General features: G+C 43.7%; 1 protein-coding gene across 2 annotated transcripts; it reads left to right on the top strand.

Annotated features, from left to right (window-relative positions):
• The first annotated feature begins 3,480 nt into the window (after positions 1-3,480).
• Positions 3,481-51,703, top strand: HGSNAT (heparan-alpha-glucosaminide N-acetyltransferase). 2 transcript variants are annotated; one of them, XM_040325246.1, is made up of 18 exons: positions 3,481-3,837; positions 13,777-13,886; positions 15,872-15,999; positions 17,514-17,635; positions 20,938-21,007; positions 24,755-24,824; positions 28,148-28,251; positions 29,782-29,858; positions 30,606-30,636; positions 37,926-38,086; positions 38,246-38,361; positions 38,862-38,983; positions 42,265-42,391; positions 43,510-43,596; positions 43,768-43,845; positions 46,281-46,351; positions 49,377-49,489; positions 51,369-51,703. In XM_040325246.1, exons 1-18 carry the CDS (start codon positions 3,726-3,728, stop codon positions 51,548-51,550), a joined length of 1,881 nt encoding a protein of 626 aa, XP_040181180.1. In that variant the 5' UTR covers positions 3,481-3,725; the 3' UTR covers positions 51,551-51,703. The 2 variants fall into 2 exon arrangements, with proteins under 2 accessions (XP_040181180.1, XP_040181184.1); XM_040325250.1 differs by lacking the exons at positions 3,481-3,837; positions 13,777-13,886; positions 15,872-15,999; ... (4 more) ...; positions 29,782-29,858; positions 30,606-30,636 and adding an exon at positions 30,643-30,888.
• The last annotated feature ends 19,610 nt before the right edge of the window (positions 51,704-71,313 follow it).

A 71,313-nucleotide genomic window follows, 5' to 3' on the forward strand; every position in this document is an offset into this window, starting at 1 on the left:
TATTTCTGTCATTGACGCCAATGAATAGGGGTTTCATATTACTGTCACTGACACCAATGAATAGGGGTTTCATATTACTGTCACTGACGCTGATGAAGAGGGGTTTCATATTGCTGTCACTGACACCAATGAAGAGGGGTTTCATATTACTGTTACTGACGCCAATGAAGAGGGGTTTCATATTACTGACACCAATGAAGAGGGGTTTCATATTACTGTCATTGACGCCAATGAATAGGGGTTTCATATTACCATCACTGACACCAATGAATAGGGGCTTCATATTACTGTCACTGACGCCAATGAATAGGGGTTTCATATTACTGTCACTGACACCAATGAATAGGGGTTTCATATTACTGTTACTGACGCTGATGAAGAGGGGTTTCATATTGCTGTCACTGAGGCCAATGAAGAGGGGTTTCATATTACCATCACTGACACCAATGAATAGGGGCTTCATATTACCGTCACTGACACCAATGAAGAGGGGTTTCATATTGCCGTCACTGACGCCAATGAATAGGGGTTTTTATATTACTGTCACTGACGCCAATTAATAGGGGTTTCATATTACTGTCACTGACGCCAATGAATAGGGGTTTCATATTACTGTCACTGACGCCAATGAATAGGGGTTTCATATTACTGTCACTGACGCCAATGAATAGGGGTTTCATATTACTGTCACTGACACCAATGAAGAGGGGTTTTTATATTACAGCCACTGACCCCAATGAAGAGGGGTTTCATATTACACCCACTGACACCAATGAAGAGGGGTTTCATATTACAGCCACTGACCCCAATGAAGAGGGGTTTCATATTACAGCCACTGACCCCAATGAAGAGGGGTTTCATATTTCTGTCATTGACGCCAATGAATAGGGGTTTCATATTACTGTCACTGACACCAATGAATAGGGGTTTCATATTACTGTCACTGACGCTGATGAAGAGGGGTTTCATATTGCTGTCACTGACACCAATGAAGAGGGGTTTCATATTACTGTTACTGACGCCAATGAAGAGGGGTTTCATATTACTGACACCAATGAAGAGGGGTTTCATATTACTGTCATTGACGCCAATGAATAGGGGTTTCATATTACCATCACTGACACCAATGAATAGGGGCTTCATATTACTGTCACTAACGCCAATGAATAGGGGTTTCATATTACTGTCACTGACACCAATGAATAGGGGTTTCATATTACTGTTACTGACGCTGATGAAGAGGGGTTTCATATTGCTGTCACTGAGGCCAATGAAGAGGGGTTTCATATTACCATCACTGACACCAATGAATAGGGGCTTCATATTACCGTCACTGACACCAATGAAGAGGGGTTTCATATTGCCGTCACTGACGCCAATGAATAGGGGTTTTTATATTACTGTCACTGACGCCAATTAATAGGGGTTTCATATTACTGTCACTGACGCCAATGAATAGGGGTTTCATATTACTGTCACTGACGCCAATGAATAGGGGTTTCATATTACTGTCACTGACGCCAATGAATAGGGGTTTCATATTACTGTCACTGACACCAATGAAGAGGGGTTTTTATATTACAGCCACTGACCCCAATGAAGAGGGGTTTCATATTACACCCACTGACACCAATGAAGAGGGGTTTCATATTACAGCCACTGACCCCAATGAAGAGGGGTTTCATATTACAGCCACTGACCCCAATGAAGAGGGGTTTCATATTTCTGTCGCTGAGACCAGTGAAAGGTGGTGGGGGGAATTAATATTATTACCACTATTGCTTGCACTGGCACCAGTTTAAGAGGGGGAGGGTTAATATTACTCCCATAGACTACCTATAAAAAGGTTTATTTTTTTCCCCAATTAGATTTTTTTTTTTGCTTCCATTGCCCACCAATGAAAGTTTTTAATTCCTCTGACTAACGATGAAGGGGGGTTTATTTTTGTTCCTACTGACCACCAATAAAGGGGGGTTTATATTTCCTCTAATTGATCACCAACAAAGGGAGGTTATTTTTCCTCTTACTGACCACCAATAAAGGGGGGTTTTATTCCCTCCTACTGACCACCAATAAAGGGGGTTTATATTTCCTCTTACTGACCACCAATAAAGGGGGTTTTTATTTCCTCTTACTGACCTCCAATAAAGGGGTTTTTTATTTCCTCTTACTGACCACCAATAAAGGGGGGTTATATTTCCTCTTACTGACCACCAATAAAGGGGGGTTATATTTCCTCTTACTGACCACCAATAAAGGGGGGTTATATTTCCTCTTAATGACCTCCAATAAAGGGGGTTTATATTTCCTCTTAATGACCTCCAATAAAGGGGGTTTCTGTTTCCTCTTGTTGATCATCAATGAAGGGGGTTTATATTTCCTCTTACTGACCACCAATAAAGGGGGTTTCTGTTTCCTCTTGTTGACCACCAATGAAGGGGGTTTCTGTTTCCTCTTACTGACCACCAATAAAGGGAGGTTATATTTCCTCTTACTGACCACCAATAAAAGGGGATTATATTTCTTCTTACTGACCACCAATAAAGGGGGTTTATATTTCCTCTTACTGACCACCAATGAAGGGGGTTTCTGTTTCCTCTTGTTGACCACCAATGAAGGGGGTTTCTGTTTCCTCTTACTGACCACCAATAGGGGTTACTTCTTTGTATTCACTCAGAGGATACAAAGCTTCCTATGAATGGCTGAGCGCTGTGTGGGAAGGGAAGGTCTCACTGCCAGAACATAGCACTGTATACTGTATGTAGCTGAGGATTTTTAGTTTATACAGCACACTCCATGGGCACAATAATGAAGGAAATAATTCATTTGGACCAGCTTGGCCCAAACAAACTATTTAAAGTGACAGTGAAGCTGGAGATCACATATTACCAAAGGCAAAACTTTTTTTTTTTTTTTAGTTCTGGATAGACTGGAGAGGGATTAGACCCCCTGTCAATTTCTATCGCTGTCTGTGTCCCTGTTAGGGAGATTCACTCTTTATTTATCCTGTTTATGGTTATCCCAGAAAGTGAGAGATCATCCCAAATGTTGGGTTGTCACCAGAACAGGAATAGAGGGGAATTCGTCCAATGGGGATGCTAGTTCTGGCAACAACCAGGGATTTCCTCTCACTTCCTGTTGTGAGTAGGGGGGCAGGAAGTGAAAGGAGATCTTCCACTGGGGACACAGGTGGTAAAAACAAAAATGACAGGGGTTATAATAACCATCCTTTGTGCTGTCCAAAATGAAAAAAAGGGGCTTTAGTTTCACTTTAACTAACTCAAGCTGTGGTCGTCACATTGGGTGAAGGATAGGAGCTGCAGTCATGTTGGAGGTCGGGAGCGCGCACTGTACAGAAAGGGGGCAGCCAAGCCGGTGGATGACGTAATGCAGCGTACTGGAAGAAGGGGGCGGGTGCACGCAGGCCGGGTACAGTAGGAGGCGGGGCTTTGGGAGCGGACTGTCACTGGACGGGGAACACACACACACCTAGACTGGGTCTCGTGTGATAATCACAACTAGGGAAACAAGGGCGGGGCTAATAAGTCAGGTGACACTTTAGGAAAGAGTGTACAGCCTGATAACACGGGTCAGGTTGTGCAATGCATCATTCCCAGCTGAGCTAGCTAGCCCTGGAGGAAGTAAGAAGACGGAGAGTGAGGAGGAAGAAGCGCTGGAAGACACCCAGCCAGGAGGAGGAGGAGAGCGGAGGGGACTGCGGGAGGATGGGCTCGGCATGGCCCACCTGTGTGTCTACCTACTGCCTGTTCTTGGTGCTAGTCCTCAGCATGGTCCTTCTATATAGCAGCTCTGTCCTGGGCACCCGCCATGGAGACAGTAAGTCACCCCCAATGGGCACACCATTCTTTATTATCCATTCATAGGTGGCATGGTGGAAGGAGCTTAACATATAGTGTGTGTGTGTGTATATATAACACACACACACACACACACACACACACGTTTTTCTTTAGTTTCTATTATAAAATTGTGTTTTCCACTTCACTGATGCGTTGGCACTGATATGTAGAATTGATGGGCACTGACAGGCAGCACTGATAAAGTACTGATTAGTTACTGACAGGTGTTACTGCTGGGCACTGATTGGTACTGTGGTGGGCAGGGAGAGCCGCCGATTGGCTCTCCCTGTCGGCGCGAACCGAGGAATGCCGTTTTACTGGTTCATGCGATGATCAGCTGTGATTGGTCACAGCTGATCACGTGGTAAGAAGCCTCTGACAGAGGCTTCTTCTCACAATCGGAGATGCGGCATGTCAGACTGACATGCCGCACTTCGCTATTGCTGTGCTGCACGCCCCCGTGTGTTATCCTGCTGGACAGGGCCGATCCTCGCTATAGGCTCACTATGCAAGCCGCTTAGGGCCCCGCAAAGCTGCGAAGGGCCCCCCAAATTACTAGAGGCCCCGCCTGGTGAGAAGTCATTTTCGCCCCCCTCACCCCACTTCTAAACTCGCTGGCTGAGTCATTTCCGACAGCAGAACACCCTCTCCCCCCGCTTCTCAACTTTCTTTAATGTGACATGTCACTGTCGTCAGCGCCCTCCGCTTCTCATTTTTAATGTGCCGTGTCATTTTGCTTAGGGCCCCAGGGAGGTCAGGATCGGCACTGCTGCTGGATGTCATATGACGCCAAGTCAGGATAACGGCACCACTTCCCGGCCGTCGTTCTGCATACGGCGGGCGGGAAGTGGTTAACAACAATTCTATCTCCCTAAATGCCATGTATTTTAATGGTGTAATTCTGCATAAATAACTTCTTCTATAGGAAAACCATCTTGGCTCACCCAAATTCCACTTGTTAAAACGAGTATAAAATGCGTGGAATTTGGGTGAGCCAAGAGGGTTTTCATATTGGAATAGCTTGGCTTATTCTGAATTTCCCATTGAAATGCATGGGTGACAAGTTTGATTCCATATTTTATGATTTCTGTCACCTGGCCTCGGGCCAAATTGTCCTTTCCTATATAGTAGGATGCCCAATGGGTATAAAACCAGGGGAATTTGGGTGTGCCAAGATGGGTTTTCCTATAAGAATATCTTGGTTTCTTCGGAATTTCCCATTGAAATGCATGGCTGTCAGGGTGCCATATTTTAGCATTTCGTTTTTTTTTGTTTTTTTTTTATTATTCTTATCAACACAAAATAAACAAAGATGTGACCCGGTGCGAGTCAGTGGCCACTCTGGTGTAACAAGCTCGTATTGCATAATCGTCAACAATGTATTCTAAATATTATACATGAGTTCTAGGAGAACAATTCAATGCTATGTGGTTCCCTGTATAGCTCTTGCATCGATCCATGCGCGGGTCCTGTCAGCTCAGACACCCCAGTGGGAATGTACTGTGTCGCGTGTGCTGGTGGAACCTACTTAAACATTGTTTACGTTTAACACAAGCTTTGTCATCAGCACATTTTATAGGGAAGTATGTGGAAGCTGGTATCCAGGGCTTATATTTTAAGATTTACATCACTTGGCTCGGGCCAATTTGAACTTTCCTAATATAGTAAGATGCCCAATGATTAAAAAAAAAAGGTGGAATTTGAGTGAGCCAAGATGGTTTTCATATATTCAGAATTGCCCCTTTTTAAAGCGGAGCTCCACCCTAAAGTGGAACTCGCACTGATCGGAACACCCCCCCCCCCCACTCCGGTGTCACATTTGACACCTTTCAGGGGGGAGGGGGGTGCAGATACCTGTCTAAAGACAGGTATTTTCACCCACTTCCGGCTACACAGTCTCGGGCAGACTGCGGGCATGACATCACCTCCCGTTGTGTGCTGGGAACACTCGGCTCCCAGTACACAGCAGGCGCCAATCGGCAGGCGCAACGTGACTCGCGCATGCGCCGTAGGGAACCGGGAAGTGAAGCAGTAGCGCTTCACTTCCTGGTTTCCTCACCAAGGATGGCGGGGGAGCAGCAGAGTGACGAGCGATCAGACGGCGCTGGACTCCAGGACAGGTAAGTGTCCTAATATTAAAAGTCAGCAGCTGCAGTATTTGTAGCTGCTGGCTTTTAATATTTTTTTTTTTTTCAGCGCACAGCACATCCGCTTTAAATACATGGCATTTAGGGAGAAAGAATTGACGTTAACAATTTTATTATAAACGTTGCAAATGTCTAGGAAATAATCACTTTTTTGAATAAAGATACAACCTAAATAAGGAGCCAACTTCTGTATTAGAATAAGAAGCTGGCCGAATGTCCCAGGCGATCGCCTACAGGGAGGGCACGCCGTAGGCGATATGACGTATCGCCTAAGCGGTCCCTGGGCGGAGGGCGGAAGGAGAAAGTGGGTAAGGAAGTCCCACTCCTACTGAAGCCAACCCCCCCCCCCCCCCCCCCCAAAAAAAAAAGATTACATGCCAAATGTGGCATGTAAGGGGGCAAGGAGTGGATTAAGTGGAAGTTCCACTAATTAGGTGGAACTCCGCTTTAAAGCGAAGATCCACCCATATAAGTCAGCGGCTACAAAAAGTGTAGCTGTTGACTTTTAATATTCAGACACTCGCATATAGTTGTGTTGCAAAAGATACAAGTCCATTCAGTTCAAATAAATAAAATATAGAAAATCTCATACAATCCCATATACCTGATTCTATACTCGCAGTTGATCACTTGTCCAGCGATGCGGGCTAACGAAGCTCCTCTCCGTGGCACCGGCTGTGGCTTCATGCCGGGCACGTGCTGCGCATGCGTGAGCCGCGATGTGTTTGCCCAGGCAGTCTTCTGAGATGTGTCCCAGAAGATGGGGGAGAGGTGAACTTCCTTCTGGACCCCTGGGAAGAAGTGGGAGCTGGGTGCCTCTAAAAAGAGGGTATCTGCTCCCCCCCCCAAAAAATGACTTGCCAAATGTGGCATGTCAGGGGGTGACCTTCCCTTAAAGCGGATCCCGCGAGAATGAATGAAAAGATATTAAAAAATGAGCAGCTCTGTCAAAAAATCCCACTACTCACAAACTGTAATAATAAAATGTGAATTATTCACCATATAGTGCACAATTAACCATAAATGGTTCTCTGAAGATATTTTAGCATGCTTTAAAAGTACTTTTCCAAGGTGTGTGAGATAAGGAACCTCCACCCCCCCAGGGCCAGATTAAGAACATCATGGGCCTGGTGCTGAGGATTTTGGTGGGGCCTTTTAGGCTGCATTCACACCTCCGCGACAAGTAACGCCGCGTACACTGCGTATTTTGCCGCGAATAGTGTAACTTTTTTTTTACAAATCCTTCCTATTGCTTTGTATGGCCGAACGCCAATGCCGCCTGAAAAAAAGGGTCCGGGACTTTTTTTCATGCCGCAGGTGTATGGCGTCTATGAGATGTGAACCATCTCATAGACGGCAATGGGAATTCTCCCCTCCAGCGGCACGAGCGGCCGGCGTCGGGCGTTTTTGTCGCGGAGGTGTGAATGGGGTGTAATAAATAATAAATAAATGCGTGGGAATGACATGAACGCAGCCCAGCCAAGGCAAGTGACCAAAGGCACAGAACCCAGAAGGAAGACCGGGTGAAGATGGAAGTGTCCAGGCCCCGCCTGATTCATCGCAGCACTGGAGGGCTCAGTCTGAAAATTGAAGTGTACACTAATGTGCTAATATGCTGTGCATACTTGTACGTTTTGGCATAACCTACCCCAGGGCCTCTAAAAAGTAGTAATGTCAGGAAAGTTTACTACCGCTTTATTATCACAGGATCCCAGGAGCCTCTCATGGGGCCCCCTACTGCCCCGGTGGACGGTGGCCCTTGGGCAGTGCCTAAGTGCACAGTTGCCAACATTTAAAAAATATTTTCAGGGCCACTTTTTTATATAAGTGCTATATTTAGAGTAGCTGAGATCCCCGATGTTCCTCTATACATCATAGTAGTAATCACAAAATTAAAGGAGTACTAATAATGGGGCAGAACAAATATGAGAACTGATATTTCCTTTAGTTGAACTAACAAAAGTGTGTCCATTCTAGAGCTGGTAACATTGAGGATATTCAGTATAATTTTAAAGAACTGTTTTTGTGGGTAAGCGACATAGGCGAGGAGTATGGACGGTATATAAGTGGGAAGTATGTGCAGGTGAGGGAGAGGAATGTGGAGGGTCTAACAGTGGGCACTATGTACAGGAGAGGAGTACAAAGGGTACGGAAAAAAGCACTATGTACAGGAGAGGAGTGTGAAGGTTATGACAATGGGCAGTATGTACACGAAGAGTGAGGGGGTATGACAGAGGGTAGTACGTACCAGAGAGAAGTGTGGAGGGTATGATGGGGCAGTATGTACAGGAGAGGAGTGTGGAGGGTATGATAGTGGGCAGTATGTACAGGAGAGGAGTGTGAAGGGTATGACAGTGGGCTCTATGTATAGGAGAGGAGTGTGGAGGGTATGACAGTGAACACTATGTATAGGAGAGGAGTGTGGAGGGTATGACAGCAGGCACTATGTACAGGAGAGGAGTGTGAAGGGTATGACAGTGGGCGCTATGTATAGGAGAGGAGTGTGGAGGGTATGACAGTGGGCACTATGTACAGGAGAGGAGTGTGTAGGGTATGACAGTGGGTACTATGTATAGGAGAGAAGTGTGGAGAGTATGACAGTGGGCACTATGTACAGGAGAGGAGTGTGGAGAGTATGACAGTGAGCACTATGTACAGGAGTGGAAGGATATTTAGGGACTGAGTAGTGGTTAAGCGGGTCATACATGGATTGAAATTACGCCAATTATGCAGAGACCAGCCATAGTCAATCTATGTATGGGCTAGCTGGTTTTACACAAGTCAATCTATTAATCAACTTGAGTACAACCAGCCTGTTTTTCTTTTTTTTTTCTTAAAACAATCAGTGCTGCCAGCTAAAGTTAGCAACACTGATCATTGTACGCACTGGCAGAACACAATAACACTGCAGGAGTGATTCCCCCATCCACAGGTCAGCAGGTGAGAGGGTGTGTGGGGACAGGCTGGGGAGAGATACTAGTCGGTGGCTGGGTAGGCACTGGTAGTATCAGAGCCAGATACACACAGGTTACATACGCCACGATCGTTAGAGCGAGAACAATAATTCTAGTACTAGACCTCCTCTGTAACCTAAAAAAATGTAAAGCATCGCTTAGGATACCAAAAAAATTGTGCTAACTTAACTAACTGTTTTTTTTAATGAATGAAACATTTTTTTCCAAAAAAACATGTTTGAAAAATTGCTGCGCAAATACCGTGCTAGAGCTGCACAATTAATCGTTAAAAAAATCGTGATGTCGATTCAACCCCCCTGACGATCTTCAATGCAGAGTTTGCTGATTCTTTCATATAACAAGTGGAGAGACTTTCAGCTATCAAAAGAAAATATCTGGGCAGTCTGCCAAGTTTTTAACAGGAAACATTGTAACTGACGCTTCCTTCTTAGATCAAAGGGATACACTTCTGTGTGTAAAGAACAAATCTGGGCAGTCTGCAAAGTTTGTAAACAAAATGAAACATTGTAACTAACTAACATTGTAACTAAATTTAACCACTTAAAGTCCAACACTTGTTTCTTAAAGGAGTTTTCTGACCTAAAACTTTTAACCCCCGCTGTGCCCGGGCTGTTAAAATATACAAAATAAACTGTCACTTACCTGCCTACGATCCCCCATTGTTCCGATATCGCCGTCCCGTTCTCCGGTCCCGGGCCCCTTCCGCTTCCTGTGTGTCGGTGACTCATAGTGCGCTCAGCCTATCAGCGGCCGCAGCAATGTCCCGTCGCGGCCGCTGATAGGCTGAGCGCACTATGAGTCACCGACACACAGGAAGAGACCGGGACCGGAGAACGGGACGGCGATATCGGAACAACGGGGGATCGTAGGCAGGTAAGTGAAAGTTTATTTTGTATATTTTTACAGCCCGGGCACAGCGGGGGTTAAAAGTTTTAGGTCAGAGAACTCCTTTAAGTTAGAAAGCAATATTATTTGCTAGAAAATTACTTGGAACTGCCAAACATTATATATATTTTAGCAGAGACTCTAGGGAATACAATGGCTATTGCTGCAATATTTTATGTCACACTGCATTTTCCCACTTCAATGAATAATAAAAACCATAAAAGCAAAACAGTGAAGTTAGCCCATTTTTTTTTGTTTTGTTTTAATGTGAAAGATGATGTTACGCCGCAACAATCGTGAGAGAATCGTGATCTATCTTCTAAGCAAAAAAATTGCAATTCTCATTTTAGCCAGAATCGTGCAGCTCTACACCGTGCAACATAAAAAGTGCAAAGACCACCATAGAGTAATTTTTCTAGCAAAAAACAAATGATGATTTTTACATGTAGTAGAGAAGTGTCAGAATTGGCCTGGGTGGCAAGGGGTTAATTACTATGAGTAATATACAAATAATTATTATAAGCACTGTGATCCTATCAGTTTTCTGCAGTGTGTCAGCTTGTATTTATATTGGCCGCTCTGAATGTAGCTTCTGACAGGCTGTGCAAGCAGGCTCGTATCTCCGGAACCATAAATGATAGCTGTCCCATATTTTGACCAGTTGTGGGGTAGCTCTTCCCATGCCTACCCCCAAATGTGGGGTTTCTGTGACCTCTGGTCATCGAGCTACAACCCCCCAAATTCGATCTTAATCTTAAAAAAAAAAAAATATAAATATATATATATATATATATATATATATATATATATATATATATATATATATAATTTATTTATTTATTTTTTGGGGCAAAGGGGCCTGGAGCTGCAGCTCCATCAGCCCCATTGTTAATCCGGCCCTGCCACCCCCACCTTCATACGTCAGATGGGACCTCTAAAGATAGGCCACAAGCTCTCCCTATGTAAAGGCACCATACACTAACCAATTTCCAAAAGCTCTTGCTCGGGTTATCCTAGATGGACTCCAGGAGATGTGATAAAGAGAGACTGACTGATTTCCAATAATCGGAAAGATTTTCCCGATCATGGCAGGCATAATAAAAAGCATGCTAATTAGTGGTCACTGGAAGCTTCTCCCTTCCGTTATTCTCCCACCAATGTCTGTAGTAATGAACATTGTAAGTTTGGCAAAGCATCACTGACAAATCGGTGGAGCCTCTGCCTCCTTTATTGTGAGGGTCATTAGGGTTTTGCATTTATATCTAATCACTGTGTAGTGTCTGTGGCTACCCTTTAGTACAGGGGTGCCCAACCTTTTGAAGAGCGAGGGCCACTTAAGCAACTTGGTAACCAGTCGTGAGCTACAATGAGCGGAGCGGGCGGATCCTCCCAGATTGAAGGGGATGAGTTCCCTTCTGTTTTTTCGGATTGGAGGTAGGTGGGCGTAAACGGACATCTGTCGCTCTATAGAGGGGAATTGAGCGTCTCATTTGGTCTGGCTGATCATGTGAAAAGGGCCTAAGACTGCTTTCACACTGAGGTGCTGCGGTTTACCCACACCACAGGTGCAGCGTAGTGCACCCGTGTCTATCCTGCGGGTTAGCTGAACTTTGCCATAGACTCTGCTTGTGGCAAAAGCAGGCATTGTAGAGGAAGCATTTGCTTATGGGGCTCAGTTCCACAGCCACTTTCTTCCTCTACCACCAGCTTCATTCATAACACTGATGCTGTGGTACGGCGGGTCGGCAACCTGCAACCTGGGCTTGCCAACCCGCCATTCCAGCGCAGGAGGTCGCGGGCCACATGTGGCCCCTCCTGCTTTAGTAGCAGTATTGCATTTAGCTGTGTAGTAAAAGTTGTATAGAAAACGGACATGTTACTGTTTTCCAAACTACGGCCCGGGGGCCAGATGTGGCCCTTTGCTTGCCTTTATCTGGCCCTTGGGACACTTTTCCTCCCACGGATACAAAACACTCCTTTCACTCACACCAAAGATGGGGCATAATTCTTGCTACTGACAACGGGGAACTATTTCTTCCATTGACCACAATGATGGGGCATTATTCTTTAAACCTACACCGATGATGGGGCCGCTATTCCTCCCACTGACACCAATGATGGGGCGCTATTCCTCCCCATAATTCCAAAGATCGAACTTGGTTTACTCCCACTGACACCATGACAATTTCTACCCTGAATGGCCACTGTCCGGCCCCCCTAAAGTCTGATAGACCGTAAATTGGCCCTTTGTTTGGAGACCCCTGTTCTAAGGGAAGGAGGAAGTATGTTTGCTGAGTTTTGTTTTTTTTTTCATTTTTTTTTTTTTCTGTTGATTCCTTTTATTTCTCCAAGAAATGTCAATGTATATGCTAGAAATACAAATGCTTTCTGCAGTTGACCTGGTTTTCTATTCTACCCCCCCCCCCCCTACTTCGGACCACCGGGTATTGCCACCACTGATGACCACCAAAGATGCCAATCAGTGCCCAGTAATGCCTGTCAGGGCCAATCAGTGCCCCCTCATCAGAGCAAGAGAAAACTTGCTTATTTACATAATCTTGTAACAAAAACTTTTTTTATTAATTATTTGTTGCGCAAAAAATAAACCTGAGCAGTGATCAAATACCACTAAAAGAAAGCTCTATTTGTGGGAACAAAATGATAAAAAAAATAACATTTGGGTACAGTGTAGTATGACCGCGCAATTGTCATTCAAAGTGTGACAGTGCTTAAAATTGGCCTGGGCAGGAAGGGGGGAAAGTGTCTGATATTGAAGTGGTTAAGGTTAAATATGTTCCTGTGTCTGTATTGCTCCCTCACCCCCTGTATACTTATCTGAATCCTTTTTCAACCCAGCATTGTGCCCGTCTGCAGTGGCTCTCTCCCCTCTCTCTGGGAGCCATTGGCTTTTTCTGCTGTCAATCAGTGTGGCTTGTCGTTCAACCCCCCCCCCCCCCCCCCCCCCCCAAATTTATCTGTGGATGTAGACAGTGTGGCTCTGGAGCACGCACACAGGTGGGCACCCCATAGAAAGCAACTTCTCATGGGGGGGCCCACCAAAAAAGGTGGTGCTGGCAGGGGACCTTAGAAGGGGCATTTTGGGACAACGCTGCAAAACAATTGCACAGAACTGGTAAGTAGAACAGGTTTAAGTAAACAAAATCAAGCTTTACAATTTTTTTTTCTACTTTAGTAACCCTTCCTAAAAAATCTACTAGAAAAATCAACTAGAATACATCAGTTGATGCAAAGGAGAGTTAAAGAATGCCTAGGTGCTGTTGACGCATGCAGATTTTTTTTTTTATTTTTTTTTTGTAGACCTTAGTCTACAAAACTGACCCTCTAGTACAGGAATCCCCAAACTACGGCCCTCCAGCTGTTATAGAACTACACATCCCATGAGGCATTGTAACACACTGACATTCACAAACATGATGGGAATTGTAGTTCCTGAACAATTGGAGGGCCGTAGTTTGAAGATCCATGCTCTAGTACATAGTATATCCACCATGGAATGATGGTCCCTTTTCAGTCCCCAAATGTTTCATGGAAGTGATTTCTCACCCAAGTTCATGACTGTTCTGTGTCAACAATGTGTGGTATGTATGTGTGTATATATTCTATATCAAACAGGTTGTTGTCTGAATATTTCAACCATTTTTTATTTTTTTTGCTGCCATCCCAGATGGCTGCATGAAAATATATTTTATAAGCATTCTCAGTACTGTTTTTTAAAGGCAATGGTTACTGTAATGGTATACACTTAGCCAAGCTCACTACTGTGCAGAGTATCTTAACACATTAAATTCACTTGGTTCTGGTAGCAAAATGAATTTTGTTACAAGAATATTAGCATATAAACTGTTGTGTAAACTTATCATTTTTTTTTCTTTTATTCTCTTTATGAAGGTCTATTAAGAAGATCACCTAAGCTTAAAATGGATCAAGCTGTTCTTCTGATTCACAATGAGATACCTGAGAAATTTGTCATCTATTGGCGTTCTGATCAGTGCTACCAGGTACCATGTTATCCTTGTCCTAAATATATAGCTTTTTTTGCATGGTTTGGCTTTTCAGATGCCTGTCAGGTGGTCAAAAAATGAGACCCATATTTTTTTTATATATTGGTGTAGCTATAGCAAAAACTATAGCTACACTAATATTTAAAAAAAGATAGGTCTCGTATAGATTTTATTTAATTATTATTATTTTTTTTGCTCAAGGAAGGGTTAAAACCACTCCCATTTTGCGTGTGGTGTTTTATTTATTTTTTGTTTCCTTTCCTATCAGGATGATTTTCCTACCCTGCAGATATAACAAAGGGAATCTTCCCCCAAAGTGAGGGAAATTCCCTTTTTAGTTGTCTCTAAAACAGGTGTCCCGTTTTGGAAGATTGCACCTCCTATTCCTGTTCTCATGGCTTATCCAGAATTGTTTGGTTTTTCTCCAATTGTTTTCCAGCACCACAACTTGAGAGATTGCTTTCTTCCTCCACACAAAACACAAGTAACAGAATTACCCCATCCACCCCCCTCGTCCCTCAGTTCAAACAGGGTTTCCTGCTGTCTGGGAGAAGAGCGACGTTTCTTGTCTATTTGTACTGACTGGATGGTCTGTAGGCTATCCTTTTGGTTGTTTTTCTTGCATACCATGTTGCTTCCTCTTTTTCTCCTGAGGGGTATGTTAAAGCTAGTAGTAGGTAACATTTAACCAGACTTATTCTGTAATATTATTATTATTATATATTTTTTTTTTTTTTTTAATTGTTCGCTTATCAAAGCTACTTTTTCAGTGTAATTTTAACATGCCCTAAAGTGTTTAGTACAGGTTCACATATACATTTTTTTTTTTTTTTTTTTTTTTTTTTAAACCTGCTCTGTGCAATGCTTTAGCACATAGCAGCCCTGATTCTCCTTTTTATCAGGTCCCCCGTTGGTGCTCCTGGGCCCTCCCTGCTGAGTGCCACTATTGCAAGCTGCTTGTTCACTTGTGCATGCTTACTCCCAGGCGGCTGCCCCAGACCCGTTTTTATCTTTCAGTAGATTGTCTGGATTTTGAGTAATTTGATGCTTAAAAAAAAAAAAAGGGTGTTCTGGGAAGGATGCTCCGGTGGGCCATGAAAGCACTGAGCGGCGCTCAGCTGCTCTCCTTCTGCCATCGGAGAATCTTGTGGCGTGCCTTTTTGACTGCACCAGAAAATGAAGGTCAGTGTGGGAAGAGGATTGGCTGGTCACAGGAGCGGTGCCTATAACAAGGTATTTATCGCAAATGGATTACATTAATATGCAGTTTACATTGTGTAATACAGTGCATTTTACACCCATTTACTCAGTGCCACTGGGGATTCCTGACAGGCAGGGAGGGAGATGGGGAGAGAAGACAGCACATATCAAGCCCTACCCCAAAAAATTAGCCCTACTGAGTCTTCTGTTGCCAAAATGAATCTAAGACCCTGGCTTATTTTCGGGTAAACACGTTATGTGTATCTGTGTTTTACAGCAGAGATTCAGGAATTGCAGCACTTTTAAAAATGTGCTGGTTTAGGAGGAGTTGCATCCAAGTTTATGTATATTTTATTTACTATTGACATTTTTACTGTATGTCTAGGGTATAGCTATTGCTATATTTCCAGCTTTGGGCCTTCATGTCTCAGATACAGTTGCTACAGTAGTTTTCTGCAAGTTTCCTCATACTTAATCACGGAAGGCTTAAGATTATGTGAACCCATTGGCCTCACTGAGACAGATGTGGACGTTCGTAGCCTGTGAACGAGCACCTTCTTTATGCACTCAATAAAAATATGAAGACGTCCAGAAGGTGGCATACAACTTGATAAGGTTAACCCCTAATAAACCAGCATATTCCTAAAAACGCTGCAATTTCTGGAGTTTGCTTTAATCCAAGTCTGTGTTACCTGTTGTAACAGATTTGTAACTTGTCAGGAGAGTAATCTTAAATGAACATGGATAGTGGAAAAAGTAACTAACTTTTTTTTCTTTAACAGTGCCTTTTTCAAACTCTGTCTGTCACAAGCCCAACAAAAGGAAGAGACGCTGATGTGGCTATAGTAGATACACGACATGCTATCACCATGCAACTTAACGATACCTCAGGAAACTCAAAGCTCTGTCAGTAAGTACTGTTGCAAAATGCATTTTATTTTTCCCAATCTTGGTGTAGCCATGCAATTGCACTGCTTTTTTATTAAGCCACATTTAATAATTCCTAATTTGTAGGGCTGAAACAACTAATCGATTATGAAAATGGTAATCGATTAATTTCATAATCGATTAATCGGCCAGTAACATAATGGGGTTAAAAAAAAAAAAAAATTGGCCCCTTTATAGTACAAAAAGAGCAAATCCCTACTGTAAGTATTACTTTCACTGTCCAACAGTAAAAAATGAACTCCTTACAGTAGCGATTATTTGCTCTTTTTGTACTAATTTTTCGTTTTTTAAACCCCATTATGTTACTAAACATCTCAGGCCTGGGCTCCTAGGACAGGTAAGTCTCCTTATTAACCACTTCAGCCCCAGACCATTTTGCTGGTCAATGACCGGGCCACTTTTTGCGATTCGGCACTGCGTCGTGGCTCTTTACCACGTGATCAGCCGTGTCCAATTACGGCTGATCACGATGTAAACAGGAAGAGCCGTTGATGGCTCTTCCTCACTCGCGTCTGACAGACGCGAGTAGAGCCGATCGGCAGCTCTCCTGACAGGGGGGGTTCGCGCTGATTGTTTATCAATGGACCACCAGGGAAGCCCACACTGGACCACCAGGGAAGGGCAAAAAAAGGGGGCAATTTAAAAAAAAAAAGTCAGTTAAAAAAAAAAAAAGATGCCAATCAGTGCCCACTAATAGCCACTGACTGGCAATATGGATCCAGTGTGCATCAGTGCCACCCGCCAGTGCCCATCCATCAGTGCCGCCTATGAGTGCCCATCAGTGCCGCATACTAGCGCCACCAATCGGTGCCATCTCACTTTTTTTTTTTAGTTGCACAAAAAAAAAAAAACGCAGAGGTGATCAAATGCCATCAAAAGAAAGCTCTATTTGTGGGGAAAAAGGGACGCCAATTTTGTTTGGGTATAGTGTAGCATGACCGCGCAATTGCCATTCAAAGTGCGACAGCGCTGAAAGCTGAAAATTGGCTTGGGCGGGAAGGTGCGTAAGTGCCTGGTATGGAAGTGGTTAAGACAGCTTTTTTTTTATTTTTATTTTTTATTTTTTTTGGCATGATCGGTCATATTTTCAATATCCATGTAAAAATTTCACGCTTTCTGCCAGGGTGTGCAAACATTTGAACACAACGGTATTAAAAACAGGGTGGGGAAATATGGACAAATGTAGAATAGCTGTACACAGCTACCAGTCAGGTGTTATATCATTTGGTGGCTAAAGAAGAATTAACAGATTTTTTTTTTAAGTTTGGAAACTGCTTTAGATTTCCTTGCTCCAGCTTTTATGCACTAGTTCCTGGGTACCTTGGTTTAGTGTATCGTCACTAATAAGCAAATCGCAGGGTCCTTGTCACAATTGAATACTATCCCTTAAGACATTTACTTACTTGTGTGTGTGTATATAGGAAAGTGTTGTTCTGATAACCTTCTTCCCCCTTTTTGTTTTGTTCCCCCAAATAGAGTACACTACAGATTTAGAGAGTTTGGGAATTATTCTTTATGGGTAAAGTCCAACTTTTCCAGTACCAAAGCTGTAACGTGTGACATAATAATCAATTATAATCCTGGATACACCAACTACCGTAAGTATGTGGGTAACATTTTGCATCCAATAAACATTAAAACTTGGTTTCTCTCCTTTTGTAGGGACAGTGTCACTTTAACCTTACACCAGAACACTTTCCAGAGAGTCCTCAGATCTTCATGGTCTTTGAGTTCCAGTGGCTGAAGCCTTGTGCAGTGCACCTCTTAAGGAGCCGCAACTGTAATGGGATCCCCCACCCTGCACAGCCGCACACCACACTTTCACAGCACACTTGAGGCAATGAACAGTCCAGTGCTTTGTTTTGTATTTTTATTAGTGGTTTAATTTGGATGGGGAAAGGGGTAGTATGGGATGCCCACTTTACTTGCAAAACTTCAGGGGCAGACTATTTACACTTCAGCTTCCTTCAGCACAACACATGAAGCAAAGCAATACAACTGCCAGGACCAGCTGACACACTGTAAAGTTATCTGACAACAAGGCTCAGTCAGTATAGTGGCAAATGCCCTTTACAGGCTGGAACCGTGGGCCCCCTTGGTGTAGCAAAGTCAGTGCCCAGCTGTCCTGTGGCTACTGATTCCTGCACTACCTCTTTAGGTACTGCCAGCCTACCTGGCTACAGCTGCCCCTTTCTCTGGCTAAACTTCCACAGTCCTCCCAGACTGCTTTCACCCAGTCCTTTCAGGCTACCTCTGTCTTCCCCCGACTAACACTCGCCAGCCCTCATGGCTGTCTTCTCCCTGGACATTTGTCCAGCAGTGTCCTCCTCCTGCTCCTGTGCCACTGGTCAGGACACCTGTATCATGGAGAGCCCCCCCCCAGACTAGGGAGCTGCCCTCAAGAGTCTGACGGCCTCCTAAAACTCCTTCTGCATCTTCCACAAACATCTGTGGGGGATTGGTCAGGTCCCTCATGAATACTCTTCATGTTTCTAGAAGTAGATATCAGATGCTGCTTGTGAGCCATACCAGCCTCCCTGAGTTGCTCACCCTGATCAGATAAAAAAAAAAAAACAAGCTTGGCTGCCAGCCAAACCTGAACATTTTACCTATGCAAACAATTTTTTTTTAACACGCTAGCTAGGGGGTGCTACACTTGCATTTGGTACATTTCCAGTTGTGTCAGATGTTTGCAAAAGACTCTTCAGCTGCCAAAGTTCTTAAAAAGGAAGTACATCCTTATGGGTTCTACTTCCTCTTTATTCCCATGCAATGTAAAAGCATAATGGGCTAGTATGCGTTGCATACTAGCCTGTTATGTTCCACTTGCCTGCAAATGAAGCCCACAATGTCCCACACTGGTGGAAGCATCCATCTTCACCCCTCTTCCTTCCGGAGCCACAGGCTCTGGCTCTGTGACTGACTGAAGTCGCGTGACTTCACTTCCACGAATGCACATAGGATCACCAATAGAAACGGCACGATCAGGTGCTGATGCCGTCGGCGCAAGCGTATATGGTAAATATCTCCTAGATGGTGCAGGTTTGGGAGATATTTCCAGTACCTACAGGTAAGCCTTATTATAGGCTTACCTGTAGGTAAAAGTGGTCTGTAAGGGTTTACAACCACTTTGAAGACTGCAAAGATCCTAGCCATCAGAGGAGACTACCTACCTTTTTTCCCCAGACAGCTTTTTAGGACATGTACATACCTCTTTATACATTTTATAAAGAGGACCTGTCATTGCTCTATACATGTATGAAGAGGACCTGTCATGGCTCTATACATGTGTGTGTATATAGGAGTATATAGAGGACCTGTCATGGCTCTATACATGTATATAGAGGACCTGTCATGGCTCTTTACATGTAAAGGAATATAAAGAGGACCTGTCATGGCTCTATACACAAAAAATAAAAACCGTCAGTAGGGCAGTGGACGGTGTCAGTAGGGCAGTGGACGGTGTCAGAAGCATTGTACCTCCATCCAAAAACCTGAATCTGCTCTACTGAACCCAACCCAATACAAACTGTTCACAAAGTGGCACTGTGCATTCTACAACCATTTCAAGCACCTTTTTATTACAAAAAAAGCCCCAAAAATTCAAAGCAATCCACAGGCACCCCCACAAATAGAGAACAAAAAAACTGATTAAATATCAGACCGTGCCTGCCCCCCCCCCCCCCTCCCAATAGAGACCTCCCATTACAGCAAGAGAAAAAAAACCTTACCTTCCAAGAGCCGAGAGGCAGAGAGGGGGGCTGACAGAGAGGGGGGTTGCAGACAGAGTGGAGTGGCTTACAGAGAACGGTGGGCTGACAGAGAGGGGCGGTCTGACAGGGGTGGGTTGCTGACAGAGAAGGGGGCTGATGGAGGGGGGTTGCTGACAGAGAGGGGGCTGACGGGGTTTGCTGACAGAGAGGGGGCTGACATAATAAAAAAAATATTATATATATATATATATATATATATATATATATATATATATATATATATATATATATATATATATATATATATATATATATATATATATATATATATTTCTGTTGCCTCCATCCATGAGAGCTCTTATCTTTGAACTGTTGTGCGGCACCACCAGCTATTTCAGATATATAAATTTATAAATGTTATTGCAAGCAAATTATAGCTGTTTTATCATAAAACAGCTATAATTTGCTTGCAATAACATTTATAATTTATATAACTGAAATAGCTGGTGGTGCCGCACAACAGTTCAGATAAGAGCTCTCATGGATGGAGGTAACAAATATTTTTATGCTGATTATTACCTTCCTTAAACAAAGTGACCTACCTTTCTTGTGACAGAGGCACTGGCGGGCAAAATATGATATCCGACGAGAGAGTAGGCTGGCTCTGAGCTGTTCTCCTGAGAGTCACTGACTCCACCCCCCGGGAGCAGGGAGTTGAGCATGTAGCCGGCGGCGCCGCAAACTACAACTCCCATAAGCCCTAGCGGCGACCATCTCACGCGACGTCACCTGACGTCTGATGATAATAGTGAGTCAGGATTTCAGCGATGCGGGTGGAAACTATTATAGCCGCGGCGGCCAGACACTCCAGTACAGGAGGGGGGGCACATGCAACACTCGCAGGCAGCAGAGCGGGCGAAACGGGCTGGCAGGGGCGTCAAAATGCCGCTCCCCTAAATGTGCCGCCTGGTACCAATGGTACCACCCAGTCCCATGATAGTGCCGGCTCTGTACACACCTATGTTTTTAGTGCTTGTCGGGTCCCCAGTTAAAACGGATGAAGTAGAGCTTTCTGTACCTGCCATACAAGGTCAAGGTATCTTCAACATCAAGCCTACTGTATGTAAATCTAAAAACTGATACTAACGTTTCTTCTTTTTTTTTTTTTTTTTTTTTTTTTACTGCAGCCATTGTTATAGCATTGTTTGTCTACGTGGCAATTTTTTTCGTCCTGACTGTGGGATCATTTTTGTTAAGGTATGTCAACACAATAAAATCTCTCTTATTCTGTTAAAACTACAAAAAAAGCAAGCGTTACCTTTTGTGAGGATAATTTGGGGATAAATGGCTTTGGATGCTGTTGTGGCAGGTACTACTACATACAATATCTGTTACATTTACTTGAATTGTGTTTTGGGTGCCTGAAGTATGCCGACTGTGTATCAAAGTTGGTTTTATTAGTAGTGAGGGATTACAACATCTGCCAACGGGGATATAGCTAGCAATAAAAATCTAAAAGGATTTACAATCATTATGGGGTCCATTTATAAATGTTTTCATACAAGATTCACACAACTTTCACTGAAATCAGTTAGAATGTATGTGTGTGGAAATTTTTCCGTATTTCCTCTTAATTCCTGTTGGGTCTATGGGCCGAGAAGTCAACGTAATTCTCCCCAATCTGACACACACAGAGAAAAACCTGACGACATGAATTTTTCACCCTTGCCGACTTTATCCAGAACTACCACAAAGTTAATGCTGATTTCGCTGGAATGCTTAGTCTGTAGAATATACTACCCTTCCACTTTAACAAAATCAAATTACAAATTTTTCCTAATACAAGTGTATGCAATCTTTCATGAGAAACCTTTAGGCCAATTTTACTAAAGGAGCTGAAACCACACAAATACATACATTTCTTCAACTGCGAGAAGCAAATTCCTGATCACTTTGAATACCCAGCCATGTTGGGGTGAAATGAGTAAATGTGATTTTTGCTTTTCACATGCAGGTATAATTTAGGTGAGTATTCACGCAATTTGTTGTGTGAAGATCATCAGCTTTTGTAAGATAGCCTTAATTGGTGGCCGGATCGTGCATGGGATACGATCTGCTATCTAATGTCTTTAGGTTGCTTTAGATCAGTGGTTCTCAACCTGGGGGTCAAATGAGGGAGAATATATATATATATTATATTATATTATATTTTTTTTAGGGGTCCCTGAAGCCCGCACTGCTCCCACTCAGCCTCTTTGCAGTGGCCCATTCAGTTCATGGCATAGCTGGGGGGCAAAGACTAGAGGTCAGCTGACTGGTTAGAAATGTGAAGGGGGAGGGGCTGGAGGTGACCCCATCTCCTGTTTTCGGTATAGGTGTCACTGCTATGAAACCCCTCAGTCGGAGGGCAACAAAGCTAATGAAGGGTCTGGAGGATATTGGTTATGAGGAAAGGTTACGAGCACTGAACTTATTCTCTCTAAGGAAGAGACGCTTGAGAGGGGATATGATTTCTATTTACTAATACCATACTGGTGAACCCACAATAGGGATAAAATTATTTTTGTGGAAGGGAGTTTAACTGTTTAAAATTAGAGGAAAAGAAGTTTAAACTTAAACTACGTAGAGGGTTCTTTACTGTAAAAATGGTAAGGATGTGGAATTCCCTTTCCACAGGCAGTGGTCTCAGCAGGGAGCATCGATGGTTTCAAAAAACAATTAGATAAGCACCTGAACGACCACAACATACAGGGATATACAATGTAATGCTGACATATCACACACATAGGTTGGACTTGTCTTTTTTCAGCCTCACCAACTATGTAACCGTGAGTAACACTACCTGTGATTAGAGTTGCCATTAAAAGTCCCCACTACAGTTCAGCAGGTGACTTTGATCAAGAGCACCCAAGTTGGCTCATCAGAGCTCCCACCAGAACTGCCACGCATATCATTTACCCCCCACCAAAGAGTAAGGGGGAGGGGAGGAATACAGAATACATGAAAGGGAGAGAAAGTGGTGGAGGAACAAACAAAAACGAGAGAGAGAATAAGAACAAGAGAGGGATGGGGGGGGCAAGAAATTAGGATCGAAAGAGATAAAAGGGAAAGAACAAAGAGAGGTACATGCTAAAATCTATCATAAGGGGTTTTAATTCAGGACGAGTGGAAGGGATTCGGGGTGCACTAAATGTCCATGGGTTAGCGCAAATTGCTTGTCTTGACTTGGGTGCTGACAATTTTGCTTTTAGGGGTCCCCAGAACTTGGGAAATTGTATCAAGGGGTCACGGCACTAGAAAGGTTGCGAACCACTGCTTTAGGTGAGCAAGCCATTCCTGCAGAAACTTTAACACTTTTTTTTTTTTTTTCCTCCCACAGTTGTAGGTAATCTTTAAATGTTTCTGCATATTCTGTAGTTTTCTGTTGATCAGAATATTTTTTTTATAATCCTCCACCTAACAGTCAATTAAAGTTGGGCAAGCATGGTAGTACTAATCCAGCATCTACTTCTCGCAATGAATATATATCTGTTTACGATTTATAAAACAGGAAGAATATAATTGTATTTTATAGGATCAGCATTTGCAGTTCCTCTTTATGCAGCTGTAAATGCCATTATGATCTCTGTTTCAAAGGATTGCAAATGAGTCACGGTTATACATTGAAGGTTTCCTGTCATGTTTGGCATGTGTTTAATGTGAGTGTGCGAAATGCTTACCATTGTGGATGCAGAGGAGTTTCTCTTTTTAACTGACACACCAGACCAGATCTGACTGAGCACCCTCCACCAGGGAAGAAATCATTGATTTGTACCCATAGAACATTTTAAGTGAGCTGTGGCATGTGTACCATTATTCTGATAAATGGGAACTTGCATACAAATATTCAATAAAAAAAAATGAATGCAAATAAAAGCAATGTTGACCGCCAAGCCTGAGCCCAGTCTTGTACAGGTTTACTAGCATGTCAAAGTTGCAACTACTTGGTGGATTATACTTAATTTTTTTTCGCCAGGACAAATTTGGCTTTCATTTGGTGGTAAATTGTTTAAAGTGGTTGTAAAGGCAGAAGTTTTTTTTATCTTTCATTCATTCTATGCAATACTTACCTGAGGCGCAATCTGACAGTCCCGCTATAAGTTGCTGATTGCCGCCATTGCTTTTATTTTTGCAAAAAAAATAAACTGCAAAGGTGATCAATTAACACCAAAAGAAAGCTCTATTTGTGGGGAAAAAATACATAAATCTTATTTGGGTACAGGGTCGCACGACCTCGCAATTGTCAGTTAAAGTAACGCAGTGACATATTGCAAAAAATTGCCTGGTCATGAAGGGGGGATAAACCTTCCAGAGCTCAAGTGGTTAAAGCTGAACTTCAGAATCCTGGACAGGTTTGACCTTTTTTAAATCCCTTTCCCTGACCACCTTAAACACCCCCCCCCCCCCTTGCTTTTTTTTTTTTAAATATTTAATGGTTTTATTTTGTATGCTGTCCTAGGCTTAATTCATATTTTTCTTTGCCTGGACAACCATGAGTGAGGATCTAGGGCGGGGATATGCAATTAGCGGACCTCCAGATGTTGCAGAACTACAAATCCCATGAGGCATAGCAAGACTCGGACAGCCACAAGCATAACACTCAGAGGCAGAAGCATGATGGGACTTGTAGTTTTGCAACAGCTGGAGGTCCGCTAATTGCATATCCCTGATCTAGGGAGGTGACGTACATTATATCTGATATGTTTCCTAGGGGGAATCTGAAGTATATTATACATACTGACCTGATGGGTGTGCATGTTGGTGGTACTCGGGAAGGAACTTTTATAACTTTTAAGTTGCCTAATAAGTAGACCATTACAGATTACAGCACTTGTGTTAAATGTTGAATGATTGGTCATAAAATGCACCAGGAGTTTCGATCGCCTGAAGGTTTGGCTTCTTTTTGGAGATAAAAATTTGTGCACGTTCAGTTCATCTTTTTTATTTTCTTTCCTGTTTTTGTAGACGGAGCCCTGTCCAGAATTGGTTATGCCAACATATCAACCCTACTGAAACAGACCGACTAATTAATTCTGTAAGAAAACCTTTTTTTGTAATGAAATGCTACATCAGCCTTTATGTACTTCTCAACTAGGGACAGTTATGTTACTATGGGCCAAATCCACAGCCCCGCAGCGCAACGTAACTTAAGTGATTTAAGTTACACTGCCGCAAATTTCCTAAGTTAGGTATCGATACACAACACACTTACCTGGAAATTTGCGGCGGTGTAACTCAAATCCGTCCGACGCAAGGCGTGCCGAATCTAATGGGGCGAGTCCCATTTAAATTAGGCGCGCTCCCGCGCCGGACGTACTGCGCATGCTCCGTCGGGTAACTTACCCGACGTGCATTGCGCTAACTGACGTCGCTCCGACGTCATTTGCTTAGACGTTAACGTAAATGGCGTCCAGCGCCATTCACGAATGTCTTGCGCAAACGACGTAGAGTTTAAAATTTCGACGCGGGAACGACGGCCATACTTAATAGGGCTTAGTCAAATAGGACTCAGCCCTATTTTTACGCAGCGTAACTCGACGTAAACGACGTAGATTTAGCGCGACGGGCCCGTCGGAACGTTCGTGGATCGCCGTAAGTGTTCATTTGCATATTCTAGGCCGGCCGCAATGGCCTCGCCACCTAGTGGCCAGCCTAGAATTGCATCCTTAAGATCCGACAGTGTAATTCAATTACACATGTCGGATCTTCTGCCTATCTATGGTAAACTGATTCTGTGGATCAGTTCCATAGATAGAAACAGGGATACGACAGCGTATCAGTAGATACGCCGGCGTATCCCTTTTGTGGATTACCCCCTATGTTTTCAGAGTTCTATTTATGCCTAAAGAATACCTGGACTTTAAAATGGCTATTTCCGAATTCAGGCATAAAAATAACTAATTTCAAAGTTTTTTTTTGTATGCCTGGAATTTTGAAAAGGCAGTTTTGAGTAGAAAATATACGTACTCACCGGCAAATTTTATTAGGTATGCCTGTTGAATTGCTAATCAGCCAATCGCATGGCAGCAACTCATTGCATTTAGACGTGGTGAAGACTGCTTGGGGTGTGGCGTATTTCACGGTCCGACTAGTAATTTGAGAACATGGGTGTGTTACAAGCATAACATGTGACAGAATGGTACACAATAAATGTCGAGTAGGTAATTGGGTTACATACAGAGACGTTGTGGTAACAGACAATATACCAGTATAGCTTTCTGTACATAATCAAAAGCTTGATACATCGAGGCCTCTAATCATCCTCCTGTATGTCCAACGGTGCTAGTTTGGGTGACATCACCAGGGATAGCTGTAGACGGAAGTTAATTGATTCATAAACATGTGCCCAAAACTGCGCCATCCTGGGACCGCTCAAGAACATATGGAAGCATGTGCCAGTATCTGCATGACCCTGTCCACAAACTGGGTCTCCGAGGGTAGATTCTGTGCAATCACTGGGAAGTGCAGTAGATCCGGTATGCTGGTATTTAGTTTGTATCAGCTCACCTCTAGAGGAGATGACCAGCTTTAAGCTGTCCTTGGGGGGAAAAAAACCTCCCTTTCCAAAGCGGGGATACCCGCATTCCAAGCCTCTCAATCTTGGGGGAGTCAAGACTGCGTAGCGCCAAATAGAGAGTCTTGGTCAGGGACTCCTTCGCCAAGAGCGCCTCAATAGGATCAGTGGCCAGCGTAGCAGATTGCTGGGCCTGGGCAGCGTGCTGCAACTGCCGATAACGAAAATGCCAGCGCTGCCGAAGCGCTGCTTTTCGGGTGCTTTTAAGCCCCTTTCGGCCGCTAACATGGCCAGCGCCTCAATGTGAAAGTGCCCTAAATGATGGTAATACACCTGCCGGCATAATGTTTCTTTAGTACTTTTTATGCCGGATTTCGCATCAGGGATAGACCGGAAGTGTGATAGTGGGGTTACCTCATAGCAGCTGAAAGAGTGACCAATGGCCTGATTTATGAACCCACCTCCTAGCAGCTACCCACACTCTTAAGAGTCATCTAAGTTGGATGCAGGAGGTCAATGTAAACCTTGAAGCCCCTATACACCAGGTTACCAAGCTCATTAAGGGCACCCAGAAGGGCAGCCTCCAAGCATACAACTGCATTTGCCCGAGAGCAGATGGACCAGTATAACCGCCCAGTAATATACCAGGAAAGTCGTAAAGTAGACTTTGCCAGACTAACAAGGGAGCCACCCAATATAAAGGTGCTATCACAATGGTCCAGCTCCCAAAATAAAGAACCTTGAATCTATACAGAACTTTTTTATTTTTTATTTTTTTTATGGTACATTTTGAGGATGAATTCAGCCTTGGTTTACACTAGTTCTGCTGTATAAACATGTGTTTTGTAGTACTTTTTCGATGCATTATGTTTGTTTTATTAAAAAATAAAATAAAGGAGATAGATCCCCACTAAAAAATGCACTAAAGATGCATGTACATCTTTAGTGCATTTTTTAGTGGGGATCCATCTCTTTATTTTATTTATTATTTTTTTATAAAACAAACACAATGCATCAAAAAAGTACTACAAAACACATGGTTATACAGCAGAACTAGTATATATGCCTTCTATGGACTCCAATTTAAGTCTGTGGGGCCAGCAACTCATTATGCTGCACCAAAAGAAGCACCTGCACCTTTTGAAATCTTGCATTGCACCATGTTGCATTGATGTGAATAGCACCATGGAGAATGAGATTTCCATTGTTGTGCATGGCAACGCAACAGACCTGGGAGAAATCGCACTAGTGCGAATGGGGCCTTATTTAAAATTGTCTTTGCATTCTAAATATCCATTCACATCTAGATGAAATAAGTAAACTGGAATTTTGCTTTTCACATGGTTTATTTAATTTAAAAATGTATATTCACACAATTTTTTTTTGAGTAGAGTCTTGATTACCTCCTCATCTTTCCCTGTGATTAGAAATGGTTTTGTTCACCTTCAACTCGTCTGTATTGTGCACCATAACTGCACACAAAGGACAAGTAATATTTAGTTTTAATTCACACATAATTTGTTTCATAATTTGTTTCATTCAGGGTCTTCACTGACTAAAGTTTATAAATTAAAATGTCTTTGCTGTGGTGCATTTATGCTGTTATTGGAGATGTTGCATGTGAGTTTCCCTACAGGAGATATATATATATATATATATATATATATATATATATATATATATATATATATCCAGTTCTGTAGGTCAGGTAAACTAGCTTATAGACACGGTAGTCAAAGGCAATCACTGGACTGGGACTAATTACGGTAATTGGAAAAACCTTAAATGTGATTATAATTAAACCTTCTTTTTTTTTTTTATATATTTTTTTTTTTTTCTCAAAGGAGCTGGGATCTCCAAGCAGGGCTGATCTCTGTAACCAAGATGCCCATGTGGTTACATGGACCACTGTGCCGCAGAGGCTGCGATCGTTGGATACCTTTAGAGGGTAACTATTAAGTGAATGTAAACCTACTCATCTTTTCTAATCTCCTGCCATAGTGCTGATCTATAAGGATATACATGCCTCCTGCATGTATCCTTACCTGTCAAATGTCTCCCCTCTGTCTGTTTTTATAAGAACTGAAAAACTGCAGATTCTGTGGGTGGGTCTGTTGTCTGGAGCTCGGTGGGTGGAGTCGTGATGTCAGTAGTCTCCCCGCCCTTCTCTACACTCCTCTTGTCAACATGCATTTTTTCCTATGTATTTCTTAAGGCCCCGTACACACGATAGAATCCATCCGCAGATAAATCCCAGCAAATGGGTTTCTGCGGATAGATCCTATGGTGTGTACACGCCAGCGGATCTGTTTCCACGGAGAAATCTCCTCTGGGATGGATTCCAGCAGATCGGATATTTGCTGTGAAGCACAACAAATCCATCTGCTGGAATCCATTCCAACGGATGGATCCGCTCGTCTGTACAGACTTACCGGATCCATCCGCCCAAAGGGATTCCCCGCACGCGTCGTAATGATTTGACGCATGCGTGGAATTCCTTATATGACAGCGTCGCGCCCGTCGCCGCGTCATAATAGCGGCGACGGCGCGACACGTCATCGGCAGAGGATTTCAGCGCGGATTTCAATGCGATGGTGTGTACACGCCATCGCATAGAAATCTTCTGAAATCCTCGAGAGGATTTATCCGCGGATACGGTCCGCTGGACCGTATCTGCGGATAAATCCTCTCGTGTGTATGGGGCCTTACACTAAATTCTGCTATGATCACCAACATCCAGTCAAAATCTGAAAAGTAACCACATGACTTCAGAAAAGGAGTGGAAGTGGGAATTAAAATAATAATAATGCCTGTCTCCAGGCTAGTGCATGAGATATGTAAATAACCTGTCACTCACAGCAAGGGGGTGGAACGGACTAAGGTTTTTCTCTGTAAGTCTGTTTTTATTTCACTGAACAATAAGAGGATTGCTCAGAGCTGGATTAACTGTGTGTGGCAAGACTGGGCACAGATGATAGGAAATCTTTTACTGTACATTGTGACATAAAAAAAAAAAATGTGGGGTTTACATCCACTTTAACAATAAGAAAACACCAGTGGTCAATGAAATGCTTCTTGGTTGTCAGTGGAGAAGGGATCCCTTAAATTGGTTAGTGGGGGGGGTCCACCTTACATTAGTGGTCACTGAGGAAAGGGCCTCCTTGCGCATTCCTTCCAACAGCGCCTTTTTTTTTCTTGTGATCAGCGACAAGAATGCCACTTGGTGGTTAATAGGATTAATACTCCATACTTTGGTCAATAGGGAGGCAAACTCGGACAAATTCCCATTTGCAGATGGCTGTCGATGGTTATGTATATATGAGCAGAAATTGTTCATTGCTTGAGCAACCCATACCAACCTTTTTCGAAGTGATCCTCAGATGAGAGAGGCAGACCTAGGACCTTTTTTCTTTCAAAACCGTAGGGGGGAAAAAAAAACTATTTTACAAATTTTTATGTTTTGTATTTTATATTTTAGGCTTGCTCTTATAATAATGGTATTTGTGAATTATGGCGGAGGAGGGTATTGGTTCTTCAAACACCAGAGTTGGAATGGTAATGTATGGTCAGCTTTTTTTTTTTTTTTTTTGTCACACCTGAAAATTGAAGCAGCGGTGAAGCTTTTGTCCATATTTGTCATAATCTTGTTCTAAATATTAAAGAAGATGGACTACTATGGGCCACACCATAATCGCAGCGCTTATACCAAATACGAAATTCTAAAATTATAATACCTTGTATAGTACAGCTTGAGGCTGGGTTCACACTATTGCAGTATTTCCCGGCATCCAATTTACATGTCAGACTGAGCGGCTCTCAATGGAGCTGGTTCACACAGCTCCAGGGTGGCTGTAGCACAAATTGCACAGGAGTCCTGTGCGTCTTCTGGTCCGTTTCAGGTCTGAATTCAGACAAAAATTTGGATCAAACTTGAAACGGTGAACAGGCACGATGGTGTGAACCCAGCCTTAAAGAGGGAGTCATTAATGAAAATCATTATGTTTATTTTGTGCAGTACTGCAAAAATGAATTTCAGGAAGGTGACCCAATTGTGCATAGAGCATTGTGATGTCCAAATGGCAACCCTAAAGCATATTGTACCTTTTATGGGTTTGTAATTAACTTTTAATATGATTAATCTGTTTCACAAGGAACAAATTTGTTTAACCTTTTTTAAATTCTTCACTTTACATTCTTTACAATTCCTTACATTATATTTACATGTAAAGTTTGCAGACTATAAGCAGCTGTGTGTGTGTGGTGTAAATGTAATTTTAATTTTTTTTTTTTTTTTTTTTGCAGGATTGACACTAGCAGACCTTGTCTTTCCATGGTGAGCATACTTTTTCAGCTTAATTTTGATTACTTCCCATGAAGAATTACTTTACCTCCTTGGCCCGCTTAATCAACACACCTTGATATGGAACACCCTTTCCTAAGCCCACTGTACAGGACACAGGAACTTTATTCTTAGACTATGGTTCATTTGATGCTAAATTCAGGTGATTGGGCACCGGCAAAGCTTTGCTGAAAACACTGGAGTTGCCACTTTAACCCGCCCTCATTGCAAGAGGCTCCAGTTTAGGTCAGTGCCCTTAGTTGATGAGTGTTGTTTTGTTTTTTTTGTTGTTTTTTTCACTCCTAGTTTCAAGATTTAGCAGCATATTGCTTTGTTTGCTAGCAGTTTCTGGATTAATTACCATCTATGTCAGGGGTGGGCAATTATTTTTCCGATGGGGCCACATGAGAAACTAAAAATATTTTGGAGGGCCGGGCCAAAAGGCTAAACTCAATACTGCATAGGCTGGGAACATGACACAGGAGGGGGACAGAGGCTGGGGACATGACACAGGAGAGGGACAGACGCTGGGGACATGACACAGGAGGGGGACAGACGCTGGGGACATGACACAGGAGGGGGACAGACGCTGGGGACATGACACAGGAGGGGGACAGACGCTGGGGACATGACACAGGAGGGGGACAGATGCTGGGGACATGACACAGGAGGGGGACAGACGCTGGGGACATGGTACAGGAGGGGGACAGACGCTGGGGACATGGCACAGGAGGGGGACAGACGCTGGGGACATGGTACAGGAGGGGGACAGACGCTGGGGACATGGCACAGGAGGGGGACAGACGCTGGGGACATGGCACAGGAGGGGGACAGACGCTGGGGACATGACACAGGAGGGGGACAGATGCTGGGGACATGGCACAGGAGGGGGACAGACGCTGGGGACATGGCACAGGAGGGGGACAGATGCTGGGGACATGGCACAGGAGGGGGACAGATGCTGGGGACATGGCACAGGAGGGGGACAGACGCTGGGGACATGACACAGGAGGGGGACAGACGCTGGGGACATGGTACAGGAGGGGGACAGACGCTGGAGACATGACACAGGAGGGGGACAGAAGCTGGGGACATGACACAGGAGGGGGACAGAGGCTGTGGACATGGCACAGAGGCTGCAAATAAATTATCATATCACTTCTTCACATCATCAGTATGCTGTGTCTTCCTCCTGTGCCCCTTTCACCTCTCCACAGATCTGACCTGTGGAGAGGTGAAAGGGGCACAGGAGGAGGACACAGCATACTGATGATGTCTAGGTAGGATAGCACTTCACACTCTGCTGCTGGACTGAGGAGGACTCACCAGACAAGGCCAGGGCAGTGGCACTGAGGGCAGGCAGCAGGCGTCGCGAGGAGTCCTACTCCAACGAAGAGAGTGGAGACCAGGGTCCACTCCAGGTCCGGGCACCAGCATGCTACAGTCAGTCTGTCGGGCGGGCAGAGCAGGCAGGCAGGCGCACTGGTCGGTCTCCGTCTGACTTCACTCAGTCCACTCCGTCACAGTGGGGGTGCGTCTGCAGTGTGTCCACTACATCTGCTGCTGTGTGCTATCCCGCCGGTGCCGCTCTCCAGAGTCCACACATTCTATGATGTTCCTCAGTTTCCCCGCGCTGCTCTTTTGAATAGGCTGGCAGCAGTGTTGTTAGCGCGAAAATGCGCTTTGATAATTGGCTGCGCGGCGGGTGGTGATGGGCTGGGCGGTCAGAGAGGGCGAGGCTATGCATAATGTAGGAGGACTAGACGCTGCGGCTCACATTCGGATCTTTTTACGGGCACATTTCCCTTATTACGGACTTTTACGAACAGGGAAAAAGTGCCTTTTATTTATGTACTGTCCGTAATTCTACGGACGGTTGGCAACTAGGGTTGTCCCGATACCACTTTTTTAGGACTGAGTACAAGTACCGATACTTTTTTTTATGTACTCGCCGATACATATACTATTTTTTTTAAATGTGTCCCCAAATGCAGCCATGTCCCCCGTACAGCAGCCATGTCCCCCGTACAGCAGCCATGTCCCCCGTACAGCAGCCATTGTCCCCAGTACAGCAGCCATTGTCCCCAGTACAGCAGCCATTGTCCCCCGTACAGCAGCCATTGTCCCCCGTACAGCAGCCATTGTCCCCCGTACAGCAGCCATTGTCCCCCGTACAGCAGCCATTGTCCCCCGTACAGCAGCCATTGTCCCCCGTACAGCAGCCATTGTCCCCCGTACAGCAGCCATTGTCCCCCGTACCTACTGTTATCACCGCGGCGGGGAACATTACAGACAGCGTTCGTTTGAACAGCTGTTTTCCCCGCTGCGCATAGACACCCCCCCTTGGACAGATCTGTCCAATCGCGAGCAAGGGGGAGTGTCTATGTGACTCCCCCTTGCTCGCGATTGGACAGATCCGTCCAAGGGGGAGTGTCTATGCGCAGCGGGGAAAACAGCTGTTCAAACGAACGCTGTCTGTAATGTTCCCCCCGGGTTAGGGGGGAAGTATTCTATTTTAGTATCGGGGGTATTAGCGGGAGTACGAGTACTCCCGCTAATACTCGGTATCGGTCTCGATACTGGTATCGGGACAACCCTATTGGCAACACTGCCCGGGGGCCGGATTAAAAGGTCCGCCGGGCCGTATACGGCCCGCGGGCCGTAGTTTGCCCAGGTCTGATCTATGTACATCATGGGGGGAAAAGTATCTAGATCCTGCAGCAAAGCATATTTGCTTTGGGCACTGGATCCTGGACCTCTTCACATGCTACAGTGAATAAGTTAATCACAGGATGCCATACAGGTCCAGGGCTGTGGCCCATTCCTTGCCACACTGACCCTGAAAACGTTTTTGGTAGTATGGCCAGCGTGATGGTCAAAGCCTGAATGGGAGCCGCAATGTGGACAAGGCAAGACTGGGTTTTCCTATATGTTGACATACCAGTTCCTGGCTATATATTGGGTTTTGTAGTATATACAAATGTCTCTCAACTCCAGTCCTCAAGTACCCCCAACAGGTCATGTTTTCAGGATTTCCCTCAGATGAAATGGCTGTGGTAATTACTAAATCATTGAAACTGGTCAAATCCACCTGTGCAAAATAATTGAACGCCTGAAAACTTGACCTGTTGTGGGTACTTGAGGACTGGAGTTGAGAAATATTGGTTTACACTACATTGTTTCCTACAAGGCACAACACCGTGCCAAGTACACAAGTGATTGTAAAAAGGAGAAAGATGTGTTTTGAAGAAATTTTAAAAACTGATTCTGCCTCTCTTGCTCCATGGAGCAAGAGAAGAAACCGTTGATTCTACTGGTTTCAAACTGGCCCAGAAGAACCTGGTACACGGTCATCACAGTCATACTCTAAATTTTAGCAGGCAATCCCTTCCCTGGCCTCTTACTACAACACCCCCCCCCCCCCCCCCCCCCCCTCCAACAGGCCAGATCTCTTGTCCTAAGGCCCTCAATTCAGCTTCACTGTCCCTGACATTATTGGCATGCCTGTTGAAACCCTGGTTAAGGGATAGAGAAATTTCTCAGTCGGCGATTCCTACCTTTAAAGGAGACCTACAGCCAAAGCTTGTTTGGCTGTACTTCTGTGGATCACAGGAGTGCAGTTCATCCTGCACTCCTGTGACCTATTTTCAGCAGACAGCGAGCTGAAGTCCACTATCAGCGGACTTCTGAAAGCTGGTCCTGGCTCAGGCAAGATCGGGTCAATAAAAACCAGGATCTGCCCACATGCCTGGGCTGGCAACCGGTCAACGGCTGAGAGCCTGAGCCGGCCACTCTTGCCCCCTCCACAGCCCAGCACTCTGGGGGAGGAGTTTAGGCAGAGCAGAGTGGTGACTGTTGACACTGTTGCTTTCATATAAATATTATTTTTTGGGATCACTTTTATTGCTGTCACAAGAAATGTAAACTTCCTTGTGACAGCAAAAGGCATGCGACGGGTACTCCTCTAGCCCCCCCCCCCCCCCCCCTTCTTCTTTTTTTTTTTTTTTTTTTTTTTTTTCTGAATAGATCTGGGGTCTTCAGGACCACAAATTCCCCCTCCTGCCCTTTTTTAAAGCATTGCAAGCGCCAAGATTGGTGTTTGCATGTTTTCGATGTTTTAAAAATGACGCCATTGACATTCGGGTAAACCTGGAAGTGATGTCAGGTCATCGCTTCTGGGCTTCCATAGCGGACAGCCGATCAAAGCAGATTCTGGCTTTGTTTGGCTGTCCAGCTGTGGACACGCTGGCGGGGGTTTGTCCCTTTTTCGCTGCTTGTAAAAGCAGTTCAGCAGCTAGTTGACTGCTAGAATTACTTTTACAAGAGAGCCCACTGCTGTCTCTAGGAAAAAAAATGAACTGGGGTGACTCCTGCAGCTTCAGGCATCATCCCGGTATAACTGCTTGAAGTCCAATGACGTACAGGTACGTCGATGCTGGGCAAGTGGTTAAAAGGTCTCTGACCTTGCAATGCCTTTTTTGATTCAAGCTTTTTTTTTTTTTGTTTTTGTTTTGGGGCCCCTTACAACACCCTGTGCTTCCCTGAGACCTTAATCTGGTTCTCTGTCCTACAAAAACCATCCTTTGAACCCATTGGGGATATTCCCCCCTGGAGACTTGGCTGACTAGCCTTTTTGGTAGCCATCATGTCTTTTAACCACTTGCCCACCGGGTTAATTCTGGCACTTCTCTCCTTCATGTGAAAATCACAATTTTTTTGCTAGAAAATTAATCAGAACCCCCAAACATTATATATTTTTTTTTTTTAGCAGACATCCTAGGGAATAAAACGGCAGTGATTGCAATACTTTTTGTGACACCGTATTTGCGCAGCGGTCTTACACTTTTTTTGGATAAAAATCACTTTTTTGAATTAAAAAATAAGACAACAATACATTTTGCCCAATTTTTTTATATATTGTGAAAGATAATGTTACGCCGAGTAAAATGATACCCAACATGTCACGCTTAAAAATTGCGCCCTCTCGTGGCATGGCGTCAAACTTTTACCTTTAAAAATCTCGATAGGCGACGTTTAAAAAATTCTACAGGTTGCATTTTTTGAGTTGCAGAGTAGGTCTAGGGCTAGAATTATTGCTCTCACTCTAACGATCGCGGCGATACCTCACTTGTGTGGTTTGAATACCGTTTTCATATGCGGGCGCTATCCTATGCGTTTGCTTCTGCGCGCGAGCTCGTCGGGATGGGGCGCTTTAAAAAATTTTTTTTTGTTTTTCTTATTTATTTTTATTTTTTTTACACTGAAATAAAAATAAAAAAAAAATTGATCACTTTTATTCCTATTACAAGGAATGTAAGCATCCCTTGTAATAGAAAAAAGCATGACAGGTCCTCTTAAATATGAGATCTGGGGTCAAAAAGACCTTAGATCTCATAATTAGACTTAAATGCAAAAAAAAAAAAAATGTCATTTTTTCAAATGACAAAAAAAAAAATGTTTCTTTGAGAGGCTGGGCGGGACTGACGTTTTGACGTCACTTCCGCCTAGCAGAGCTATGAGGACGGGTGAAGGAGATTTCTCCTTCAGTCCCGTCCCCGCTCAGCTGCCGGACACATCCGATCCCCTCCGCCGCTACCGACGGCTCCGGTAAGCGGCGGAGGGCGCGGGAGAGCGGCGGGAGGGGGGGGGGGGCCCCTCTCCCGCCACCGATAACGGCGATCTCGCGGAGACCGCCGTTATCGTGTACACCACCGCCCCCTGAAAAGATGAATATCTCGGTTGTGGCAGCAGCTGCTGCCGTTATCGAGATATTCAACATTAAAAAGAGGACGTCTTTTTGACATGGGGCGGTGGTCAAGTGGTTAAACGTGTCTTTTGATTTGGCAGGCCTTTCCTATAAGGAACCTTGCCTCATACTTTACAACAAAGTTGTATTATGCCCAAGCACATCTTTTCTTCCAAAGGCAGTTGCAGCAATCCATCTGAATGAGGATATTGCTCTGTTGTACTTGTGCCCTGTTCTAAGCATCCAAAGGAATTCTCTCTGCATTGCCTGGACATAATCCGAGCCTTTAAAATGAACCTGAAAACAATTAGACAGACAAATTCCCTTAGCTAGATTCGGAGAGGTTTACGCCGGCGTATCAGTAGATGCGCCGTCGTAACTCTGAATCTGCGCCGTCCTAAATTTAAGTGTATTCTCAAATTGAGATACACTTAAATCTAGCTAAGATACGACAGCGGGCGCCGTCGTATCTTAGCTGTCTATTTAGGCCGGCCGCTAGGGGCGAGATGCGCCTAATCACGAACGTACGCTTGTTGGCATAGTTCGGTTTGCCTAGTTTCCCACCCCCCTACATTCATTACTTTGGGGACACCTCATGGTGTCCGAATAAATTACTGGAGTTCTGTAATGTATGATTTAAGATGAGAGAAATGTGTTTACCCTTTTTAAATTTCATGTCTTTGTGTACAGTATAGGACACTTGTTCAATCTGCATTGGTTGTTGCAAAACGTAGGACTTGTGGAATGGGGCAGGGCTTTAGTGGGAGATGTCCCATAACCCATGCTTTATGATGAAGTTGCCTGTTTGCTGGTGCGGTACTCCAAGATGTGGAATTTACAGTTAGAGGTTGTAAAGGCAGAAGGTTTTTAATCTTAATGCATTAAGATAAAAACCTGTGTGCAGCAGCCCCCTAACACTCACCTGAGCCCCATCTCAATCCCCCGATGTTGCCTGAGACGCTCGGCTGTCCAAGATGCTCCCTCCTCATTGACTGACACACAGAAGGCACCATTGGCTCCCGTTGTTAGTCAGTGAGACAATCAGAAGAGAGGGGGTGGGGCCAACACTGCAGCTCCATATCTGAATGGACACAGAGCAGCAGCACGGCTTGGGTGCCCCTATAGAAAGCTGTTTGCTGTGGGGGTACTCGGCAGGAGGGAGGGCCAGGAGTGCCGGCTAGGGACTCGAGAGGAGAGTCAGGGCAGGCAAGTATGACATGTTTGTTGTTTTTAAATTAAAGAATATCACTTTAAGTCAAAATGTATTGATTTAGTGTCTGCAAGGGAGGGGAAATGTAAAAAGCAGATCTAGAAAAATAAATGCCTGGATGCAAGACTAAACAAAGGGCCTGACCAAACTGTGGCCTACAGATATCTACACGTATGATAATAAATCTTTGTCGGAGAAGCAATTGAATCGGTTTATTTTTAATATAATTTTGGAGCATTTTACAAAAGTTTGTTGCAGGTTGGGGTTATAAAATGTTCTGTTACAACCACAAATTATTACACCTGTTAATGGACAAATATTTTTTAGGTTTGTTTTCGTCATGGGAACATCCATCCACCTGTCCTTAAATTCAATGTTGCGGAAAGGGAACTCCAGATGGAAGCTGTTTTGGAAAGTTCTTTGGAGAAGTACTCAGCTTTTCCTCATTGGATTATTTGTGATAAATGAGAATTACTGCCGTGGTCCATGTAAGTTGTTTCTCCCTTGTTTTTGGTAAAGAATAGGTTCCTGCATATCAAGCATATTCGAACTGTCGAAAGCATCAGTTCTATAGAATGCATCAGTCAAAGTGTTCGTGGTATAGAACGCAAAAAAAATGTGTCCAATTCATTTCATTCTGTTTATAGTGGAATGGAGTAATTTTCGGATTATGGGTGTTCTTCAGCGCCTTAGCATAACCTATTTGGTGGTGTCTGTTTTGGAGTTGCTGTTTACCAAGCCGTTGCCAGATGCTCTTCCTCAGGTAATGCATGAAATGTTTGTTTGTTTATTTATTTATTTATTTATTTTTTCCCATGGACACATTTATCTTTGTTATTAGCAGACACTTTACATTATAGTTCTTGTATTTTTTGGGTAGATGGTGGAGATATTGGTAACATTTTGCGTTTTTATTATCTGTCAAGGTCCAAAGTCCACACTTCCATGTCATATTCCTCTAAAATGATTTAAGCTGGCTATACACTGCTTAAATGTTGGCCAATTCCTGACAGAATTCAAGCTGTGGGTGGACTGTCGGCATCCCTGACCATCCTGGGGGCTGAGAGAAATCTTTACACGTATAGCTAGCTTTATTTGTGTGATACTGAGAAGACAATCTGTCTCTCAATGACTGGATGGCTTCATGGAAGCCATTGGTAGATTGTGACAATAAAGATGCCTAGACCACTTCATTATGCCGCAATTAACCTTTTGAGGTATTTCTTTGTTTTTTTTGTATATTGATGCATTTTTGTTTTCCAGAATCGGACTTGTTTTCTTTTCCAAGACGTGGTTTTATTCTGGCCGCAGTGGCTTATAATTTTGGCTTTGGAAGCTGCTTGGCTTTGCTTGACATTCTTGTTGCCTATTCCTGAATGCCCCCTGTAAGTATTAATGACGTACTACACCTTTCCTTTTAAATTCAGTTTCTACTAACAAAGGCTACACAAAGTAAGGTGGTCCTCCGTTTCCTGTCCTCCACTCCTGCTTCCATACATGCTCAGGAAAATGTTTTTATGTTAAAGTAAACTTGTTACATGGGAAGTAGTATATGGTGAAATTACCCAAGCTGAGGATATTCTACCACCTGTTTACATAATCTGAGGCAGGAATTTTTTTTTTTTTGTGTACAATTCTTGCCTTTTTCCTGTTTAAAAAAAAAAAAAAAGCTGGTCCTTTTTTCTTCCTTCTAAATCTGCTTCTTGGTCAGTGAGGTTCAAGGACCAATAGGAATGCAAGCTTGGCCCCAACATAACCCATGTATGCGGCCCCATCGCTCTGGGATTTTTGGTCTCTGTGATTGTGCAAGAAAGATGCATTTCATCTTTCCCTGTCCTTTGTAGAGATGGGGGGGGGGAATAAAAGAAATGTAAAAAAAATACCTAGATCAAGGTTTTACAAAAGGTAATAACTGTGGGGGATGAGCTGATGGGGGGGGGGGGGGAGGAGGAGGAATGAAAGTATAGTTAGGGACAGTAGACTTCTCTGAAGAGGGTTTTTTGGGATCGTCTAAAAGCAAACAGAGTAGGAGATTGTCAGATTGGGGTAGGGAGTTCCATAAAAAAGGCTCAGGAAAAGTCCTGGAGGGAAGTATGGGAGGAGGTGACGAGGGAGCTAGAGAGCAGGAGGTCTTGGAAGGAACAAAAAGGACTAGTTGGGTAGTGATGTAGCTGGGGCTGAGTTGTGGATGGCTTCGTAAGTTGTTGGCATTTCGAATAAAATTTTGTTGGGCGAGTGGAAGCCAGTGGAGGGATTGACAGGCATTGCAGACACAGAGCAGTTGGGAAGGTGGATGAGATTTGCAGAAGCATTCATGATAAACTGAAGGGGGGGTGTAAAGGTAATCCTGTGAGGAGGGAGTTGCAGTAGTTGAGGTGGGAGATGACGGAGTGAACTAGGAGCTTTGTGGTGTCACTGCTTAGGAAGGGGTGCATTTTGGAGATGTTGAGGTGGCAAGATTTGGACAGTGATTGGATGTGGGGCTAAAAGGATAGTTCAGGGTCCAGGATTACACCTTGAATCTTGGAATGCAGGGCCAGGCCGATAATAGTGTTATACATCTTGATTGAGAAATAAGGGGAAGAGGCACGTCGTAAAGGCTTTACTGCCTGTTTCCCTTAGTGTGAATGGCGGTGCGGGACATGCACCGATCAAGGCATCGGGGGGCCATCAGTGCGGGTGAGTAGGACAGGTAAGTGTCCTTATTAAAAGTCAGCAGCTACACTGTTAGTTAAAAAAAAAAATGAAAAAGGCGCACCAGCCTAGTGTGTTACCGTTATACGAATTTAATAGAATAAAAATGTATAAAAAAACCTACTCACAAAGAGAGAATCGCAATCGGCTTATCGACAAACGCTGTAGTGGATAGCCCTCGAACCATGCTCCAACGGGGGGGTGAGGGTGTGTCACTGCTGTCTGCCGCGTTTCGAGGCTCCAAAGACCTCTTCTTCAGAGCCCAGCCTGATGAGGAATGCTGGGCTCTGATGAAGAGGTCTTTGTAGCCTCAAAACGCGTCAGCAGGCAGTGACACACACTCACCCCCCCCTGTTGGCGCATGGTTCGAGGGCTATCCACTACAGCGTTTGTCGATAAGCCTATTGTGATTCTTTGTGAGTAGGTTTTTTTTATACATTTTTATTCTATTAAATTGGTATAACGGTAACACACTAGGCTGGGGCGCCTTTTTCCTTTTTTTTTTTCGTTTGCCATTAGGACATTCCCCATCCATGAAGGGCAGCAAGGCCGGTGTTACCGTTGTTGATACTTCTTCCATGGATTATTGATTGTTGGACAATCCACTTGTGCGCAGGAGAATTTTTCTGTTCTAAAGAGCTACACTGTTAGTAGCTGCTGACTTTTTTTTTAAATAAAATAAAATTTGCGGGTGGAATCCCGCTTTAAGCTATATTTTAGGATCTACTGACTGTTTTGACTCTGTCTTTGTTCATATGATTTGATTGAATTTCTTTTGTTTGGTGGGGGGGTTGGGTTTTACTTGTAGAGTATGATAGAATACTTTATAGATTTCAGACTGGAATACACTAAAAATATTTGCAAACTGATTATTTTGAACTTCCCAGTTAAAAATCAGGAAGGAACCCTGGAGAGGAGACTATTCCTGAATTCAACTATATAGCTCATTGAGCCTTCTCATGCCTCAAATTTTTCTTTTGAGGCACAAGGATGCAACAGGCTCTTTAGCCAACTCTGAATCCAAATAAAACTTGCTCAATAGAAGTTGTGTGCCCAAACCTAGGGCACAGCAGTGACTGACACTTCCTGTAGCCCAGGTCGTTTGTGGGGTGTGCCTCTTGCATGCCTTTCAGAGGCACCCAGTGGGGAATAGAAATGGCATAGTTTAAAGTATAGCTTAGGGCAACACTTTTTTTTTTTTTTTTTTTTCTTAGTGTGGAGAGGGATTGGAACCCCTGTCAGTTTTTAATGCTGTCTGTGTTCCCATTAAGGGGGTACACCCTCTTTGTCCTATTTTACCATTCGCATTGAAAGTAAACAATCGCAAATCTTGGGGTTGTCCCCAGAAAAGTAATAGAAGGGAAATCTTCTATTGGGGATATTGGTTATATAACCCTCCATTACTCTCTCCAAAATGAGGGCCTATACAGTAAAACCTTGGATTACGAGCATAATTCGTTCCGGAAACATGCTTGTAATCCAAAGCACTTGTATATCAAAGTGAATTTCCTTATAAGAAATAATGAAAACTCAGATGATTTGTCCCATAACCATTTACTTATAGGTCCTTCAGTTTATAGTCCATATAAAAAGATTATAGCAATGTTATAGGTTGTATAACCATAAAATGTCCATCCACAAATGGAAGCCTCCACAAGGAGATTAGACGCAAAATCCAGCAGAAGCTACATTTGGAGGCGCCTCTTTTCTCTTTTATACGCGGTTGTGACATGACGCTACTTGTATATCAAGACATTGCTTGTACATCAAGTAAAAAAAATATAAATAATTTTTACTTGTCTTACAAAACGCTCTCAAACCAAGGTTTTACTGTAGTTCATATTTAAAGTACAGTTTTCTATGAAGCACCAGAAGCGGACAAAACAAATGTAATTTGTTTTTCTTTTTAACCAAAGTTAACAAAGTTCTCTCAGTCAGCCATCATATTTCAGTGCTCATTTTTATTTTATAGGGGTTATCTTGGACCTGGAGGTATTGGTGATATGGGAAAATATCCAAACTGTACAGGAGGGGCAGCTGGCTACATTGATCGATTAGTTCTTGGTGAAAATCACATTTATCAGCATCCATCATCCAATGTGAGTTTATGCTTCACGGATCAAAGAAAACGCAACATGCTGCAACCTAGAGGAGGGAAAATAAGTGTAGCATGTAAAAATTTTAAGTACATTTGTAGTAGAGAAAATTGCTAAGCTAGAGTTGAAGCAAACCCATGCTGCTATTGCATAGTAGGCAGTTCAGATACCTGATTATTGGGTCAGGTTTCCTCTTCAATGGCCCAAGTGCCCTGAACACCAGGGTGTTTGGATATAAACAGTACAACTTTGCTTCCTGTATCAAGGTCCTAGCTCTTCCCTCTCACCTCCTAATCTTCGCTATTTGTCAGTGAGATAGTCCATCAGTGATTGCCCAACAGTAATGTTTAGGTATCAATGGGGCCATGCTCTCTACCCAGAAAGCTTACTCAATGTTTGCTTGGGAAACTCATGTGGAAAACTAACACGATGTGCAGGCACTTGGGTGTCTGCAGTTTTCGTCATTTCAAATTTGCCTTAAAGTGGCTATAAACCCTCCATACACCCAGTGAAGTGAACAGCCTCAGATGATACACAGAGATTAACCAAATCTCCCTACATAGGTTTTATATGTATATCTGCTGTCTTCACATTTATATACTTTTAGAAAGTTGAGAGATTTTTTTCTTCCTGGTTAACAGAGTGTGATGTCTGGACATACAGCCAAGATAGCTAACATTGCTGATTGGAGGAAAGGCACACACCCCCTCTCTACATAGGCAAAGACTCTCAGAGCTATTTTGTAATGGGAGCTGCTCTCTGCTACTCTATTTTAGCAACCTCCCTTGACAAAAGATTCAGGCTGCTTTTGTCTAAAAAGTAAAAAAATATGTCCGAGTTCTCAGTCTCATAACAGAGGAACAGTTCAGAAGAGAGCTATGGGACATGGTGCATTGAAAAGATAACAAAATACTGAAGATATGTGCCCAGCTCAAATTTCATGAATTGGGTTTACATCCACTTTAACTATCGCATAGAAGATACCTGGCAGTGCCTCGATTCCAGTGACAGGCTGTCAGAACTATTCTTATACAATTTTGTACAAGGAAACTAGAATGTAATAGTCTTTCATTTATAATAAGTCAGTTTTATAATGGCTATTATGTATGGTTTATATGCAGGTAATTTATAAAACAACGGTGCCTTATGATCCAGAAGGAATATTGGGAACACTGAATTCCATTGTGATTGCATTCCTTGGGCTTCAGGTAATTTTTTTTCACCTGCAAATGTTGCAACTTTGTGCTTGATGACTTAAGTTTGTGTACACGCAACAGAACAATCCATTGCTGCCACAACGGATTGCTTCATGATATTTTGATGTGTACCATAGTAATCCCATAACATCATATTATTTTATCCCTCACGCTGTATTACAGGCTGGCAAAGTGCTTGTGTTCTACAAGAATCAACATAAGCAGATCATGGTGAGGTTTTTCACATGGAGTGTTGTTATGGTATGTAACTTCATTTATATCGCCTATCCTACATATTACAGTGGATGTACACATTTATTTTTAAAAATTAACACCTGCAGTCTGCTAATCCAATAGTTTCAGTACTTGGAAGATATTGACCTGGAAAAGGTATGGAGATCAGGAGTTTATCAAATTTTTTTGATCTTATAATCTGCATGCTTGTTCCAGGATAATATTTAGGGGGGGGGGGGGAGACTACCGCCACTCAACAACCTACATATGCTGTAGTGCAAATTTGCAGTACTCGGTACAGTCTCTTGCAGCTAAGACTCCAATATAGAAAAGCAAAGACGCACCTGCACTTAGGAAATGCACATAAATTACAAACCTCACGAAAAAAGCCTTGTTTGTTAAACAAATTACAGTACTGTGCAAATGTTTTAGGCAGGTGTGAATAAATGCAGTATTTTTAGGAAGGCTTTCTGAAATGGAAGTGTTAAACGTATTAACAATTGACAAAATGAAAAGTAAATTTTAACAGAATTCCAATTCAAATCAATATTTGGTGAGACCTCAGTTTTTTGCCTTGAAAGCCTAATCAGTTCTAGGTATGCTTGCATGCAGTTTTTGAAGGAACTCTGCAGTTAGGTGGTTCCAAACATCTTGGGGAACTAACCATAGATCTTCTGTGGAAGTAGGCTGCCTCCAAATCCTTTATCTTCATGTAATTCCAGACACTCTATGTTGAGATCTGGGCTCTGTGGGGGCCAAATTATCCCTTGTTCCAAACCAGGACTCTTTGTTCTTCTTTGTTCTTCTGTACAAAGAGTCCTTGATGATATTGGCTGTATATTTGGGGTCAGTCACACGCCTCCCTAATAGTATGGCATGATGGCTAAAAATATGCCTGTATTTCTCAGCACTGAGGACACCATTGATCCATATCAAATCTCCAGCTCCAGACTTGCATGGAACCTCCACCATGCTTCACTCTTGCTGCAGACACTCGTTATTGTACCACTCTCAAGCCCGTTGGTAAACTACCTCCTGCTACAACTAAATATTTAACTCTTCAGTCCAGAGTACCTGCTGACCATTTTCTGCACCCCAGTTCTTATATTTTCGAGCATAGTTGAGTCACTTAGCCTTGTTTCCATGTCAGAGGTATGGCTTTTTGGCTGCAATTCTTCCATGAAGACCACTTCGGTCAGACTTCTGTTTACGTTAGCTGGGTGTAACTGGGTCACAATCGTTTCTGCCGGTTCTGTGCTGATTCAGGCAGTGGAAGTAAACTGATGTCGAATGGAAGTAAACCCTTTTTTTTTTTTTTTTTTTTTTTTTTTTTTGTCTTTCATCTTCTGCATTTAGTTTCCTTGGCCAACCACTAAGTGTACAGTCTTCAACATTGCTTGTTTGTGCTTCTTCAAAAGAGCTTGAACAGCACATCTTGAAACCCCAGTTTTCTTTAAAATCTTTGCCAGGGAGATACCCTGCTGATGCAAAATAACTACCTTGTGTCTTGTTGCTGTGCCCAGCCTTGCTATGCTTTGAACTGTGACCTGATGCGGGCTTCCACAGCCTCACCTTGGTAGCTGAGTTTGGATGTTCCTCACCCAGTTTTAAGCTGTTTGTTTCCGTTAATGACTGTGTTTAAACCTACATGTGAAGTTGATTATCATTAGCACCTACTTGGTATAAATGGTTAATCGTACACCTGACTCTAATCCTAAAAAATTCTTGACTTTGCAAATATAAGAATTGAGTGCCAAAGGGTAGTCCACCCAAATTTTAATTTAGATGGGTCTTCTATTCACTCGCTTTGTATTTTGTAAATTAAAAAAACAATTTAAAACTGCATATTTTTGAAAGGGCCTGTTTGCTCATTTTTTAATATTAGACTTTAGTTCTACTTTAAGATGAATACATGCCAGTACTGTGCAAAAGTTTTAGGCAGGTGTGAAGAAATGCTGTAAAGTAAGAATGCTTGATGGCAGAAGACCCATGCAGTATTTCTTCAAAAAAATAAACCAACCTGCCTGGTCTTCTGTAGAATGTACACTGAGCTGCACATAAATTATGGCATTGTGCCTGTGTGTCAGGATGACTGCACTGCTTCATGTGCAGGAATGTTTTTGGCCACCCTGGGATAATCAAAACAGCCAAAAAAGCTGTGGATTATAGTGGATTGTGTGTGTGTGTGTGTGTGTGTGTGTGTGTGTGTGTGTGTGTGTGTGTGTGTTTTTTTATATATAATTGGTCTGTCTCCAGGGGTCTCCAAACAAAATGTAGAAAATGTCGGTGTCCAGTGGGAGTTAACAATTGCATATCTTTTGTTTGTGGAAAGACTTGTGCCCAATCATTGGTGACAGTTTGGAGACGCTGTTTTATTCAATCAATGGAAATAAGCCTCATGTCAAAGTAAAAAAAAAACAATATCTGCAAAGTGATTTTAAAGATTTTTATTTTTATTTCAGGGGGTTATTTCTGCAATTTTGACAAAATGTTCTACAAATGACGGTTTTATTCCAGTGAACAAAAATCTGTGGTAAGCAGGAAGCAATGCTATGGAGTGAATGTTGGCCAAAGAAAGTATGCACCCAAAATGAGAGCATTTACAGAATGTGCACTTGAAGGAAAAATGCTTGTTAAAAATTAGATTTTGTTTTCTAACACAAACCAGTTTGTTATGAAACCAATACATTAAACTATTCCTCCCATGTCCTCTTTTTAGCCAACAATGAATTTTAAAGTTACAAACTCAGATGTTGCTTCTTTATAACCGTGCATCATGCTGCATTATGTACAGTGATTATAAAAAGTCTACACACCCTTATTAACCTGTCGGGTTTCTAAGATGTAAAAAAGACAAATCATTTCAGAACTTTTTCCACCTTCTAATGTGACCTATAAACTGTACAGCTCAATTGCAAAACAAACAAAGCTTTTAGGTTGACGGAAGTAAAAATAAAAAATGAAAATGTGGTTGCATAATTGCACACGCTCTTATAACTGGTTATGTAGCTGTGTTCAGAATTAAGCAATCGCATTTTAAACTCATCTTAAAGTGGTTGTAAACCCACTTAGATTTTTATTTTTTATTTTTGCAAACACCTGCAAGACAAAGGCATAATGAGCTAGTATGCATAGCTCATTATGTAATGCTCACCTGGAATCTAAGCCCCCGCTGCGGTGCCCGACTCGGCACCGGCCGGTGACATTTTGTCCCGGAGTTACTTCTGGGTATCACGGCTTCGGTAATGTGATTGGCTGGAGCCGCGATGACGTCAATCCCGCTGGAAACAACAGAAAGCAACGGTGCGTACGTGCCATTGCTTCAGTGCGCATGTGCCAATTACATCGGCACATGCAAATACAGGGTTTAGGAGATAGCCAGGGCTAGCTATAGGTAAGCTTATTATAGGCTTACCTGTAGCATAAAATGTTGTAAGGCTTTACAACCACTTTAAATGATGTGTACCGACTCCTATTTAAAGTGCCTCTGATTAACCCCAAATAAAGTTCAGCTGTTCTAGTAGGTCTTTCCTGACATTTTCTTAGTCGCATCCTACAGCAAAAGCCATGGTCCGTAGAGAGCTTCCAAAGCATTAGCGGGATCTCATTATTAAAAGGTATCGGTCATGAGAAGGGCATAAAATAATTTTCAAAGCATTGGATATACCATGGAATGCAGTGGAGAAAATATGGCACAACAGTGACATTGGCAAAAATTGGACGTCCCTCAAACTGATGAAAAGACAAGAAGAAAACTGGTCAGGGAGGCTGCCAAGAGGCCTACAGCAACATTAAAGGAGCTGAAGGAAAATCTGGCAAGTACTGGATGTGTGGTACTTGTGACAACAATCTCCTGTATTCATATGTCTGGTACTTGTGACCACAATCTCCTGTATTCTTCATATGTCTGGGCTATGTGGTAGAGTGGCAAGACAGAAGCCTTTTCTTACAAAGGAAAAACACATCTGAAGTCTCCCAAAAGCATGTGGGAAAATGGGTTGTGGTCTGATGAAACCGAGGTTGAACTATTTGGCCATAATTCCAAAAGATATGTTTGACACAAGAACACTGACCATTACCAAAACGCCATACCCACTATGATGCATGGTGGTAGCAGCATCATTCTTTGGGGCTGTTTTTTTCTTCAGCTGGAACAGGGGCCTTAGTCAAGGTAGAGGGAATTATGAACAGTTCCAAATACCAGTCAATATTGGCACAAAACCTTCAGGCTTCTGCTAGAAAGCTTGAAGAGTAGGTTCATCTTTCAGCATGACAACGACCCAAAGCAAACATCCAAATCAACAAAGGAATGGTTTCCCCAGAAGAAGTTTAAAGTTTGGGAATGGGCCAGACCTGAATCTGATTGGAAATCTGTGGGGTGATCTGAAGAGGGCTGTGCACAGGAGATGCCCTCACAATCTGAGATTTGGAGTGTCTTTGCCATGTCAAGATGTGCCATGCTGATACTCGTACCAAGACTGAGTGCTGTAATAAAATCAAAAGCTGCTTTAAAAAAAAAAAAACGCACACACAAACTAAAATATGGTTGCACAAGTGTTTTTTTTTTTTAACTTCCCTCCACCTAAAAATTTTTTTTTTTTTCAACCGAGTTGTACAGTTTATAGGTCACATTAAAGATGGAAAAAGTTCTGAATTGATTTCTTTGTAATTTTTTTTTTTTTTTTTTTTAAATCACAGAAACCTGGAATGTTAACAGGGGTGTGTAGACTTTTTACACCCACTGTACATGACCATAGGCTAATATTAAGAAGTAGATTTATATAGCACCAACAGTTTAAATCGAGTACAGTAGGCGTCAGAGGGCCCTGCTCCTTAGAGCTTACAATGTAAGAGGGAAGGTCAAGAGGTAATAACTGTGGGGGATATGCTGATGGCGAAAGTAAATGTACAGTTGTTAGGTGGGGGCTAGATAGGCTTCTCTGAAGAGATGAGTTTTCAGGGATCGTCTGAAAGTTGGAGAAAGTCAGACAGATTGGGGTAGAGCATTCCAGAGGATGGGAGAGGCTCGGGAGAATTCCTGAAGGAGAGTATAGGATGAGGTGACAAGGGAGTTAGAGAGCAGAAGGTCTTGGGAGGAGTGAACAGAACAGTTGGGTTGGTATTTTGAGATCAGGTCAGTGATGTAGCTGGGGGCCAGGTTATGGACAGCTTTGTAAGTTATTGTTGGTATCTTGAATTTAATTTTGTTGGTTGAGTGGCAGCCAATAGAGGGATTGGCAGAGGAGTATAGCAGACGCTGAGCAGTTTGTGAGGTGGATGAGCCTGGCAGCAGTGTTCATGATGGACTTAAGTGGGGGTAGCCTATTTAGAGGTAAGCCAATGAGTGAGTTGCAGTAGGCAAGAGATGACCAGGGGGTGGATTAGAAGCATTTATTTTTTGCTAATATTACCAGCTCACTGCTCTTTCCAGCAGTTGTACTATTTTAAAGTATTGCCTATTGAACAACGAATCTACTGGTTGTAAAAACCTGTAGATTTTAATTGGTGTTTATGCATTTGCTTTTCATTATTTTTTTTTTTTATATAATATTCTACAGGTCCATCTCTTATGTGACAACCCTCAGCTGCTTTGCTTTCTTCCTGTTAATGATGATTTATTTCTTGGTGGACGTTAAACAGTACTGGAAAGGTGGTCCATTTTTTTATCCAGGTAAGTGGGTGACTGTGCAAGGGAGCAAATAGAAGTTTAAAACTGAACTCTGGCCATAAAAGTATTTCTTTAAAGTAGAACTTAAGGCCAAATCTGTGTTGTATAAGGGCCATTACCCTTGACTTTCTGTACCATAGCCCAAACAAGTGAGGAAATCTTGGGGTATCATCAAAACTAGCGTCCCAATTGGAAGTTTACCCCTCCATTACTGTTCTGGTGTAAATACATCTGGGATTTTATTTTACTTTTAATGACTGTAAGCAGGACAAATGGGGAACATGACTTCCTTTTGGGAATACCGACGGCAATTAAAACGGACACTTTACTATATCTAAAACTTTAAAACATATATTGGGTTTGTATGAGGCTATGATTGGCAACATCCTTCTACATTTTATACTGATTTCTGACCTCCAATATGACTTTGTGGCAAAACAATATAAAAATACAATATATTTTATATGCAATATATTTTTATTAAATGCACTTTAAAAAACACACTATTGGCAGAGTAATCTAACTGGCCGGGATAAAATTGCTGTACACCTATACAATCATTTTCTGGCTGGGGAACATCCTGTGAAGAAATTCAACAAATTTCAATCTTATTCATTTTACAAATCTTCAGGGAAGTTGGATATGTTACAATCTGAACCAACGGACAATCATGTCCTATGGTAAGGACTGTTGATGCTACATGAGTTGCTCTCTTCTTAAGCTGGCCTTGGGCTTATCCGTGGTCCTTTTTGTGCATACACTGTCCCTGATGGGAGTCTGTGGCCCCAGAGATGAGCCCTTTGGTTTTTAAACCTTTTGTCTGAGCTTTCCTATAACACATATCCAACTTATTTGCAGTCCCCCTCCCCCGAAGATTTGTAAAATGATTTAAATTGAAATGCATTGTCATTTTCTGGCTGGGGAACATCCTTTTGAAGAAATTCTTGTATGGGGTGTATCCACATTGCTCCAGCCTGAATCCCTTGGCGCCATCACATAGTGTAGGGCAGGCATGGCCAAAGTCCAGCCCGTGTTCTGGTCTCGCTGCCATTGGACGACTGAGCTGTCCATTCTAGGCAGTAGGACTTTGTATTAAAGAGGCAAACAAGAAAACAGGAGTTTCTCTTGTATGTAATGTGTTGGCGCTTGTCCTGCCCCCCTCCCTGTCCCCTTCGAGGCTGCATTCATGGAAATGGTAGGGCTGCATTAATGGTGATGGTGGGGCTGACCCTTATTTTGCTTCGCAGTTCTTTTATTTAAAATTTTTACTTTTTCAGAAAAAAAAAAAAAAAAAAAAAAAAAAACTTTCCTCTGAAAGTGAAGGTGTGTGTTTTATACACAGATGCATGCGGTATATCAAAATAAAACGCCAGAGATAATTTCTTCACCACACATAGCCACAAAGGCAAGATCATTCTTGTTGGGCAGTGTATTAGTGCTCGGAGGAACACGCTTAGACCAAATTTTAATGGTTCAAAAAAATGTCAAGCAAAATGGTCGTCCCTCACACATGTTCACTTCATCAAATCTGGCCCCCTTTGAAAAAAGTTTGTACACCCCTGGTGTAGGGCTATCAACCCTGTATTGTACGTGGTGGGTAAAAGTGCATCGGAGATTAACTGTTAAATTGTGGTTCTGACAGATGAGCAATTGTATGTGTTTACAATATCATGTTATGATGCAGCACAAGTGAATAAAATATATATTTTTTTTATATATAGAGAAAGAGATGCATACTGGCGCTGCATCATTACAGGGTATTGTAAGTCTTTAGGGTTTGTGTATATCAAACTTTACCAGAAGCCAAATATTATCACAGTGCAGTTTTCATTACAATGTATTTATTACTGTGGAGATAATCTCAATTTTCTTTTTTTTTAAGGAATGAACTCTATTCTTGTTTACGTTGGCCACGAAGTATTTGAAAATTATTTCCCCTTCAAGTGGAAGATGCAGGACAGTCAGTCGCATGCTCAGCATCTCACCCAGAACCTTGTTGCCACTTCCATCTGGGTGCTGATTGCCTATATCCTTTACAAAAAGAGGATATTCTGGAAGATTTGACCTCTTGTAGCATCGGCCTAATCTTATGGTTAAAACTGCAGACGTTTAAATTTGGAAGTTGAGTCATTTCTTTGGGACATCTAAAACTAAAATATCTGGGTCAGGGTCATACGTTTGCCGTCTACCTGCACTTCACTTTTTTTTTTTTTTTTTTAACAGATTTTCGTTTTGTTTTTAGTTTTGTGGCTTACTGCAAAAAGCAACAGAAGCATGGCTAAGGTACACAATATTTACCTCTCCAACAGTCAAAGATCCCACACTGGCGTCTTCTACCCAGCTTCCTCTGGGTGCCGTAATGTGGCCGTCTTCATTGGCTGGCGCAGGATGTCGCCTCCTGCACATGCTCAAAAATTTAGTCATTCCACCACAGAGAATCTGCTAGAATGTAAACTGAGCTACGCATGCGCAGCCTGGTGTACATTCTAAAGATGACTGTGCAGCTAGGCAATTAATTTTATTGCAGAGGAGAGATTCCCTGTCACTTCTGCAATAAGGAATCTGCCTGCTCAGTTTTTTTTAATTACAGACTTATGTTCCACTTTTAATGAAAAGGAGTTAAAGGGAAACATTTTAATTATTTTTTTACGTTTGTCAGTGCACCCTCAGCAAACAAATGTCTAATGTATGTTTAAATTAAAAAATGCAAACACTACTACTATGCTGCAATAGAATAATTATTGCTTATTTTAACATGTTTGTGCTCAGTAATGTGCAGCTGGTTAGTCTTTCTCTTGATTTTAGCTGTTGATTAGGTTTATGGACAATATAGGAAGACCTAAACTAAAAACCATTATTCTTTCTTTATTTAGCATACATAGAAGTACATTTTTATTAAATATGCTAAAAGCTTGCATTGCTCCCTCATGTGGCTGGTTGTGGTCTCTACTGGTGCAAAAGATCTTGGTTGGTATTGCATAGTTCAGGCAGATCTACTGATTGCCTGGCAGTGCTTGAATGTTGGTGATCCAAGATCCTCCAACAGAACGCTTGTGACCAGCTGGATGAAGCCCTATGTATGTGTATGTGTGTGTGTGTGTGTGTGTGTGTGTGTGTATATGTATTTATATTAGGGCCGAAACAACTAATCGATTAATCAACAACTAATCGATTATGAAAATAGTTGTCAACTATTTTCATAATCGATTAGTCGGCCAGTTGATTAGTTGGCCTGCATATAGTATGCATTATTTGTTTACATATCAGGAAATACAGTGCAGCACACATACAGCTCAGTACATCGTCCATACATGTCACTAAGTGCCTGAGAATTTGTGAATGTGAAAGTGTGAGGAGCAATGCCTCATGGGACATGTAGTCCTGAGCAGGAAGTGAGTGGTTCTAAAGGCAGAAGTTTTTTTACCTTGCTATAGCGGGCGCTCTATACTATACTTTGCAGCCTGCTATTGAGACACTCTGAAGGCAGGAGGAGCCAGAAGTGGAGGATCTGGGCTGCTCTGTGCAAAACCATTACACAGAGCAGGTAAGTATAACAAGTTTTTAAAAAAAAAAAACACTTTAAAGACTTTGTGTAGGGAAGATGAACCCAGAAAAAGTGGAGGTAATAGAAGGCATTACAATTACTGCAGTTGGTTATTTATATTTACCACTGCAAATAGATATTTAAGAATAAATAGCCTTTTTTTTATTATTTACATATTAACTAAATTGTACACCACACTTTTTTTTAAGATGATCCGATTAGTCGATTAATCGAAACAATAATCGGCCAACTAATCGATTATGAAAATAATCGTTGGTTGCAGCCCTAATATATATATATATATATATATATATATATATATATATATATATATATATATATATATATAATATTGTGTGTGTGTGTGTGTGTGTGTGTGTATATATATATATATATATATATATATATATATATATATATATATATATATATATATATATATATGTATATGTGTGTGTGTGTGTGTGTGTGTGTGTGTGTGTGTATATATATATATATATATACAAATTTGTTTCTTCTATACAATTGGGGTTGCTTATATTTAATAAACTATTACTTAGAATTTGTGTGCTAAATAAAAACAGGAAATGGTTTTTAATGTTTGCAATACATGTGGCAATTTTCAGGCAAATTCAACCACTTTCACGGTCTCAACAAAAAAATGTCAATGGTACAATGCTTTTTTATCTGTTTTTGGTTGCGTTTTCAATGGAACACTTGTTGACCATGCTTAAGCTGCTGTGTATGGCTGGCATGAGGCTACATTAACACCATGAGGTATCATTGCAGGGTATATTTACATGCATTAACATTAATTCCCATGGATGGAAGCTGCAAGTAGCATTTTTTTTTTTTTTTAACACCATATACTAAATCTGAGAGGTGTAAATGTAGCCTTGGGCCTTGTACACAAAGCTCAAACCTGTAGAAGAGCAGTTTGTAGAGAGAGCATTTACAAGCATCAGGCAGCTTTCTTGAAAGCACCCTTTAGCTTAGGTTTGTGGACGGTCAAGCACAGCTTTTAATGTGGACGCTGTCACTTCAAACATGGGTGAAGAGTGATTAAAAAGCTTTTTAGCAAACTTCCAGCAGCTTTCTTGAAGCCTTTTAAAAACTCCTGTAAAAGCTTCCTGTACAGACTGCGCTTATTCAAGCTAATGTTCATGTGCACAAATTAATGCGATGTGTATTTTTTATTTCTGCTGCCGTCATTTTAATTTTTTTTATTCTGTTGCGTGTCTCTTACATGTACTGATTTGTAAATAAATGTGTTTAAAATGTGAAGTAAAGCTCATACAAATTCTTTTCCGACTTATTTTTTTTGGGCTGTGCATGTGTGGTGGTGATTTATATCTTTCAAAACTGCATAACACATACGTGGCACCCAGGAATAAATGTGTTTTGTGCTGGAAGCGTGCGCCCGGCACCGACCCTTGGTTCACATCTATGCGTGCTGCATGTAGGGCAGCACAATTATTTCAGTGGGTTGCCCTACCCACAAACGCAGTGATCCTTTGCTAAAATAACACCACACTGGTTCATCAGGCGTGTTGGTGTCATTAGGAATTATGGGCACCCCTGCATGTTCTGCTAAAGAGCAGCACATTTAACTGCGTGATGAGAGGATTGCAATTTATTTTTTGTGTGCACATTTCTGACATGCAAAGATGTGATCCAAACATGAAGTGCACTTGTATGTTAAGTATGCATGTGCCATATATGTGGGGTCCCCATGGAAGCTGGAAATTCCACCAGAACATCGCAAACGGGGACCAGGGATTTGCAGTCATATGATCACATAAAAAAAAAAACACACGCACACACCAATTTGTGCTTAACTTTCTATTTTTTTTTTTTCTCAAAGAAGTTATGGATATTTCTCATATCGCCTTTCAGGACAACCTTGGAGAGAGCGCAGCTCCGCCCACTTTTTAGGAAACACCTGATCCTTTAAGATCCCTCCTCTTCCACCATGGCCTCAGTTATTGTGTTTCCTCCGCCATGGTGGAAGCATCATAGGGAACCAGGGAGCTGCGCTCTCTCCAAGGCGGAGGGGTTGTTAGCTTACCTTTTTTCTGTTGTTAGTGCAGTGACCATCCCGGCCCCCCTCCACGGGGAGGGGGCGTTCAGGAGTCCCCAGACGCTCCGGCTCAGTGGAGCATTCGGCTTCCCAGGAGGCGGTGGCGTGTGCCCGGGTGCTGCGGTAGGGCCTGGTGGCCGAGCGGTAACCGCCGCAGGTCGGCGTTGTTCCGCATTTCAGCTCCGGGTCCCGGCCGGCGAGTGCGTCGCGCACGGTGACGCCGCTTCCTGGTGGGGGCGTGGCGCAGTGGTTCTCGACGCCTGGAACGCAGCGTCTGTGGGACGGGTCAGGTGACCGGCGCTTCCGTTTCCGGCCCCCGATGATGACGCGGGACGCCGGGAAAATTTAAAAAAACGGAGCTTTCTAGCTACTATCCTGCTGCGCTCTACAATGGAGGAGAGACTGACAGCACCAGCGGAAACAGGCGCTGCAAGCACCGGTCAGGCCCAGGTAAGAGGGGTACACTGGTGCCTTTTATTCTTACTTTATGTGGGCCTATTTTGGGTATTGTTGTCCTCCCTGAGGGAGCCTGTGGTTACCAGACCAAGTTAATGTCCTTGGTCTGCATAGCCGTAAGGGGTAGTGGCACTTCTTTCCAGGCCCCTTGTTTATTTCTGGTGGTGGCAGCACTGGGTGTAAAAAAAAAAAAAAAGATGGTAACTTTTGGTTTGTCATCTCGTTGCAGGAAAAATCTGTAGGCAAAACCAAACACTTGGATGCACCAAGAAAATGCCCATCTTGCAGGAATCCTTTAAGGGATTCGTGGCAAAAACCCATGTGCAGATCCTGTATTAAAAATTTGGTAGAAGAGGAAACTTCACAACAATATAAGGACCTATTCTCTTCAGTTCAGGAACTAGCAAGCTCTTTAGGTTCAGTTAAGGATCTGATTGCACAAGGCTCCGCAAGTCAAAGGGAACCTCAGCAGCCACCACCTAGCCCAAAAGTCCCCTTATCTAGACAAACAGATGGGGATTCGGCAGATGAAGGAACCAGTACTCTTGCCTCCCTCAGGGATTCAGATGAGGAGGAAGAGGAAGAAGATAGTAGCAAAATTTCTAAATTTAAATTGTCTTTAGAAGACGTTGATGAGTTACTTAAGGCAATTTACACCACCCTGGATATCCAGGAGGAAAGGGTCCAGTTATCCATACATGATAAAATGTATCAAGGATTGGACGAATCCAAACACCGGGTTTTCCCGGTCCACAAAGTCCTCTCGGACACAATCAAAAAAGAGTGGAAAGACCCTGAACGGGCTCCTTTTTTTTCCAAGACTCTTAAAAGAAGGTTTCCATTTGAAGAAAGTGATTCTGAAGTATGGAACAAAAAACCTAAAGTAGACGCTGCTTTCTCGCAAGTATCGCGTCATACAGATTTAGCTTTTGAGGACATGGGGGTTTTAAAAGACCCGATGGATAAGAGGGCTGATTCCCTCCTAAAGAAGGCTTGGGATTCCGCTTCAACCAGCCTGAAACCAGCTATGGCCGCCACAGTCGTTGCACGCATTTTGGAGTGCTGGGTTGAAAAATTACAAAGTCATGTAGAGGCAGGCACCCCAAGGAAGGATCTGTTGGAGTCCTTTCCCTTAATTTTAAAAGCCATCAAATATATGGCAGATGCATCTGCGGAGTCCATTAAAATGGCTGCAAGGTCAACAGCCTTGGTAAACTCTGTCAGGCGAGCGGTATGGTTGAAAACCTGGTCGGGTGATACACCCTCTAAGGTTAAACTGTGCGGTTTACCTTTCTCAGGGGACCTTTTGTTCGGTCAAGACTTGGAAAAGGTACTTGACCGAACGGCGGATAAGAAAAAGGCTTTTCCCCCTAAAAAGGGTCAGAACCCCAAAAAGAATTTTCGTCCTTTTCAGCAATCCCAGAAGAAAAAGGAAGAAAATAAAAGAGGTTGGGGGTCCCAAAGAGGTAGAGGTAGAGGAGGTATCCTTTTCAAAAACCCCTCAGAACAGACTACCAAAAATAAATGACGATCTGCTTCCGGTAGGAGGAAGGTTGTCTGCCTTTCTCCCACAGTGGAAGCAGATGCCCGTAAGCCCTTTTGTGGAGAGAATCATCACGGAAGGGTACAGTCTGGAATTTTCAGAGTGTCCCCCGAGAAGGTTCTATATTACAGCCCTTCCCCGGGACAAAGAAAAAGCCTCTGCAATGATGATCCTGCTTCAGGATCTGATGGGTCAGGGAGTTGTAGTTCAGGTCCCAAAACATCAGGAGGGCCAGGGCTTCTATTCCCATATTTTTTTGGTAAAGAAGCCCTCGGGAAAGTTTCGCTTGATCCTAAACTTGAAGGTCTTAAACAAGTCGATCAGATACAAACATTTCCGTATGGATACCATTTACTCCATAGTAAAGTTGCTGACCCCCGGTTGTTTCATGGCATCCCTGGACCTCAGGGATGCCTATTTACACGTCCCGATTGCCCAAGCTTCCCAGCAGTTTCTCAGACTGGCAGTGAACCTGGGGTCCAGGGTACGGCATCTTCAATTCAGGGCCCTCCCCTTCGGGCTTTCCTCCTCCCCCAGGATCTTCACAAAGATCATGGCAGAGGCCTTGGAACCACTGAAGCTGAAAGGGATTTCGGTTGTCCCATACTTGGACGACCTGCTGTTCTTCGCGGACTCTCGGGATCAAGTTGCGACGAACCTTCTGGTGTCGCAGGTTCATCTCGGGGGTTTAGGTTGGTTACTAAACCGCGAGAAATCAAATCTGGTACCCTCCCAAGAGACAAGATTTCTGGGGTATACCATAAATTCAATCTTTCAGAAAGTCTTCTTACCCCAGGAGAAGATAGAGAAGGTTCTGGGTGCTGTAGCTCAGGTCCAGACAAACCTAGAGGTGTCAGTCAGGACAGCAATGGCAGTCTTAGGACTACTCACAGCCTCAATCCCGGCAGTTCCATGGGCGAGGTTACACTCTCGTCCTCTCCAGACGAGCATTCTTCAATCCTGGTCACACCAGGAGTCACTAGAGAAACGTATCAGTTTAACATCAAAAGTAAAAAGAGCACTCTGGTGGTGGAGAAATCCCGTCAATTTAACCAAGGGTCTTCCCTGGGTCTTTCCGGTAGAGAAGCGCCTGACAACAGACGCGAGTTCCTGGGGTTGGGGAGCCCATCTAGAGGGACAGACTGCTCAAGGCACCTGGTCCAAACCAGAAACCAGAAGGTCTTCAAACTGGAGAGAACTAAAAGCTATATTCCTGGGGCTCCAGGCCTTTCATCAGTTAGTGAAGGGTTACCATGTGCAGGTCCTTTCGGACAAAACCACAGCAGTGGCGTACGTCCTCAAGCAGGGGGGAACCAGAAGCAGAGGTCTTATGCAGTTGGCCAACCATCTGCTGTCCTGGTCAGAGCTAAATCTAGCATCCCTGTCAGCGGTACACCTAAAAGGGTCGCAAAACCTGTTAGCGGACCTACTGAGCAGGAGGTGCATACTGGAGGCAGAATGGAGCCTAAACTCAGAGGTGTTCATGGCAATCACTCAGGAATGGGGTCAGCCACAGATAGATCTGTTCGCCAACCAACAGAATGCGAAAGTGCGGAGATTCTTCTCCCTTCACAGAGAAGACAAGGCAGCAGCCATAGACGCCCTGGCCCAGCAGTGGCACTACCAGCTGTGCTACGCCTTCCCCCCTTTCACACTAATACCACTAGTCCTAAGAAAGTTCAGGGAAGAAAAGGCCAGTCTGATCTTAATCACTCCCTACTGGCCAAAAAGACCGTGGTTTGCATCACTTCAGAATTTAGCCACAAAACCACCGTGGAAGCTACCACTCAGGAAAGACCTACTGTCTCAAGGTCCTGTGAACCATCCGGAAGTGGAACGTTTACAGTTGACAGCCTGGTTTCTGAAGAAGACCTTTTAAGATCAAAGGGACTCTCGGATAAAGTGATAAAAACACTACTAGACAGCAGGAAAAGTGTAACCAGAGCAATTTACCTCAAGGTCTGGAGAAAATTCAATTCTTGGTGTACGTCCAAAGAACTTCAGGTTAATAGCGTCATTTCAGTTGTGGAATTCCTTCATGCAGGTATGGAGAAGGGGTTAGCAATTAGCACCCTAAGGACGCAAGTAGCAGCTCTTTCGGTTTACTTAGAAAGAACTTTATCTAAGGAACATTTAGTTTCAAGATTTTTTAAGGCACTTAGTCGAAGTAGGCCGGTAGCCTTTAAATCCTTTCCCAGTTGGGATTTGTCAATCGTCTTACAGGGTCTCACGGAGGCTCCGTTTGAACCCTTAGAAAATATTTCTTTAAAGAATTTAGTACTAAAAACAATTTTTTTGGTGGCCATCACGACCGCAAGAAGGGGCAGCGAAATCCAAGCTTTGGCAGTTACAGAGCCTTATTTAAGAATTTTTCCGGACAGGATAATTCTTCGGACAGATCCAGCCTTTCTTCCTAAGGTCTCATCAACCTTTCACAGGTCTCAGGAAATAATCCTTCCTACTTTTTGTTCAGCTCCCTCTAATGCAGGAGAACAAACCTTTCATACTCTTGACGTAAGAAGATGTGTACTTCGATACCTCTCGGTCACCAAGGAATTCAGGAAGTCAAACGCCTTGTTTATAATATTCACAGGAGCAAGGAAAGGAGAAAAGGCTTCCAAAAGCACGTTGGGTAGATGGCTCAAACAAGCCATTGTAGAGAGTTACCAAGCCAAAGGAGAGGTGCCTCCTACGGGAATCACGGCCCATTCAACAAGGTCTACGGCAGTTTCCTGGGCCGAAAGAGCCGGTGCTACGCCTGAACAGATCTGCAAGGCAGCTACATGGTCCAGCTATTCGACCTTTTTGCGGCACTACAGGCTAGACTTACTGTCCGCTGCGGAGCAAGCCTTCGGCAGGAAGGTTCTGCAAGCAGTGGTCCCACCCTAGGGTAAGTTACTCGGTTATCCTCTCCAAGGTTGTCCTGAAAGGCGATATGAGAAAGGCCTAGTTAGACTTACCGGTGACGGTATTTCTAAGAGCCTTTCAGGACAACCGCTATTTTCCCTCCCTAAGTATTTGAATAGGAGTATGTTTTAAATGTCTATCATGGTTTGTTGTGGTTCTTCTGTGCTTTGTTTTCCAGTTGTCGGAGACCACAATAACTGAGGCCATGGTGGAAGAGGAGGGATCTTAAAGGATCAGGTGTTTCCTAAAAAGTGGGCGGAGCTGCGCTCTCTCCAAGGTTGTCCTGAAAGGCTCTTAGAAATACCGTCACCGGTAAGTCTAACTAGGCCTTTTTACATGGTTGGCTTGATCCCCCTAGTCAGGGAATGAGCATAACACAAGTCCTACTGCTTTGCTTCTCGCCTCCCTTCAGAGGTAGCTCAGAAAGTAAACCCATACAACTCAAATCTTGCTGTAGTTTTGTCCTTGGATCCCATGATGAAACCTGACAGCTCCCCAACCAAAAAAAACATTTTATATCCTAGTTCTCGAGTCCAGGGTGCCAACAGATGGCTGAGGCAGGGCTGACACTAAACTGTGTGTTCGCCTACAGAAAATCTGTACTCCTGGACTTCCTGCTAATGGCCAATTTATTCTGATTTATTCATAGGTTGATCGGATATTTTTATCTGCATATTAGGTTGTTTTGGTTTTATTTATCACTTGCCCACCCAGATTAAACTTGCATTTTAGCAATCCCAGTCTTGCGGTGCAGGGAATAACAGGAGGCTAACATACTTATTCAGTTATACATGTACACTTTAAATGCTAGTGTGCTTAACAGTTTTTTGAACAAAGTAGGAAAGGGTTAAAACCCCTGTTTTATTTTTGTGGTCTGTCAAACTTGGGAGATTTCCATGCCCAAAGATGCAACAGAAAATGAGAGGCGGCCTTTCAAAGTGAGGCGAGTTCCCCTTTTTAGACCTGTCACTGAAACTGGTGCATCCTTTGAAAGTTTCCCCTTGCCTACCATTTTGGTGAACCTTTTTTTTTTTTGGAGCTCTGCTCACTCTCGCTGACAATGGTCACCTGTCATTAAAATGAAGTCTCAAAATATTAGTACGTCTAATTCAGGGCTCAAAATTTCAAGTCCTGAGCCACTAGGCAGGCCTTAAGAGTTACTCGCCACCAGTTGCCCCACCCCTAAACACGCCCTTGTAAATGATCCCATGAAATTACACTGTTAATATTGTCTATTTATGTGCCCCATCAATGCAGCCTTGCTGTGCCCCATCAATGCAGCCTTGCTGTGCCCTGGGCAAACATTGGGCCCCCCTTTGTGAAATTTCGCTCTCCACCCCCACATCATAAAAAACAAACCCCTTTTGGCCCGCGATAAAGATCACCCTGGTGCTCTGAGACATACAATTAGATAGCAGCTAGACTTAAAATCAGTTTACTGCAGCAAATCAGGCAGCTACCATAATTGGTTGCCAAAGGTTACAGCATATCATTACCGCTCACTGACTGATTGCTAGAGGTTACAGCACACAATGTGGCTCACTGATTCATTGCTAGAGGCTATGTGTGCCACAGCGAAAAGTGGTCATGGTTAAAGTGGTAAATACAGTTTGAGATGACTTGCATATTGTAGACATCATGATATTTGATGTTATGCCGCTTCTAATACCAAGGCTAGCCGGAAACGGACAGGCTGGAATTCTGCATTGGGGAGGTGGTGATCAAGGTTGGCATTGAGGGGGCTAAAGAGAAGAGATGGGAGGGAAGAAGAGAGGTGGATAAGAGAAAGAGAGATGAAAGAGTGAGAGGGGGAAAAAAGAATGGGGGTAGAGAGAGAGAGAGAGAAAGAGGTAGAGAGAAAAGGGCAGAGAGAGAGAGAGAATGGAGCAAAAGGGGGGAGAGAGGGAAATTGGGGGTGAAAGAGGAGAGAGAGAGTGTGTGTGTGTGTGTGTGTGTGTGTGTGTGTGTGTGTGTGTGTGTGTGTGTGTGTGTGTGGGGGGAGGGGCAGAGCAAGTGGAAAAGGATTGCTCACCAATTATGCCTCCCCCCATTCAGGCTGCTTCCCCTTGGGCAGCTATACTTGTAGTAAATCTCCTGCCCATCTGCTCACAGATCCCCTTTCACTGCGGGCAATGCAGGGAGAGGGGGCGGAGTTGGAGTGGGTTCCCACAAATTGACAGGATAGGCAGCGAGCGCTTACAGCCTAACTCCCGAGCAGAGCAACTGTTCTTAGCTAGAGAAAATCTGCCTTAGCTAAGAACTTGCTGGAGCAAATTAAGGAGTCGTCGTGAGTGTTACACCCCCCACCCCCCGGCGTATTGCCGGAAAGAATGGCTTGGCACCGTCTGCTTCCACTGCCTGCATCTCCGATAATGGCAGAGCAGGCTCAGATGATGGATACTTTGGTACAGTAAAGACGGTCCTGCAGCCAGCAGGGCTGCTAATGCTAGCCACACTTTCTCCTCTCCTCCATAGTACACGGGTGCCACGCAGGCTGTCGGCGGCACGCCCTGCTGGAAGAGGGAAAGTCCTCTTCCGGGCCCCTTACATCGGTACTGGCTTTACCCCCCCCTGATGGCGGCCCTAGCTGTGTGTGTGATACGAGAGGGGGAGAAGGAGAGCGCAGTCCAGCCGCTCTGTGTCCTTCGACTGACAGTTTCCTGGCTGATTGCTTCAGCCAGGAAACTGTCAGCCTGGTCCATCCCTGCTTCTCACTCGCCCTGGACTAAATTCCACTCGCAAAATGCGAGCAAACTAGTGCATTTTTTAGGGCTGGTCTAATTTTTCTATTATGAGTGTAAACCATCAAATGTTTGAGGTATCAAGCAGAGAAAAAAAAAGCTCTAGATTTATTTTGTTGCAAATTGTCCAACCTTATTGTTGTGACTTGAAAAAGGGGGAAGCACCACCTAAGTGCAGCATTAAAGAAGTTCAGCCTGAGCTTTTTAGGCTGGGCTTCTCCAATTCGTTTGGCACGTTTGTGACCCGTTTTCAGCAGAGAGTGGACTGAAGTGCGCTCTCTGCTGATGTCACTGCAATTAGTGGAGGCAGTGTGTAATCCCGACTGCAGAAGTCTGGATCCACCAGCTGCCTTGACTAATGGCAATCTCAGCGTTGCACTGAGATAGCTCCCCCCTTTCACCCCACACAGCTCAGCGATGTTTCGTGGCTCGGTTCAGAGATGCCGGGGGACAGCTGCAGAATTAGTCTAATGCTGCATCCACCTAGGTAAATATGACAAACTCTATTGTTTAAGAGACGTTTGGGATTTTATTTTTGGAGGTTAAAAGCACTCCAAGAGATTAACCACTTAAGGACCGCCTCCTGCACATATACGTCGGTAGAATGGCACGGCTGGGCACATGTACGTACAGGTACGTCCTGTACTAGTACCCAGCCGTGGGTGCGCGACCCAGTCCGAAGCGCCGGGACCCGATTTCCTGCTGGAGTCCCGCGATTGGTCCCCCCGGAGCTGAAGAACGGGGAGAGCCGTGTGTAAACACGGTTTCCCCATTTTTCACTGTGGCGGCTGCATCGATCGTGTCATCCCTTTTATAGGGGGACACAATCGATGACGTCACACCTACAGCCACACCCCCCTACAGTTGTAAACACACTTCAGGGAACACATAACCCCATCAGCGCCCCCTTGTGGTTAACTCCCAAACTGCAACTGTCATTGTCACAATAAACAATGCATTTTAAGTGCATTTTTTGCTGTGAAAATGACAATGGTCCCAAAAATGTGTCAAAATTGTACGAAGTGTCTGCCATAATGTCGCAGTCATGAAAAAAATCGCTGATCGCCGCCATTAGTAGTAAAAAAAAAAAAAACATTTATAAAAATGCAATAAAACTATCCCCTATTTTGTAAACGCTATAAATTTTGCGCAAACCAACCGATAAACGCTTATTGAGATTTTTTTTTTTTTTTTTTTACCAAAAATAGGTAGAAGAATACGTATCGGCCTAAACTGAGTACAAAATAATTAATTTTCTTTATATATTTTTGGGGGATATTTATTATAGCAAAAAGTAAAAAATATTGCATTTTTTTCAAAATTGTCGCTCTTTTTGTCTATAGTGCAAAAAATAAAAACCGCAGAGGTGATCAAATACCACCAAAAGAAAGCTCTATTTGTGGGAAAAAAGGACGCCAATTTTGTTCGGGAGCCACATCGCACGACCGCGCAAATGTCAGTTAAAGCGAAGCAGTGCCGAATCGCAAAAAGGGGCCTGGTCTTTTACCTGCATTTTGGTCCGGGTCTTAAGTGGTTAAAATGTAAACACGCTTATCGTGTAGTGTCTGCCACCCATCTCTGCCCTGCAGGAGCTGCTTGGGGTTCCTGATGCCTGGATTTGTGAAGATAGGGATGAATGCCCTGTATGCGAGCAGGAAGTCCAAGCTGTCCAGCGTGAAACCCACCGGTGGACGTGACATCAGAGGAAGAGATGGCCGAGTAGATCAGACTACATGCTCGGAGCGATCTGCCCCTTCTAAAGGCCTGGGTAGGTATTGAAGCATATAGCTTTATGTAGAGGAGAGGAAAAAATGGGGCCGTGGAACTACAAGAGCCAGCGGCATGTCCGCTTTTTTTTTTTTTTTGGTATAGCCAGAGCTAGCTCAACTCTGAGGACAGCAGCTGCCAGTACCCCCACCATGCACATTTGATATATAGATGGTCTTGTTTTTTTAATTTCCTTGCTTATGGACAATTGCAGTTCAACCTGTTTAGCGTCCTTCATCTACTCCCATGTGCTGGAATACTCTGATCTTGCTGTATAAGTATGCACAGACTTTGCTTAATACTTTGTTGAGACACCGATTACTGCCTCAAGTCTTTTTGAGTATGATGCTACAAGCTTGGCAAACCAAGTTTTGGGCAGTCGTCCCCCCCCCCCCCCCCCCCCCAATTGTTCTTTACAGGACCTCTCAAGCAGCATCAGGTTGGATGGGTAGTTGGTGCACAGCCATTTTCAGATCTCCAGAGATGTTCAATCAGGCTAACATCTGAGCCACACAAGGACATACACAGAACTGTCCCGTAACTACTCCTTTTTTAGCTTGGGGTCATTGTCCTGTGAAAGATGAACCTCCACCCTAGTCTGAGATATAGAGCAGGTTTTGAGGATGTTTGTGTACATTGCTGCATTCATCTTTCCCTCGATCCAGACTAGTCTCCCAGGTCCCGCTGCTAAACATCCCCACATCATGATGCTGCCACCACTGTGCTTCACTGTAGGGATGGTATTGGCCAGGTGATGAGCGGGTACCTGGTTACCTCTGGATATGATGCTTGCCATTCAGGCCAAGGAGTTCAATCTGTTTCATTTGACCAGGGAATGTGTTACTTGTGGTCAGAGTCCTTCAAGTGCCTTTTGGCAAATTCCAGGCAGGCTGTCCTTTGTTTTGTTTTTTCTTCTTCTAAAGCATGGCTTCCATCTGGCCACTCTACCATACAGGCCTGATTGACGGAGTGCTTCAGAGATGGTTTTTCTGACTTAAGGCCCTTCTCCCTCAATTGCTCAGTTTGGCCAGCTCTAGGAAGCGTTCTGGTGGTTCAAACTGCTTCCATTTATGGTTAATGGACCTTCAATGCTGCAGCATTTTTTTTCCTGTACCCTTCCCTAGATCTATACCTCAATACAATTTTGTCTTGGAGGTTTATAGACAATTCCTAGAACTTCATGGCTTGGTTTGTGCTCTGACATGCACTGTTAACTGTGAGACCTGTTTATAGACAGGTGTGTGCCTGTCCAATCAACTGACTTTACCAGAGGTGGATTTCATGTTGTGGAAACATTTCAAGGATGATCAGTGAAAACAAGATGCACCCAAGTTCAATTTTAAGTGTCATGGCAAAGGCTGTTTGCAAATTTATTAACCACTTACCCCCCGGACCATATTGCTGCCCAAAGACCAGAGGACTTTTTGCGATTCGGGACTGCGTCGCTTTAACAGACAATTGCGCGGTCGTGCGACGTGGCTCCCAAACAAAATTGGCGTCCTTTTTTTCCCACAAATAGAGCTTTCTTTTGGTGGTATTTGATCACCTCTGCGGTTTTTAGTTTTTGCGCTATAAACAAAAATAGAGCGACAATTTTGAAAAAAATGAATATTTTTTACATTTTGCTATAATAAATATCCCCCAAAAATATATAAAAAAACATTTTTTTTCCTCAGTTTAGGCCGATACGTTTTCTTCTACATATTTTTCGTAAAAGAAAATCGCAATAGGCGTTTATTGATTGGTTTGCGCAAAAGTTATAGCGTTTACAAAATAGGGGGTATTTTTATGTCATTTTTATTATATTTTTTTTACTAGTAATGGCGGCGATCAGCGATTTTTTTTTTCCGGTACTGCGACATTATGGCGGACACTTTTGACACATTTTTGGGACCATTGGCATTTTTATAGCGATCAGTGCTATAAAAATGCATTGGATTACTATAAAAATGCCACTGGCAGTGAAGGGGTTAACACTAGGGGGCAGGGAAGGGGTAAGTATGCCTGGGTGTGTTCTTACTGTGGGGGGGGGGGGGGGGGGGTGGCCTCACTAGGGGAACCACAGCTCCCGGTCCCCGCTCTGTACCGAGCGATCGCGTGTGCCCGGCGGCGATCGCGCCCGCCGGGCACACGCACGGGAGTCGGGGGCGCACACGCGCCCCTAGTGGCGGCTGGGAGAGAGGACGTCATATTACGTGCTCTCGCCCAGCAGAGCCACCTTGTGGACGTATAATGACGGTGCGCCGTCGGCAAGTGGTTAAAATAAACTTCTTGCATGTCATCATTATGGGGTATTGTTTGTAGTTGAGGAAAATAATGAAGTTAATCCATTTTGGAATAAGGTTGTAAAATAACAAAATGTGGACAAAGTGAAGCACTGTGAATACTTTCAGATTGCCCTGTATATTCTGTTGCCTGGTAAGATTGTGCAATATATCCAGCATGATTGAATAGCTCCTTTCAACACTGCTTTTATACTATAAAGGCAAGGCAGACACTTGAATTATGGCTAAGAGAACTTTTATAAAACCTGGGAAAAAACACCTTTCCTGACTGGCTCCATGGCAGCATACGTGTGGGTTAGCCCCGCCTCCATAACTACCCAATAGGACCCCTCCCCTATAAATCTTTAGCTGTGGGCTCTCAGCCTTGTTCCTTTTTTGTCCTCCTCCGTAGGACCATGTGTTTGGTTCTCCTCCCTAAAAAAAAAAAAAAAAAAAAAAAAACAACTCATCCCTTTGATCAAGTTCGGCCAATATTGTTGGTTAAATTCTCCAATAAGCCTTGTCTGTTAAGCAGGGTATGGAATGCATGATAGAGTAGCGCTGAAGATTGGATTATGGAGACTATTGCGCAAAGACTGGTATACCTAGCGGTGCAGGTAGCCCTTATCTGCTAAAGACCGGTGTGTGTCCCTGGCCGAATTGATCATGGCGGTGATGGTGAGCAGTATCGTTTTTCATGGCAGCAGTGTGTATGTTTGTAGTTTGTTTTTCCTGTTTGTTAGTCTCTACTTGCCCTGTGAGCAGCTGGTCCCTTTTGCGTTCCAGCCGCCGCTCCCTCTGATTTCCGGGTTCTGTCTGCGTTCCTTGCACAGACAGCCCGGACTGAAAGCGAGGCTTGGCTCACACGCGAGCGAGGCCTGGCTAGCGCATGCGCGAGGCTCGACTCGCGCACGCGCACTGGTTGCGGCTGACGCGGTCATGGCGTCATACGCCCCAGCCCTTAAAACTAAAGAGAGACATGTGTACACTGGGGGCGTGCGTTCGTACGGCGGTTCCCGGTGTACTGTCCTTATCATATCTGGGTAAGTGTTCTGGTTCAGTCTAGGCTAAGGTTGCTCATGTTCTCTGCTTGACGTTTTACTCTCCTGTTACAGTGTCTATTCAAGGCTACATGGACATTTCTCTGCCTTTCAGTGGCCAGCCCTCCCTCAACAGGTATGGCTAAGGGGAAAACTATGTTTTTCTGCACCTGCTGGGGGGAAGAGAGTGGAGTATAGGGCATAGTGTGACTATTTTTGTTTCTTCTTTCTCTTTATCTCAGCCCTTCTAGGTCTGACCAACAGCATAATGAGTCCCACGGTCGCAGCGGGTCTTCTAAATCACACCACCGGCACTCATCTTCTAGACACCATAGTTCATCCAAAACTGGTCATTCTAGCAGAATTACTCCTCATCTCTCCCCCCATGATGAAAGATCAGAAAACTCTTGCTGGGGGTGCAAGGCTTCGTTATATATTGACAAATCCCTTTGTGATCATTGTTTCTCTAAAGTAGCCAATGAAAGGGGAGGTGCAGATAAACACCTGGAAGCTCTTGTTAAAAGAGTCGTGGACGAATCCCTGCAGGAGAGAGATACTAGAGTACAGCAGGACTCTCCTATAGACCCAATGATTCCCTTATTGGATCAGGGACATTTACATGAAGTCTTCGCAGCCACTCAGGCCAGCCATTCGGCTGCCTCTCCTTCAGAAAGTGGTTCAGAATTGGATGATACAGTAATAGGCTTTGATTATGCCTTAATCCCTGCCTTAGTGAAAGCTGTTAAGGAAGTCTTGAATTTGGAAGATCCAGCTACTTCTCCCCCTAAACAGAGAAAACTCTTTAAGCAGCTCAACAAGGAGCGACATTACTTCCCGTTTATTACGGAGATAGGCGCCATTATTTCTAATGAATGGAGTAAACCTGATAAGAAAGGCTCTATGCAGTCGAAGATTACAAAATTATATCCCTTTAAACAGGAAGATGTGACACATCTTGAAACTGCTCCTTCCGTGGACGCAGCTTTGATGCGTTTGGTGAAGTATCTAACCCTTCCCTTGGAAGACACAGTTTCTTTTAAAGATCCTTTGGAAAGACGGATCGATTCAGACCTGAAGAGAATCTACTTGACAGCAGGGTCTGCCTGTAAACCCATTTTGGCTGTAGCAGCTGCCTCAAAAGCCTTAGAAGCCTGGTCTGACAGCGTTAATGATTCCCTGAGAAGCATTTCTGAAGATACAGCTAAGAACTCTCCTATCCAGGAAATCAGGCTAGCGTCCGCTTTCTTGGGGGAGGCCTCTATTGATATTACTCGCCTAGTGGCCAGGGTGATGTTGTCGGCAGTCACTGCCCGCCGTGCTTTGTGGCTCCGTCCATGGTCTGTGGATGCAGCCTCAAAGCAGGCCTGGTGCCGTATTCCCTTTGAGGGCGGGTCCCTCTTTGGCAATAAACTCGATAGCGCCATCTTTCGGGCCACGGGAGGTAAGTCGGGGTTTCTCCCTCAAGACAGGCGTTTGCAGAATCAAAAACGCACCTTCTTCAGAGCACAGAATACAGATCGCTTGAGGGATACACGCAACTACAGACCCGGTCGTGAATTCTCTAGACCATGGAGGTCCAGACAGCCTCCCTTTAAGAAGCAAACTAAAGGCACTACTTCTAATAGCCAGGAGTCTACAAAGTCTTTTTGAGGTTGGGCCCGCCCAAACATTTCAGGTGGGGGCTCGCCTTTCCCACTTTCGGCATGTTTGGGCAGCCTCTATTCAGGACTTCTGGACCATCAAGACGGTCTTGTCGGGCCACACTTGGATCTTCAACAGCGACCCCAGGCTCAGGTTTGTTCCCACGAACCTTCCAGGCACAGAAGAGAAAAAACAAATCCTTTTGACCTACGTGAACTCTTTATTAAATCAAGGCGCAGCTGTCACTGTACCAGAAACAGAACGAGGCGAAGGCATGTATTCCCCTTTGTTTCTAGTGCAGAAAAAGAACGGTACTTGGAGACCAGTAATAGACCTAACTCATCTCAACCGGTTTATTCGGAAAGAAAAATTCAAGATGGAATCTCTGTTAACTATCCAACAGTCGATCCATCCAGGGGATTGGTTAGTGTCAATAGATTTGAAAGACGCTTATTTTCATGTTCCAGTGGCAACAGGTTTTCAAAAATACCTCCGCTTCTCGGTAGGCGACCAGCACCTACAATTCACCTGCCTACCCTTTGGTCTCACGACCTCACCCCGGGTGTTCTCCAAGGTCCTGCTAGCTGTCGTAGCCCTTCTGCGGGTGAAAGGAGTTCGTCTTCATCACTATTTAGACGATCTATTGCTACTAGCCCAAGACAGAAATCAACTGATAGAACAGAGGGACCTGGTAATTACCACTCTTCAAGAATTCGGATGGCTGATAAATTTGGAGAAAAGTCATCTAGTCCCATCACAAACCCTAGTGTTTTTGGGTGCCCTCTTCAACACATCAATAGGCACCATCTCATTGCCAGAGGAAAAAGTTACCACAATCAGAGACAGGATCCGCAAAGCATTCGCTGCTCCTCAGCTATCTGCCCTTCATTGTCTGAAGTTAATCGGTACCATGGCAGCTACCATTCCAATGGTGAAATGGGCCCAGTGGCATACTCGCCCATTCCAGAAAGGATTTCTCCAACAATGGGTCTCCTCCAGGAAGAGTCAACGCATCACGATCACTAAATCTATGAGAGGATCTCTTCTATGGTGGCTTCAGGGGAAGAATCTCTGCAACTGCCATTCAATTCGTCCCATCACTTGGGTTACAATAACATCAGATGCCAGCAATCTGGGCTGGGGCGCCCATTGCCTTTCAGAGATAGCTCAAGGCAGATGGAGCACACCCTCTCACGGAATTGTTTCCAACATACTGGAACTACGAGCCGCCTTTCAGGCACTCCTGTCCTTCAGCCATGTATTGACAAATTTTTCGGTGATGCTCAGGCTGGACAATACGACCGCCGTGGCCTACATAAAGAAACAGGGTGGAACTCGCAGCTGGACCCTACTTCGAGAAGTGGAACCAATTATGAATTGGGCCCAGAAGAATCTGGCCAACATCTCGGCAGTATACATTCCGGGGATTCAGAATGTTCAAGCGGACTTCTTATCTCGAGTCCAGTTGGACAACAACAACGAATGGTCCCTACACATAGATGTGTTCAATTGGCTTCTAACCCTGGGAATATCCCCAGAAGTGGATCTGTTTGCGTCCCCGTGCAACCACAAGTTGATGAAGTATTATGCGAGGGGCAGGGATCCCCAAGCCTATGGGATAGACGCTCTCACAGATCAATGGAGATTTCAAAAAGTTTACGCCTTTCCACCAGTTCCTGTGGTCTTTCGGTTCCTTCACCGGCTCAGATCAGAGAATGTGGAAATCCTCGCAGTGATCCCTTTTTGGCCAAACAGGCCCTGGTTTTCTCTCCTATCGCTCCTCAGTTATCGGGACCCAATCCCTCTCCCCCCCAGACCAGATCTTCTCTCCCAAGGCTCAATAT

The sequence above is a fragment of the Rana temporaria genome, chromosome 1, assembly GCF_905171775.1.
Source record: "Rana temporaria chromosome 1, aRanTem1.1, whole genome shotgun sequence".
Taxonomy (NCBI): domain Eukaryota; kingdom Metazoa; phylum Chordata; class Amphibia; order Anura; family Ranidae; genus Rana; species Rana temporaria.

Coding starts and splice junctions, on each gene's coding strand:
- HGSNAT (XM_040325246.1), top strand. CDS start 3,726: ATGGGCTCGGCATGGCCCACCTGTGTGTCTACCTACTGCCTGTTCTTG. Junction 21,008..24,754: donor GTGGGATCATTTTTGTTAAG/GTATGTCAACAC, acceptor CTGTTTTTGTAG/ACGGAGCCCTGTCCAGAATT. Junction 43,846..46,280: donor TCACATGGAGTGTTGTTATG/GTATGTAACTTC, acceptor TTTTTATTTCAG/GGGGTTATTTCTGCAATTTT.